Source organism: Arachis stenosperma, chromosome 3 (assembly GCF_014773155.1).
Source record: "Arachis stenosperma cultivar V10309 chromosome 3, arast.V10309.gnm1.PFL2, whole genome shotgun sequence".
Taxonomy (NCBI): Eukaryota; Viridiplantae; Streptophyta; class Magnoliopsida; order Fabales; family Fabaceae; genus Arachis; species Arachis stenosperma.
In genome coordinates this window covers 118,012,082-118,082,105 of record NC_080379.1, presented here as the reverse complement: position 1 = coordinate 118,082,105, position 70,024 = coordinate 118,012,082, and the positions used below count along the sequence as shown (strand labels likewise).

At 37.4% G+C, this 70,024-nt stretch overlaps 1 non-coding gene and 1 pseudogene across 1 annotated transcript; both read right to left on the bottom strand.

Moving 5' to 3' along the window:
- Nucleotides 1-9,626: 9,626 nt before the first annotated feature.
- On the bottom strand, nt 9,627-9,734 carry LOC130972076 (small nucleolar RNA R71). The gene has a single exon (XR_009083276.1). It is a non-coding gene; the product is annotated as a small nucleolar RNA R71 (small nucleolar RNA).
- A 14,027-nt stretch (nt 9,735-23,761) lies between these two features.
- Nucleotides 23,762-25,407, bottom strand: LOC130966860 (membrin-11-like; annotated as a pseudogene).
- Nucleotides 25,408-70,024: the final 44,617 nt, after the last annotated feature.

The following is a 70,024-nucleotide window of genomic DNA, read 5'->3' as shown; positions in this document are numbered from 1 at the left end:
CCAGCCAGGGCACCTGGCTGGGCGTAAACGCCCACAGGGCAACAAATGGGCGTTAAACGCCAGAATGGATTGCCATTCTGGGCGTTTAACGCCAGAAGGTGGGGGACCAAGATTTTGTTTTCCAATCAAATTTTTTTCAAACTTTCCTTTTCTTACCCATACTTTTCTACATAAACACACTTCAACCTTTCATCATTCACTTTCAAATCTTCAAAACCATTCTTCAAGTCTCTCTCAAATCAATCCCAAATCTTGTTCAAAAAACCACCCTTCTCTCAAACTCTTTCCATATCTTCTCAAATCTCTTTTCAATTTTATCGAAATCTCCTTCCCCCCCTTATAAAAACACGTTCGGCCTCACCATTCCCCCACACCATTCGAATTTGCTCTTCTCCTCTCTCTCTTCTTTCCTTCTTTTGCTTGAGGACAAGCAAACCTCTAAGTTGGTGTGCTTTCCGTGATCACTAAGCCAAGATTCATCAAGATCATGGCTCCTAAGGGAAAACAAACCAATTTAAGAGGAAAGAAAGAGAATAATCCAAAGAATCTTTGAAATCAAGAGAAGTTCTTAACCAAAGAACATGAAGACCATTATCACAAAATAATGGGTCTGAGGTCAGTGATCCCAGAAGTTAAATTTGATCTGAAAGAAGATGAATATCCGGGGATCCAAGAGCAAATTCGAAATAGAGGATGGGAAGTTCTAACCAATCCTGAGATAAAGGTTGGAAGGAATATGGTTCAGGAATTCTACTCAAATCTGTGGCTAACAGATAAGCAAGAATGACTGGAACCGCTTACCATACCCTACAGAACCATGGTCAGGGGAAAGTTATGTACTTCCATCTGGACAAAATAAGAGAAATCTTCAAATTGCCTCAACTGCAAGATGATCCTGAATCCTTTAATAGGAGAATGGTGAGAGCAGATAAAGGGTTGGATCAAGTTCTAGAGGACATATGCCTCCCTGGAACTAAGTGGATAACCAATTCAAAGGGTGTCCCAAACCAACTCAAGAGGGGAGACCTCAAACCAATTGCAAGAGGTTGGCTAGACTTTATTGGGCGTTCCATATTGCCCACTAGCAACCGTTCTGAGGTCACTATCAAGAGAGCAGTGATGATTCATTGCATTATGCTTGGAAAAGAAGTGGAGGTTCATCATGTGATTGCTTGTGAGATCTACACAATTGCAAATAAGAATTCCACTGAAGCCAAACTGGCTTACCCAAGCTTGATCTCCTTGCTCTGTAAAGAGGCTGGGGTAAAGATGGGAGTAGATGAATTCATACAAATTGAACATCCAATCACCAAGAAGTCAATGGAAGGACAAATGCAAGACAACTCTATCAAAAGGAGGGCGCAGGAGTTCCTCCCTGAATTTCCTGAAATTGGCTACTGGGCCAGCCTAGAAGCATCTATCACCAAGTTGCAAGAGACTATGGAGCAACTTAAGGAAGAACAGTAGAATCAGAACTGCATGCTCTGCAAATTTCTGAAGGAACAAGAGAAGCAGGGGCGTGAGCTTCAAGAATGGAAACGCCAAAAGTTCTCCCCTCAATTTGAGGGAGCATCCACTTCTCAAAATCAAGGTTGTTGAGTCCTAACTCTGTGAAAACCTCTATCATTAGGAGCCTATTTAAATTTTCTGTTTTCTATTTATTTTTCTCTAGTCTCATCTTATATCTATTTTTGAGTCTTGTTCTTAATTCATAATTAATAAAATTTAAGGTTTATGCCTTAAAGCTATGAATGTCTTATGAATCCATCACCTCTCTTAAAAGAAAAATGCTTTAATCACAAAAGAACAAGAAATACAGGATTTCAAATTTAGCCTTGAAACTAGTTGGATTAGTTTGATGTGGTGACAATACTTTTTGTTTTCTGAATGAATGCTTGAACAGTGCATATGTCTTTTGAATTTTTTGTTTTGAGAATGTTAAAATTGTTGGCTCTTGAAAGAATGAGGGAAAAAGGGGAACTGTTATTGAGGATCTGAAAAATCATCATTGATTCTTGAAAAAAAGAAAAAGCAGTGAATACAAAAAAAAAATTTCGAAAAAAAAAAGAGAGAAGAAAAAGAAAAGGAAAGAAAAAGAAAGAAATAAAGCTGTGAACCAAGGCAAAAAGAGTGTGCTTAAGAACCCTGGACACCTCTAATTGGGGACTCTATCAAAGCTGAGTCACAATCTGAAAAGGTTCACCCAATTATGTGTCTGTGGCATGTATGTATCCGGTGGTAATACTGGAAGACAGAGTGCTTTGGGCCACAGCCAAGACTCATGCACTAGCTATGTTCAAGAATCATTATACTTAACTAGGAGAATCAATAACACTATCTGAGTTCTGAGTTCCTAAAGATGCCAATCATTCTGAACTTCAAAGGATAAAGTGAGATGCCAAAACTGTTCGGAAGCAAAAAGCTACTGGTCCCGCTCATCTAATTGGAACTATGTTTCTTTGATATTTTGGAGTCTATAGTATATTCTCTTCTTTTTATTCTATTTTGATTTTCAGTTGCTTGGGGACAAGCAACAATTTAAGTTTGGTGTTGTGATGAGCGGATAATTTATACGCTTTTTGGCATTGTTTTTAGTATGTTTTTAGTATGATTTAGTTAGTTTTTAGTATATTTTTATTAATTTTTAGTTAAAATTCACTTTTCTGGACTTTACTTTGAGTTTGTGTGTTTTTCTGTGATTTCAGGTATTTTCTGGCTGAAATTGAGGGATCTGAGCAAAAATCTGATTTAGAGGCTGAAAAGGACTGCAGATGCTGTTGGATTCTGACTTCCCTGCACTCGAAGTGGATTTTCTGGAGCTACAGAAGCCCAATTGGCACGATCTCAACGGCATTAGAAAGTAGACATCCTGGGCTTTCCAGCAATGTATAATAGTCCATACTTTGCCCGAGATTTGATGGCCCAAACTGGCATTGCAAATCAGCCTCAGAATTTCCAGCGTTTAACGCTGGAACTGGCATAAAAATTGGAGTTAAACGCCCAAACTGGCATGAAAGCTGGCGTTTAACTCCAGAAAAGGTCTCTACACATGAAAGCTTCAATGCTCAGCCCAAGCACACAACCAAGTGGGCCCGGAAGTGGATTTTTCTGTCATTTACTCATTTCTGTAAACCTTAGGTTACTAGTTCACTATTAATAGGATCTTTTGACATTGTAACTGTACCTGATGACACTTTACACGTTTCTTTGTGTACCTTCCATGGCATGAGTCTCTAAGCCCCATGGTTGGGGGTGAGGAGCTCTGCTGTGTCTTGATGGATTAATGCAATTACTACTGTATCTCATTCAACCATGCTTGCTTCTGTTCTAAGATATCACTTGTTCTTAACCCGGATGAATGTGATGACCCGTGACACTCATCATATTCTCAACTATGAACGCGTGCCTGACAACCACCTCCGTTCTACTTTTGATTGAGTAGATATCTCTTGGATTCCTTAACTAGAATCTTCGTGGTATAAGCTAGAACTGATGGCGGCATTCAAGAGAATCCGGAAGGTCTAAACCTTGTCTGTGGTATTCTGAGTAGGATTCAATGATTGAATGACTATGACGAGCTTCAAACTCCTGAGGGCGGGGCATTAGTGACAGACGCAAAAGAATCACTGGATTCTATTCCGGCCTGATCGAGAACCGACAGATGGATAGCCGTGCCGTGACAGGGTGCGTTGAACATTTCCACTGAGAGGATGGGAGGTAGCCACTGACAACGGTGAAACCCTTGCATACAGCTTGCCATGGAAGGAGCCTTGCGTGCTTGAAGAAGAAGACAGTAGGAAAGCAGAGATTCAGAAGATGGAGCATCTCCAAAACCTCAACCTATTCTCCATTACTGCTAAACAAGTACTTATTTCATGTTCTTTTGCTTTTCACAATCAATCCTGATAATTTCTGATATCCTGACTAAGATTTACAAGATAACCATAGCTTGCTTCAAGCCGACAATCTCCGTGGGATCGACCCTTACTCACATAAGGTATTACTTGGACGACCCAGTGCACTTGCTGGTTAGTTGTGCGGGATTGCAAAAGTGTGATTGCAATTTCGTGCACCACCCACCCTAAAATGGCCGAACCTACCCTCTCCCATTTTCTTATATAAACCCCTCCATTCCACTTCATTTTCACACAACATAACCCCTTCTTCTATACCTTGGCCGAAACCTACACTCCTCCTTCTCCTCCATATTTTCTTCTTCTTCTTCTTCTCTTCTTTCTTCTCTTGCTCGAGGGCGAGCAATATTTTAAGTTTGGTGTGGTAAAAGCATAAGCTTTTTTGTTTTTCCATTACCATCAATGGCACTTAAGGCCGGAGAATCCTCTAGAAAAGGAAAAGGGAAGACAAAAGCTTCCACCTCTGAGTCATGGGAGATGGAAAGATTCATCTCCAAAAGCCATCAAGACCACTTCTATGATGTTGTGGCAAAGAAGAAGGTGATCCCTGAGGTCCCTTTCAAGCTCAAGAAAAATGAGTATCCAGAGATTCGACATGAGATCCGAAGGAGAGGTTGGGAAGTCCTAACCAACCCCATGCAACAAGTCAGAATCTTAATGGTTCAAGAGTTCTATGCCAATGCATGGATCACTAGGAACCATGATCAAAGTATGAACAAGTCCAAAGAATTATCTCACAATGGTTCGGAGGAAATACTTAGACTTTAGTCTGGAAAATGTGAGGTTGGCGTTCCACTTGCCCATGATGCAAGGAGATGTACGCCCCTACACTAGAAAGGTCAACTTTAATCAAAGGTTGGACCAAGTCCTAATGGACATATGTGTGGAAGGAGCTCAATGGAAAAGAGACTCCAAAGGCAAGCCAGTTCAACTAAGAAGACTGGATCTCAAGCCTGTGGTTAGAGGATGGTTGGAGTTCATTCAACGCTCCATCATTCCCACTAGCAACCAATCTGAAGTTACTGTAGATCGGGCCATCATGATTCATAGCATCATAATTGGAGAGGAAGTAGAAGTTCATGAAGTCATCTCCAATGAAATCTACAAAATAGCCGAAAAGCCCTCCACCATGGCAAGGCTAGCTTCTCCTCACCTTATTTGCCATCTATGTTACTCAGCTGGAGTTATCATAGAAGGAGACATCTCCATTGAAGAGGATAAGCCCATCACTAAAAAGAGGATGGAGCAAGCAAGAGAAACCCTCCACGGATCTCAAGAGATGCATGAGGAAGCTCATCATCAAGAAATCCCTGAGATGCCTCAAGGGATGCACTTTCCTCCCAACAACTATTGGGAACAACTCAACTCTTCCTTAGAAGATTTGAGCCACAATGTGGAACAATTAAGGATGGAACATCATGAGCACTCCATCATTCTCCATGAAATAAGAGAAGATCAAAGAGCAATGAGGGAGGAGCAACAAAGGCAAGGAAAGGACATAGAAGAGCTTAAGGACATTGTTGGTCCTTCAAGAAGAAGACGCCACTAAGGTGGATTCATTCCTTGTTCTTATTTCTTTCTGTTTTTCGGTTTCTATGTTATGTTTATTTATGTTTTGTGTCTCTACTTCATGATCATTTAGTGTTTAGTAACTATGTCTTAAAACTATGAATAAATTCCATGAATCCTTCACCTCTCTTAAATTAAAATGTTTTTAATTCAAAAGAATAAGAAGTACATGAATTTCGAAATTATCCTTGAATTTAGTTTAATTATATTGATGTGGTGACAATACTTTTTGTTTTCTGAATGAATGCTTGAACAGTGCATATTTTTGATCTTGTTGTTTATGAATGTTAAAATTGTTGGCTCTTGAAATAATGATGAACAAAGAGAAATGTTATTGATGATCTGAAAAATCATGAAATTGATTCTTGAAGCAAGAAAAAGCAGTGAAAAAGAAAGCTTGCGAAAAAAATAAAAAAAAGAGAGAAATGGCGAAAAAAAATAATAGAAAGAAAAAGAAAAAGCAAGCAGAAAAAGCCAATAGCCCTTAAAACCAAAAGGCAAGGGTAAAAATGATCCAAGGCTTTGAGCATCAATGGATAGGAGGGCCCAAGGAAATAAAATCCAGGCCTAAGCGGCTAAACCAAGCTGTCCCTAACCATGTGCTTGTGTCATGCAGGTCCAAGTGAAAAACTTGAGACTGAGTGGTTAAAGTCGTGATCCAAAGCAAAAGAGTGTGCTTAAGAGCTCTGAACACCACTAATTGGGGACTCTAGCAAAGCTGAGTCACAATCTGAAAAGGTTCACCCAGTTATGTGTCTGTGGCATTTATGTATCCGGCGGTAATACTGGAAAACATTAGGGCCACGGCCAAGACTCATAAGTAGCTGTGTTCAAGAATCAACATGCTTAACTAGGAAAATCAATAACACTATCCGAAATTCTAAGCTCCTAGAGAAGCCAATCATTCTAAACTTCAAAGGAAAAAGTGAGATGCCAAAACTGTTCAGAAGCAAAAAGCTACAAGTCCCGCTCATCTAATTAGAACTAATATTCATTGATATTCTGAATTTATAGTATATTCTCTTCTTTTTATCCTATTTGATTTTTAGTTGCTTGGGGACAAGCAACAATTTAAGTTTGGTGTTGTGATGAGCGGATAATTTATACGCTTTTTGGCATTATTTTTAGGTAGTTTTTAGTAAGTTCAAGCTACTTTTAGGGATGTTTTCATTAGTTTTTATGTTAAATTCACATTTCTAGACTTTACTATGAGTTTGTGTGTTTTTCTGTGATTTCAGGTAATTTCTGGCTGAAATTGAGGGACTTGAGCAAAACTCTGAAAAAGGCTGACAAAAGGACTGCTGATGCTGTTGGAATCTGACCTCCCTGCACTCGAAATGGATTTTCTGGAGCTACAGAACTCCAAATGGCGCGTTCTCAATGGCGCTGGAAAGTAGATATCCAGAGCTTTCTAGCAATATATAATAATCTATACTTTATTCGGGAATTGACGACGTAAAGTGGCGCTCAACGCCAAGTACATGCTGCTGTCTGGAGTTAAACGCCAGAAACACGTCATAACCCGGAGTTGAACGTCAGAAATATGCTATAACTCGGCGTTCAACTCCAAGAGAAGCCTCAGCTCGTGGATAGATCAAGCTCAGCCCAAACATACACCAAGTGGGCCCCAGAAGTGGATTTATGCATCAATTACTTACTCTTGTAAACCCTAGTAGCTAGTCTAGTATAAATAGGATAAGTTACTATTGTATTAGACATCTTTGGTCTCAGTTTTGTTTTATTCTTCATCTTAAGAGGCTATTTATCATGTTTTAGGGGGCTGGCCATTCGGCCATGCCTGAACCTTTCACTTATGTATTTTCAACGGTGGAGTTTCTGTACACCATAAATTAAGGGTGTGGAGCTCTATTGTACCTCAAGTTTCAATACAATTACCATTACTTTCTATTCAATTCTCTTTTATTCTTATTCCAAGATATACGTTGCACTTCAAACTTGATGAATGTGATGATCCGTGACACTCATCATCATTCTCACCTATGAACGTGCGTGACTGACAACCACTTCCGTTCTACTTTAGGCCGGGCACATATCTCTTAGATTCCCTAACAGAATCTTCGTGGTATAAGCTAGATAGATGGCGGCATTCATGGGAATCCGGAAAGTCTAACCTTGTCTGTGGTATTTCGAGTAGGATTCTGGGAGTCCGGAAAGTCTAACCTTGTCTGTGGTATTCCAAGTAGGATTCCGGTATTGAATGACTGTGACGAGCTTCAAACTCCTGAAGGCTGGGCGTTAGTGATAGACACAAAAGAATCAAGGGATTCTATTCCATCCTGATTGAGAATCGACAGATGATTAGCCGTGCTGTGACAAAGCATTTGGACCATTTTCACTGAGAGGATGGGATGTAGCCATCGACAAGGGTGATGCCTCCAGATGATTAGCCATGCAGTGACAGCGCATAGGACCATTTTCCCGAGAGGATGAAAAGTAGCCATTGACGACGGTGATGCCCTACATACAGCTTGCCATGGAAAGGAGTAAGAAGGATTGGATGAATGTAATAAGAAAGTAGAGATTCAAGAGGAGCACAGCATCTCCATACGTCTATCTGAAATTCCCACTATTGATTTACATAAGTATTTTTATCCCTTTTTATTTTATTTATCTTTATTTATCCAATCTAATCACATTTGACTTTATGAGTCCACTTAACTGGGATTTGCAAGGTGACCATAGCTTGCTTCATACCAACAATCTCTGTGGGATCGACCCTTACTCACGTAAGGTATTACTTGGATGACCCAGTACACTTGCTGGTTAAGTTGAACGGAGTTGTAATCACACGTGCCATTACCAGGGATTATTAAGATCCCAATTCATCACACCATGATCTCTTTGGGGTATTTTTGATAGAGCCATTAAATAAATCTCATGCAAATACAAAGAGAATGAATCACAATTTCGTCCACCAATGGCACAAGAGGGAAGATTTTGTTTTTTAATTCAAATTTTTTTCAAGTTTTCATAATTTTTCAAAATCAAATATTTTTCAAACCATATCTTTTCAATCATATATTTTCAAAATCAATTTCCTTCTTTTTCAAAGATACTTGCTAACAATTAATGATTTGATTCAACATTTCAAATATGTTGCCTTTTCTGTTGAGAAAGGTTTAATGTTTGAATCATATCTTTTCTTGTTAGCCAAGTCATTAATTTTTAAAATCAAATCTTTTTAAATTGTTTTTCAAATCATATATTCTCAATCATATCTTTTAATCACATCTTTTTCAAAATAGTTTTCAATCATATCTTTTTGATTCCTAATTTCAAAATCTTTTTCAAAAATCACTTGATTTCTTTTCCACTCTTAGTTTTCGAAAATCAATTAGTATTTTTCAAAATGTTTTTAACATCTTTTTAATTTATTTTCAAAAATTTCTTCCCCTCTTCTCACATCCTTCGATTTATGGACTAACACTCCTCCTCAATACATAATTCGAACTCCATCTTTCTTGATAAGTTCGAATTTTTCTACCTCTTCCTTCTATTTTTCTTTTCCTCTGACACCTCAAGGAATTCCTATACTGTGACATAGAGGATTCCATATTTTCTTGTTCTCTTCTCTTTCATATGAGTAGGAGCAAAGACAAAAGCATTCTTGTTGAGGCTGACCCTGAACCTGAAAGGACCTTGAAGCGAAAGCTAAGAGAAGCTAAGGCACAACTCTCTGTAGAGGACCTAACAGAAATCTTCAAGGAAAAAGAACCCATGGAAGCCGAAAACAACAACAATGCCAACAATGCAAGAAAGGTGCTGGGTGACTTTACTGCACCTACTCCCGACTTCTATGGGAGAAGCATCTCTATCCCTGCCATTGGAGCAAACAACTTTGAGCTTAAGCCTCAATTAGTTTCTCTAATGCAACAGAATTGCAAGTTCCATGGACTTCCATTGGAAGATCCTCATCAGTTTTTAGCTGAATTCTTGCAAATCTGTGATACTGTCAAGACTAATGGGGTTGACCCTGAGGTCTACAGACTTATGCTATTCCCTTTTGATGTAAGAGACAGAGCTAGGATATGGTTGGACTCACAACCTAAAGAAAGCCTGAACTCTTGGGAAAAGCTAGTCAATGCCTTCTTGGCAAAGTTCCTTCCACCTCAAAAATTGAGTAAGCTTAGAGTGGAAGTCCAAACCTTCAGACAGAAGGAAGGTGAATCCCTCTATGAAGCTTGGGAAAGATACAAATAATTGATCAGAAAGTGTCCCTCTGACATGCTTTCTGAATGGAGCATCATAGGTATCTTCTATGATGGTCTGTCTGAACTGTCCAAAATGTCATTGGACAGCTCTGCTGGAGGATCTCTTCATCTAAAGAAGACGCCTGCAGAAGCTCAAGAACTCATTGAAATGGTTGCAAATAACCAATTTATGTACACTTCTGAAAGGAATCTTGTGAACAATGGGACGAATCAGAAGAAAGGAGTTCTTGAAATTGATACTCTGAATGCCATACTAGCTCGGAACAAAATATTGACTCAGCAAGTCAATATGATTTCTCAAAGTCTGTCTGGAATGCAAGCTACACCAGGCAGTACTAAGGACGCTTCATCTGAAGAAGAAGCTTATGATCCTGAGAACCCATCAATGGAGGAGGTGAATTTAATGGGAGAACACTGGAAACACCTATAATCCTTCATGGAGAAATCATCCAAATCTCTCATGGAAGGATCAACAGAGACTCAACAACGTTTCAACAACAATAATGGTAGAAGAAACAGGTTTAGCAATGGCAAGCCTTTTCCATCATCTTCTCAGCAACAGACAGAGAATTCTAAGCAGAGCCACTCTGACTTAGCAACCATGGTCTCTGATCTAATCAAAACCACTCAAAGTTTCATGACTGAAACAAGGTCCTCCATTAGGAATTTGGAGGCACAAGTGGGACAGCTGAGCAAGAAAATTGCAAGGCCATTAACATGACCTACATGGCCGAACTTGGAGAGGAGGAAGAGGCAGAGATCGCCACTGAGGAAGACCTCAATGGACGTCCACTGGCCTCCAATGAGTTCCCTAATGAGGAACCATGGGAATCTGAGGCTCACACTGAGACCATAGAGATTCCATTGGATTTACTTCTACCATTCATGAGCTCTGATGAGTATTCTTCCTCTGAAGAGGATGAATATGTCACTGAAGAGCAAGTTGCTAAATACCTTGGAGCAATCATGAAGCTAAATGACAAGTTATTTGGTAATGAGACTTGGAAGGATGAACCCCCTTTGCTCACCAAAGAACTGGATGACTTGACTGGGCAGAGATTACCTCAAAAGAGGCAGGACCCTGGGAAGTTCTCAATACCTTGTACCATAGGCACCATGACCTTTAAGAAGGCTCTATGTGACCTAGGGTCAAGCATAAACCTCATGCCTCTCTCTGTAATGGAGAAGCTAGGGATCTTTGAGGTACAAGCTGCAAGAATCTCACTAGAGATGGCAGACAATTCAAGAAAACAAGCTTATGGACTTGTAGAAGATGTTCTGGTAAAGATTAAAGACCATTACATCCCTGCTGATTTCATAGTCCTAGAGACTGGGAAGTGAATGGATGAATCCATCATCCTTGGCAGACCCTTCCTAGCCACAGCAAAGGTTGTGATTGATGTGGACAGAGGAGAATTGATCATTCAAGTGAATGAAGAATCCTTTGTGTTTAAGGCTCAAGGATATCCCTCTGTAACCATGGAGAGGAAGCATGAAGAGCTTCTCTCAAAACAGAGTCAAACAGAGCCCCCACAGTCAAACTCTAAGTTTGGTGTTGGGAGGTCCCAACATTGCTCTGAACATTTGTGAGGCTCCATGAGGGCCCACTGTCAAGCTACTGACATTAAAGAAGCACTTGTTGGGAGGCAACCCAATGTTATATTTATCTATTTTCCTTTGTTATTTTATATTTTCTGTAGGTTGATGATCATGTGAAGTCACAAAAATAATTGAAAAAGCAAAAACAGAATGAAAAACAGAAAGAAAAATAGCACACCCTGGAGGAAAACCTTGCTGGCGTTTAACGCCCAGTCTGGCACCATTCTGGGCGTTTAACGCCAGAAAGGGGCACCAGACTGGCGTTAAATGCCAGGAAAGGGCAAGAAGCTGGCGTTAAATGCCAGAAATGGGCACCAGCCTGGCGTTTAACGCCAGAATTGGCAAAAAGAGCATTTTTGCTTGCCACTTGGTGAAGGGATGAATTTTCCTTGACACCTCAGGATCTGTGGACCCCACAGGATCCCCACCTACCCCACCACTCTCTCTCTCTTCTTCACCCATTCACCAATCACCTCAACACCTCTTCCCCAAAAAAACCCCTCACCTATCAAATCCCACTATTCTCTTCACCACTCACATCCATCCTTCATAAAATCCCACCTACCTCACCATTCAAATTCAAACCACTTTCCCTCCCAAACCCTCCCATAATGGCCGAACCATACACCCCTCTCAACTCCTATATAAACTCATCTTCACCACCTCATTTTCACACAACCTAAACACTACTTCTCTCCCTTTGGCCGAACCACAAAGCCACCTCCATCTCCTTCATTTCTTTTTTTTCTACTCTCTTCTTTCTTCTTTTGCTCGAGGACAAGCAAACCTTCTAAGTTTGGTGTGGTAAAAGCATTGCTTTTTGTTTTTCCATACCCATTTATGGCATCTAAGGCCGGAGAAACCTCTAGAAAAAGGAAAGGGAAGGCAAAAGCTTCCACCTCCGAGTCATGGGAGATGGAGAGATTCATCTCAAGGGTGCATCAAGACCACTTCTATGAAGTTGTGGCCATGAAGAAGGTGATCCCCGAGGTCCCTTTCAAACTCAAAAAGAGTGAATATCCGGAGATCCGACATGAGATCCGAAGAAGAGGTTGGGAAGTTCTTGCCTACCCCATTCAACAAGTCGGAATCTTAATGGTTCAAGAGTTCTATGCCAATGCATGGATCACCAAGAACCATGATCAAAGTGTGAACCCAGACCCAAAGAATTGGCTTACAATGGTTCGGGGGAAATGCTTAGATTTTAGTCCGGAAAATGTAAGGTTGGCATTCAACTTGCCCATGATGCAAGGAGATGAACACCCTTACACTAGAAGGGTCAACTTTGATCAAAGGTTGGACCAAGTCCTCATAGACATTTGTGAAGAGGGCACTCAATGGAAGAGAGATTCAAGAGGGAAGCCGGTTCAACTGAGAAGGCATGACCTCAAGCTCGTGGCTAGGGGATGGTTGGAGTTTATCCAACGCTCAATCATTCTCACTAGCAACCGGTTTGAAGTTACTATAGACCGGGCCATCATGATTCATAGCATCATGATTGGAGAGGAAGTAGAAGTTCATTTATAGCCCAAGAACTTTATAAGGTGGCGGACAAGTCCTCTACCTTGGCAAGGTTAGCCTTTCCTCATCTCATTTGTCACCTCTGTTATTCAGTTGGAATTGACATAGAGGGAGACATCCTCATTGATGAGGACAAGCCCATCACTAAGAAAAGGATGGAGCAAACAAGAGATCCCACTCATCATGAAATCCCTGAGATACCTCAAGGGATGCACTTTCCTCCACAAAACTATTGGGAGCAAATCAACACCTCCCTAGGAGAATTGAGTTCCAACATGGGACAACTAAGGGTGGAGCACCAAGAACATTCCATCCTCCTCCATAAAATTAGAGAAGATCAAAGAATCGTGAGAGAGGAGCAACAAAGGCAAGGAAGAGACATTGAGGAGCTCAAGCACTCCATAAGATCTTCAAGAGGAAGAACAAGCCGCCATTACTAAGGTGGACCCGTTCTTTGATTTCCTTGTTCTTTATTTTCCTGTTTTTCAAATTTTTATGCTTATGTTTATCTATGTTTGTGTCTTATGATCATTAGTGTCTTAGTGTCTATGCCTTAAAGTTATGAATGTCCTATGAATCCATCACCTTTCTTAAATGAAAAATGTTCTTAATTGAAAAGGAGAAGAATTGCATGAATTTTGAATTTTATAACAGATTAATTATTTTGATGTGGTGGCAATACTTTGACTTCTGAATGTATGCTTGAACAGTGCATATGTCTTTTGAATTTGTTGTTCATGAATGTTGGCTCTTGAAAGAATGATGAAAAAGGAGACATGTTACTGAGGATCTGAAAAATCACAAAAATGATTCTTGAAGCAAGAAAAAGCAGTGAATAAAAAAAACGAAAAAAAAAGAGAGAAAAGGAAAAAGAAAAAATAAAGTTGTCCAAGGCAAAAAGAGTGTGCTTAAGAACCCTGGACACCTCTAATTGGGGACTCTAGCAAAGCTAAGTCACAATCTGAAAAGGTTCACCCAATTATGTGTCTGTGGCATGTATGTATTTGGTGGTAATACTAGAAGACAGAGTGCTTTGGGCCACGGCCAAGACTCATAGAGTAGCTGTGTTCAAGAATCATCATACTTAACTAGGAGAATCAATAACACTATCTAGATTCTGAGTTCCTATAGAAGCCAATCATTCTGAATTTCAAAGGATAAAGTGAGATGCCAAAACTGTTCAGAGGCAAAAAGCTAAAAGCCCCGCTCATCTAATTAATACTGATCATCATAGATGTTTTTGGAATTCATTGCATATTCTCTTCTTTTTATCTTATTTGATTTTCAGTTGCTTGGGGACAAGCAACAATTTAAGTTTGGTGTTGTGATGAGCGGATAATTTATACGCTTTTTGGCATTATTTTTAGTATGTTTTTAGTATGTTTTAGTTAGTTTTTATTATACTTTTATTAGTTTTTAGTTAAAATTCACTTTTCTGGACTTTACTATGAGTTTGTGTGTTTTTCTGTGATTTCAGGTATTTTCTGGCTGAAATTGAGGGACCTGAGCAAAAATCTGATTCAGAGGCTGAAAAGGACTGCAGATGCTGTTGGATTCTGACCTCCCTGCACTCGAAGTGGATTTTCTGGAGCTACAGAAGCCCAATTGGCGCGCCCTCAATTGCGTTGGAAAGTAGACATCCTGTGCTTTCCAGCAATAGTCCATACTTTGCCCAAGATTTGATGGCCCAAACCGGCGTTCCAAATCAGCTCAAGACTGCCCGGCGTTAAACGCCGGAACTGGCACAAGAATGGGAGTTAAACGCCCAAACTGGAACAAAAGCTGGTGTTTAACTCCAAGAAAAGTCTCTACACAAGAAAGCTTCAATGCTCAGCCCAAGCACACACCAAGTGGGCCCGATATGAATTTTTATGTCATTTACTCATCTTTGTAAACCCTAAGCTACTAGTTCTCTACAAATAGGACCTTTTACTATTGTATTCTTATCTTGGTAGCTATCTTGGAGAGCTGTATGCTATCTTAGATCACGTTTTGGGAGGCTGGCCTCTCGGCCATGCCTAGACCCTGTTCTTATGTATTTTCAACGGTGGAGTTTCTACACACCATAGATTAAGGTGTGGAGCTCTACTGTACCTCGAGTATTAATGCAATTACTATTGTTCTTCTATTCAATTCAGCTTATTCTTGTTCTAAGATATTCATTCGCACCCAAGAACATGATGAATGTGATGATTATGTGACGCAAATCATCATTCTCACTTATGAATGAGTGCCTGACAACCACTTCTGTTCTACAAGCAAACAAGGCTTGAATGTTTATCTCTTGGATTCCTTAATCGGAACCTTCATGGTATAAGCTAGAATTGATGGTGGCATTCAAGAGAATCCAGAAGGTCTAAACCTTGTCTGTGGTATTCTGAGTAGGATTCAATGACTGAATGACTGTGACAAGATTCAAACTCCTGAAGGCTGGGCGTTAGTGACAGACGCAAAAGAATCAATGGATTCTATTCCAACCTGATTGAGAACCGACAGATGATTAGCCGTGCTGTGACAGAGCGCGTTGAACATTTTCACTGAGAGGACGGGACTGTAGCCACTGACAATGGTGATGCCCAACATACAGCTTGCAATGGAAAGGAGTAAGAAGGATTGGATGAAGACAGTAGGAAAGCAGAGAGACGGAAGGGACAAAGCATCTCCATACGCTTATCTGAAATTCTCACCAATGAACTACATAAGTATCTCTATCCTTATTTTATGTTTTATTCATAAATCATCCATAACCATTTGAATTCGCCTGACTGAGATTTACAAGATGACCATAGCTTGCTTCATACCAACAATCTCCGTGGGATCGACCCTTACTCGCGTAAGGTTTATTACTTGGACGACCCAGTGCACTTGCTGGTTAGTTGTGCGAAGTTGTGAAATTATGTTTAGACCATGGTATTGAGCACCAAGTTTTTGGAGCTATTACCGGAGATTGTTTGAGTTGTGAAAAGTAGAGATCACAATTTCGTGCACCAACACGCAAACCAGATGCCGTTCCTAAAGACAAGACCAAGAAGGCTCCTCTTACAGGTCGAGAACGTCGTCTTTATGCTAAGGTCTTAAAACGTTACCAATTTGCTTTCAAATGCATTTGAATCTGTGTTTTGTTATTGGTATGAATCGGTGGAACATTTTGCTCTTTGATTTCAGGAACTTGCAGAGGCTAGGAAAAAGAAGAGGAAATGCCATTTCACTCTTGAGCAAGTTTTACTTTGGAATTTTGTATAACTCAAGGCTGGTGACAGAAGCTTTGTAAAAGATGAAGGGGAAAATTCCTGAAATTGCAGGCCCGCCTCGCCATCTGCAAAGTCTACTGGAACGGCGGTTGCTTCAACTCTAACATTCTCGCAGCTTTTGATGCCACCGTCACCGACGGCGTCCACGTTGTCTCCCTAATTGTTGGAGGCATGGTGGTGCCTTACTACCTGGAGGTTATTGACATTGAGAGAGATTGAGAGAGAGCAGGGAGAAAGAGATGATAGTGGTAGTGATGGAGAGAAGGGTAGTTTAGGGATTTTATTTAATTTTTTAGGGTTTGGATAATTTTGTTTGTAAAAATCATATTTCATGGATACAAATGGTAATTTCCTTTTTTTATGGGTAGATATGTTAACGTTTTCAACTTTCATGGGTACAAATAGTAGTTTACTCAATAAAGAAATTAAAGAACCGACTATGTAATATAAACAAGTAAAGTATAAAAGAGATTAACATAGCAATGTATGAAAGATTGAAAGCATAAAAAGGGGTCTTGGCTTGGGGTGAGCTAAGGGTCCTTTCCTTGTTGGAACCACAACTATGACAATTATGATGGATTAGTCTCACTTGATCAACCTCACATCAGAAGGTAAGTTAAATGAGCATAACTGTTCTTAACCCACAAATCCTAAATTGCTTATAATTGCCTTAGCAACAAATTAGCGTTAGTGGGAACAAGAACAATTAACAATCCGAGAATTGACACTGAATGTTGGACATTCCAACTCTAAGAACCCAATTGCTCACTTTACCCAAGTCAAGAGACAAAAATTTATCCTAAAACTATGTTTGACATTTTGTCAAACACTTGGTGGGCAAAAAGCTTAAACATAAAAGAAATAAGAAAAGACTTGAAATTAAAAGCAACAATTGATCTCAATCAACAAGAATAACATAAAAAAGCATAAAACAAATATAATACATCAAATTCATCAACAAGAAATTGAAATTGCAAAGGAGAAGTAAAATTGAACTATAACTTGAATTGGAAGAAAGAGTAATGACAATGTAACTATAAAGAGTAATAACAAGAGAATACTTACAGTGAAATTAGCAAAATCCAAGATCAAAAATGGAAATGGCACTTGAATGTAAAACCCTAATAGAAACCCTAGTAGAGATGATGAAAAACTTAGAGAAAACTAAAACTAAAAACCTTCTACTCCTACTCCTCAACTATACTAATGATATGCCCCCGCTATGTCCTTCATTCCCCTTCCAATATGAGCTAGAAGACTTCAGAAATGGGCCTCCAAAGCCCTCAAATCGCGAGTCACATGCCTTTTTAATGAAGTCATGCGCGGACACTTGTGCGGACGTACAGGCGTGTGCGTCCACACACTTTGCGAAAATCCCATCCTGTGTGTACGGACAACAACCTATGCGCACGCACACTAGGTGATGCTTGGCTGGACACGTGATAAACTACTATTTTATGGTTTATCTTGTGCTCAATTGAGTGCATTTTATCAACCTTTCATACACTTATTCATACTAATTGTATGAGTTTATGTTTTCCTTCCAGATTTTGTGCTATGATTGAAAACATGCTTCTTTGGCCTTATATTCGCTAATATTAATCCTCTCTTATTATCATTTGATGCCTTGATATATGTATTAAGTGATTTCAAGGATTACAGGGCAAGAATGGCTTAGAGGATGGAAAGGAAGCGTGCAAAAGTGGAAGGAATACAAGGAATTGAGGAGATGACCAGCGAGAAGTCACGCGGTCACCTGTCTCACGCGACCGCACGAAATGGAAGAAATCACAGTGACGCGCTCGCGTGCCTGACGCGACCACGCGGATTGGAAGCTGCGCGAACAACGTGAATGCGTGGACAACGCGCACGCGTGGTACGAAAAACGCTGAGTGACGCGAACGCGTGGAAGACGCGGCCGCGTGACGTGCGCGATCTGCAGAATTACAGAAGTCACTGGCACAGATTCTGGGCCACATTTTAACCCAGTTCTCGGCCCAGAAAGCACAGATTAGAGGTTGGGAGTGGAGCAGAATCAATCATTCAATCATTACTCACAATTTTAGGTTTTAGATGTAGTTTTTAGAGAGAGAGGTCCTCTCCTCTCTCTTAGGTTTTAGGATTAGGATTTCTTTTAGTCATTAGGATCGTTTCTTCATACCAGGTTCAATAATTTATGTTTCTCTTCTATTTTTATTTACTCTGAAGCTTTTATTTGTATTTGATTTATGTTGCCCAATTAGCTTATGAACTTTTTCATGTTAGAATTGACATTTTCGTTCAATATAATTTGAGGTATTCCAGATATTTATGATTTTAATTTAGCTCTCTATATTCTTGGTTCTGGTTGATTAATTGGTGACTCTTGAGTTGTTAAACTCACCGTGATTGATAATTGTTATCTTTGCTGATTAATTTAGATTCCTATAACTCTAGTCTTTCCTTAAGGAATTAACTAGGACTTTAGGTGTTAAATTAATTTGTCCACTTAACTGACCTTCATAGTTAGAGGTTGACTTAGTGGGAGCAAAAGTATAATTCTCATCACCATTGATAAGGATAACTAGGATAGAACTTTCAGTTTTCATACCTTGCCAAGAGTTTTTTAGTTATTAATTTATTAATTCCTATAATCTATATCTCTTGTTCAAAACCTTTTCAAACCCAAACATTGTTTTCCATAACCAATAATAAAACACACCTCCCTGCAATTCCTTAAGAAGACGACCCGAGGTTTGAATACTTCGGTTTATAAATTTTATTGGGTTTGTTACTTGTGACAACCAAACGTTTGTACGAAAGGATTTTCTGTTGGTTTAGAAGCTATACTTACAATGCGACTATTTTTATAAAATTCTTTACTAGCAAAAATCCTAACGTCAACGCGCGACACGCTCGAAACGATCCACGCGCTCTGCTTGGGCTCCTGTGCGTATGCACAAGAGGCTGTGCACACGCACACATCTCTAAACTCATCTTCTTTGATTCTTCATGTTTCTTCCACTTTGCATGCTCTTCTTCCATTTCCTTCAAACCATTCTCGCCTTATACACCTGAAATCACTCACAAACATGATCAAGGCATCGAATGGAAGGCAAATAGAATAAAATATATCAAATTGGGCACAAAAGAGCATGTTTTCATAATCAAGCACAATTTAGGAGGAGAGTTCAAAAGCATGCTATTCAAGGGAATAAGTGCAAATTTATGTGATGAAATCCATTCAAGTCTAACCAAAATTCATCATCAAATATGGATTCATCAGTGTTTGATTTGCTTCTAAGATGTATATCCGATCTTCATCGTGGTGAATTGGATGATCTGACAAATTAGCTCTATTCATCGCATTAAGACAAACGTGCCTGACAAACACCTGCGTCTGCTTGGGTTCGTGTGAATACATGGCCGGAAATCACGAGCCAACAGCTATGTTTATACATCTCTCAGACGGTTAATCCACGACTTCGTTGGGGACTTCTCGAGACACCAGTTAAGCCGATTTTCGGGGAGATTAGGGTCTCCGTGGTATTGGCTAGAATCCAAAGAAGCAGCATTCTCTGATCTGGAAGATTCGACCTTGTCTGTGGTGTTTTGAGTAGGATCGCCAGGAGAATGACTTGCTAGAGTTTCACCCTCTGTTAGATTGAATGACCACGGGCCCTGGCGTTCATTCTGTAGCAGAGGAGATCAATGACCACGAGCAATGGCTTTGATCACATACAGCCTGCCATAGAAGAAGATCATTCACAAGCAAAGAAGACAGTAGTACCAGAGTTAATTCAGAAAGACAAAGCAACTCGAATCCTTAACCCTATTCCTGTCAGTATTTTCTACCTCTTTTGCTTTATTCCTTTCATATATCAACATTATTATTAATTGCCCTTGCACCAATACAACAACCTTCTGATTCTGCCTGACTAAGACCTGCAATACAAGCTTCAACCCACAATCCTCGTGGGATCACCCCTGACTCGCTCACGTATTACTTGGATGACCAGTGCACTTGCTGGTACTGCTGCTGTACGAAAAGTGTAGGGTTTGCGTGCACGCGCACCACATGCCACCTTCCTCGGTTCTTCTAGGAACTTCTTTGGTTGTCCTTCTCCTCCTTTGTTCTTGCCTAAAATCTTTCAAAAATTTTCTACACATATCAAAGTTCAAAACAACTCCAAAATACATTTATTAAAGTATAAGAATCTTAATTAAAATAAGAAATTCACTAACTTTATTTAAAAAAATAATAAAAAAGATAACTAAAGATGCCCATGCATCACAACATCAAACTTAAGATCTTACTTGCCTCTAAGTATGAAAAAAAACTATGCATAAAAAAGTCCTCTAAATTGGAGTAGGTTGAAGAATTGCTTGACATTTCAATGAGTGAAGTGATCAAGTGACAATGGGTGAACTCCGAATTGTGTGAATATGTATGAATTCCAATGCTTACTAGTCTTACAATTGAAAGTCTTAGATCATAGTAATTCCATTCTGGATGATATTATGGAGGTCTCTTTATATATTTTCACCTTAAAGATAGCTCTCCCTTTTCTTTCATTGGGTACTTTACACATTGAGCTTAGCTTTGACTCTAAATATTTTGTCTCAAGATTTTCTTGATACATAAATACCATAAGCACTTAACTAGGGGACTCTTTAAGTCCATGTTTCTTTTATTTTTTCCAGTCAGTAGTGCTCAGAGTCTTGGGCTTCTCTTTCATGAGGGTTATTTGCACTTGGCTTTGACTCTAAAATTCTATCTTAAGACAACTTTTTAAGATGAGTTTTCAATCGACACTCCTGAACCAGTTGGTTCAAGGTATCGAGTGTTGAAGCATCCCTCAGATTTATTTGCTCAAGTCTCTCTCCTTGACACAGTCACACCACAAGCACTTAGCTTAGGAAAATAAATCTTGGAGCTTTGTTTCTTTTTAACCTTTCTAGTCATTAATGCTCAAATCCTTGGGTCTTGCTTTTTGTTTTTCTTTTTCTTTTCTTGCTGCTTCTTGGTATTATTAATTTTTAAAAACCTCCAAAATACTTCTCTAAATTTTATTCCATGTCTTAAAACTCCCCATGCAAGTTTTCACAAACATGTAATCTCATGTCATATTTACATTATCAAAACCTCCATATCTCTTAATCTTACTTGTCCCATAGTTAAAAAAATTTCTTCAATTTGTTGCATGCCTAAAGATATTGGGTACAAGCAACTTTAAAGGTAAGGTGAAATGAAAAAGAATGAATTATGATTATCAAAATAGATGCAAGATATAAAAAATGAAAGCTCAAAAATAGATTACCTTCCTCTTCATCATCTCCTAGGCTATGTAGAGCATAGTTTTTAACACCAAACTTAGAGTAGTTGTTTATCCTCAAGCAACAAAGAAATAACAGTGGTGATAGAAATATGAATAATCATGATTATCTAATGAAAGAAAATAAGTGATGTAAAAACTTATTCAAATAAACCAAACAAAATTAAAAACAAAATAAAATTAAGAACAAATTAATAGGTTACCGACGATTGGATTGCCTCCCAACAAGCGCTCTTTTAACGTCACTAGCTTGAGGGTTGGTTCTCGCTAAGGTGGAGGATGATCATGGTGCTTCAACTCCTCTCCTTTTATTATGAACTTCCATCCTGTATCTTCATCTATGAGCTCAATGTGTTCAAGAGAACGAATTTTATTTAATATATACGGCTTCAAGGGATGGTAAACTAACATAACTTTCTCCCCTGGTGAGAGGTCTTCTATAGGGATCTTCTTGTTTCTCCAACCTATGGATACCTTGAGAACTTTCTTCTTATTTGATGATGCATACCCAACACCAAACTTAGGTTTGATGTTAAGGAGAGTTTTGTGACTTCAACGGAATGCTTGGGTTGCAAACTCTTGTTAGCCTCTTTTGTGTCTTGAATTTGCTACACATTTTCTCTTTCTTTTTTTCCTCTCAAGAATGAAAGTAGAGCCTTCAAGGTTATTTCATCGAGATGTTCTTGGAGGCTTGGTTCAATTGATTCAACCTTTATGCATTTCTCTTTCTCATTCGAATGATAGTTTTGAAAACATGAAAAACTAAGTGTTCATTATGCACCCTCAACATTAACTCATCCTTTTCACATCAATAAAAGCTCTCCCAGTGGCTAGGAATGGTCTCCTTAGAATAATGAAGGTATTTTCATCTGCCTCCAGGTCAAGAATCACAAAATCTACTGGGAGAAAAAGTTTCTCATTTTGACCAAGACATTCTTAACTATTCCATGTACATATTTCATTGATTTGTTTGCCAAGAGTAGAGCTATCCTTGTTGGGTTCACATCCTGAATTTGTAGCTTTTTTATCATAAACAAAGACATTTGAAACTTGTTCCTAAATCACACAAGACTTTTTCAAAAGTTGTATTTTCAATGGTGAATGAAATTTGAAAGCTCCTTGGAACTGGCATTTTTCTTGGCAATTTTTTTTTGAATTATGGCACTATATTCCTTGGTCATTAGCATGATTTCATCTCCCTTCAAAGTTCTCTTCTTGGATAGCAACTCCTTCATGAATTTTGCATAAAGAGGCATTTGTTTCAAAACTTCTATAAATAAAATGTTGATGTGAAGCTTCTTGAATGCCTCCAAGAAATTAGAGAATTTCTTGTCCTTGGTTTCCTTCTAAAACCTTTGAGGGAACAGAAGTCTAGGATTGTAGTCTTCCACTTTTGCCTTCTCTAGTGCTTTTTCTTTTAGAGCTTGAATTGGAGGTTCACTGACTTGTTCTTTTTGTTGATTGGCATCCTCCATTGCTTCCCCAGATTACTTGTGACTTCTTTTCCCACCATCTTTTCACTTCTTAAACTAATGGCCTTGCATTCTTCTCTTATATTCATAGCTGTATCACTTGAAAAGGTGTTGTGCGGCCTCTCTATGAGTTGCTTGGCAATTTGTCTTATTTGTACTTCTAAATTTCTAATGGATGCACCTTGATTTTGAAAGTTGGATCTCATCTCATCCATGAATGTTTGAGTTTGTTGCATGAATGTGGAGGAAGATTAGGCTATTATAGTGGTAGCTTGGGATATTTTTTCAATGGAAATTTCATAGGGGAAAAATTTGGTTTCTAGAGAAGAAAATTTGGTCTCCAAAGAAGAAAGTCTTTAGTAAGTTTGTGGTTGTATGGGCTGGGATTGTTGTTGGTGAGGTGTAGTGAAATTTTTTGCCCTTGATTACCGCAGCTAAAATTGAGGTGGTTCCTCCATTCAGGATTATAAGTTTTTGACGCCGTTGTCAGGGATTAATTGAGATTAATATCTAAGACATTAAATGACTCTCTAAATTAGACTTTTTTATTTTCTTTTGCTACTCCCTAGAATTTCTTCCACTATGACGTAGGGAATTCCATCTTAAAATTACAATGAGACTGGAACATGGTAAATATCCTTTCTTTTTGACTGGTAATATCTTGAATACGAAATAATAATGAACCAAAAATAAAAAATTTGTAAAGGTTAATAAGAACAAAAATTTTATAGACTTAGATTCTATCTAGAACAAATATCAGGTGAAAAGAATACAAGAAAATTTTAAGGAACTTTAGTTATTCAAGGGTACAAAACACTTTTTCTGGACAAATCTATTTGCATATACATTTCATAAAGAAACATACGAAGTATTGAAAGATGGTCCCATCTAACGTCTCCATAAAACAAAAGCAAACAAGAAAATGACAGTTAAAAGTATGGCTGCATATTTGATCTGCTGATCAACACGGTTACGTCTCTCGATTAGCCTCAAAACAGAGTTTGACATCCCCACTATGTTCAGCACATCAAATGCTTTCCTATGAGAACTCTGCAATAATCATTCAGTGTTAACATTACTAGAAATGAAAAGGATCCTTGATATGAAAATCTAAAAGTACATTTTAAATTTTGCTTTTTGACTAAAGAAGAGACAGAAGCTACACTTGTTCAAAACTAACTTAGCAATCACAGATGAAATCTACAAGAAAATGAACCATTTCTTCAAGAAGTGCTATGTAAATAACTAGTTTTGACAACTATATATATCTACACAAAAAGTAAAAGAGATGTCTATTTCAAACTTGTTATGCCGTTTCATTAAACATCTTTTTCACTTTTGTGGTTGTTGAGTATAGTTGTCAAAACAAGTTGTTTACGTGAAAGTTCAAAAAATATACGAATACATCTAATCTATCATTCATAACAAATAATAATAAAAAAAAGAGATTATAGCTAAACATAAACAATAATTTTAATCTAAATGTTTATTGGTCGTATCTTTCATATCTTTCAGGCCATGGATCAAGTATATCATCATTGTATTAAATGTATGAAAGGAAGGCAAGGGAAGAATGGAAGATACCTTCAAGCGTTCCCTTTGCCCATGTATTGATGAAAGGATGGTTTTCCCAAGTGCAATAGAATTCTGGAGCTCAAGCCTTGAGTTTCAAACCGATTGCATAGCTTGTGCCTCCTCGTCAAAGATCCTCAAAATATGGCTGGAATCCCCATTCTGCCACATCAAATTAACAAAAAGCAAATCAATTATGCATGCATCAAAATCAAGCAAGAACTTAAAAACAGTAATAGAGAGAATCACCAAAACCATAACATGATGAAAATTGAAGTACATACTGCTCGTCCCAGAATCTCTGCTCTTTCTTTAGCTTCTTTGATCCATTTTTTATTCTTTATGTTATATTTATCTAGAGGCTGTTTCAAAGAGTCAGCCTCTTCAGCTATTTGTTCCACTTTTCTACACCAAAATTCACAACACAACCACTTGTAAAAGAAAAGAAACAAAGAACACTATAAATTCCAAACTTTTGAACCGTACAATGCAGATGATATGTTGCTATTTACATTATTAACAATCGAATTTCAAATTTTTTCTAAACTACAATATATACTAACTGCATGCATTTATTTCATCTATTGTAGACATCATGGCCTAATAACTAACTTGTTGCAGAAATGTAATTCTCGATTCGAACTTATTGTTTAGGTAATGACTCAATTCTATTCAGAATAGGAATAAAAAATTCGCATTCAGAATTTTGTTAAAAAACGGCGGAGGAGGATGATTCAAAATGAACCTTTTCCAGAGGTCTCGTTGATGGCAGGGATGGAGTGCCAGAATCGATCCATTTGGACGCATAAAGAAAGGGAAAGATCAGAGAGGGAGAAGGAAAGATTGGAGGAGGCGGCGGAGTAGTCGAAGCGCTCGAGGCATTCCACGCCATCGCGATTCTTCAGAAGGAGCTTCTTCGCACTTTGGTAAACATCCGATAGCGCTGCTCCGCCACCTTTCATGGTGGCGGTCGGTGCTGGTGGTGATTGTAGTGGTTTTTCAGAATTCCTATAAGAAGCTAAACTTTAGAGAGAGAATCTGTAAATATGTTAGTGTTTTAGCATTTTCTTTTGAAAATATTTATTTTCTAAGAATAAAAATATTTATCTTCTCTGAGAGATTAAGCTTCCTTTTCATAAAAAAATATACTATTTATTTATACTATCTATTAAGATCAATGAAGAAAAGTAATACAAAAAATAGTATGTCAACAGATAAAGATAGAATATAAAATTTTTGTTTTGAAAATTTTTCTAATGTGTTGTATGTACATTTTTTTAATCTTTTATATATACTTCTCACATTCATATTTCAGAATACTCAGAAGAAAACAAAAAATTATATATAAAATACTCAAGGGATATTTTTTGGGTAAAAAAAAATTTACTCAAGAAATATGTGTTACATGCATTACTTTTTATTTCAATCTCACGTGTACATATTCTATTAGTATTAAATTCGTACGATACATGGACTTACATTTTAATTTGACATATTAAATCAAAAATAACATTTTATAATAATAAATTTTTTGAATTTAGTATAACATTATCATCGTCATTATATAATAAACATACTGAATAATGAATATGTTGTTTTATCTTTATTCAAAGTAAAATACAAATAGAACCGTTTGAAGTCTATAATATTTTTTAACCATAAGGAAAGAGACTTAAAAAATAAGAATATATATAACTGTAATAGTAGTATATCAGTTTTACATTAATCTCTATATCAAAAGACTAATGAAAATTTATCGACAACCTAGTATTTTACTAACCTCATTAGAAAAGCAATTATCATATGATATTGTACTTCTTGCTATATATTTCATTTCAAGTCTGAAAGTAGAGTTATAGATAAATTAGTTATTTTTACAAGAAATATTTTGTAAAAAAGTGTAATCATAACATGTTATTAAAATAAAAATACTATTTTTCTTACCTAAATATTATTACAATCTTCTTTGAATATGACATTTGTTGTTGATGACTATGGATTGCCGTCTTCGTTCAAAATTAGAACTTTGAAGCCATTGTGACTCTTAACTCTTAAAAGTTACAATTAGGCAAGGCAATTTTTCCCGATGGGGCGGGTATCCGCGGGGAATTACCCGTCGGGGGACGGATTTGGGGAGTAAAATCTCCCCGCGGGGACGGGGATGGAGACCCATATAACAAACAGGGAAGGGGCGGAGATAGTGGTCCCCGCCTCGTAGGGATCTGTATAATACCCATTATAAGAAAAGACCAAAATGCCCTTCATATAAATATATATATATATATATATATATATATATATATATATATATATTAGTTTCTGAAACCCAGTAACCCTTGCCTCCTCCATTCTTCGTTTCTTTTCTTCAGTCACATGAAAGGGATGAAACCCTAACCTCTCTACTCTCTAGAAGTCCACCTCTCTTCCTCCAAATTTCACCGCTGCTCACCGCCCCCCAAAATCCCTTCACCGTCGCACTCTCTCAAAACCCCGTCAACGTTGTTGCTGTCTTCATGCGTTAGAGACGTTGCAACAGGGTTACAAGAGCTTCGCACCATCGCCGTCTTCATCGTAGTAGGAGCGTCGCGTCGTCGCTATTTTGTGAGTAGCAAGAGCGTCGCACCGTTGCCGTTCAGTGAGTGTCACGTCGTCACCATTCAGTGAGCGTCACCGCCTTCATCGTCCTTCTTCTTTGTCGTTCATTTGGCATTGTTCTTCTTCGTCCTCTATGGTTTCCATTTAACTTAAAAATTTGTTAATTTCTGTGATTTTTGTAAGATCTGTTATTCATGTGATTTTTTGTGATTTTCTGTAATTTTTGTGATTTACCTTGAAGCATTTATTAATTTGATTTCTGTCATACTTGTGATTTTTTGCAATTTCTATGATTATATCTCATATATGTGCCACACCGTCTCTGTGATTTACCTTCAATTTCTGTAATTTCTATTTTTTTTCATTTTTTTCTTTTTTCTTTTTTTAAATCCGTGGATACTCGAGTCCCCGACGAATATGAGGCCCCCGTTACCCATCGCGGGATGGGGCGGGGACAGGGACTGATAATGGAGGTAGGGGGAGGGGGCACGTCCTTGCTTCGATGGGGACCCATTGCCATCCCTAGTTAAAATCTATCATGGTTATCTTACCATGACCCTTTTGAAGTAGTATAGTCTTCCTCTTCATTCTTGCATCATTTTGCAACCTAGAATGATTTGTGTATTTTAGTGTATCTACAATAATTATATATCATATAAGAATGATTATTTTAGTAGACTAGTTGAAAAACTAAATGCTGATCTTGAATTGTGGAACATTAAAAGAAATCTAAGTATATTAGCATCATACGTTGACTTTGTAACTGGTGCATATTGTTTAATGTTTGTTGAAGCTGTTATTGGCTTGTGTGATGACATGGACTATTGTATGCTCCACTTGTGTTAGCCAAACTACTAACACCACTAGTATTGACAAATTGATTTCTCTTTACACCTACAGAGGGTGGACTAATGGTTGTAGACCTTAGTCGACATGGTATTGAGTTATTACCTAGTAAAATAATTCGACACATTAGTTTTGAATATATTTCCAATTATGGTTTATAATTGTATAAATAGTAAAAAAATCAAAATAAATTCCATTAGGGAGATAATAAGGAATCTAAATAATGTGAACAAGGGTTTCAAATTTGGCCCAATTTAAGGGGAACATAAAGTAAAAAAAAAAACTTTCCAAATTACCTAAGCCAAAAAATGCAACCAGTTATTTCAAAAATTTAACCATCCCAACCCTAATTTATCAAAGGAATTTACCCAAACACCCTCTTCCCCCTTCTCCAAACTGTTTGTCATCCCCACCCTCATCAATCATCCCACCTCTCTGATGTTACAAGCTTCCTTATCGGCGATCATCGTCCACCCCTGTAGCCTCATCCCCCATCACTGTCGCGGGATCATCATCAAATAACCATCCACGTAGTTTTTCAAATAACCATCTGGCTACCTAATGAAATGACCATCCAACATTTGTTAATTGTATATACTCAAACTAAATCAAACAAAATAACCATCCAATTAAGAACTAAAATAACCATCTATGTACCTAGTGAATTGAACATCCAGCACATTTGCGGGGTGGAGAGAATTGACGGCAACGATGGAGGCAGGGCAGGAGATCCGACGATGAAGAAGATATGCAATGACAACTTCGACTAGCCAAGGTTGTGAATATGCTTTGTGGTATTTATAAAGTAAATAAAAGAAACAAATTTTAAATCAAATGAATTTGAAGAACATATACTGTGTAAGAACCCTTATTGTTCATCTCCATCCCCTTTAATATAATTTTATCTCCTTATTCAGATAAATTAAAAGGCATGGTGAAAATATGAATATGGAAAAGTAAATAATTTCTTCCTTTGGGTGGTCCGCTCTACACGAGCATGCAATTGTTGATGGTTGTAAGAAGGAACCTAGCAATCAGTTATGCTAAGGTGTAGTAGTTGCTAATACGGGATCAATGTGGAACAAACCAAATGGTGGCATAATCGATGAACTCAATCAGACACAGATGTAGTTGTTGAGGGTGATGGTGAGGCTATGGTCGCTCAACGGTAACACGGAGAGGCTAGGCGTCAACGGCGGGAGGCTGGGCGATGTTGGCAGGAGGATGGGCGACGTCGGCTGGGCGATGTCAAACCGGACAGTGGGAAAGTGCAGCGGTGCCAGGATGACTCTGTGGACCAAAGATCACAAATGCGGGAAAGTGTAGCAGTGCCGGGATGACTCTGCGGACCAGAGGTCGCAAATAGAGAATGAGATGTTAGCGTAATATTGGGAGTAACTATGCCAATTGTGATTTAGTTTAAATGCAAATCTTTATTTTTCAAATTTTAAAAACTAAAATTAAAAATAATTAATTCATAATCTGATTTAAGATTTTAATTTTAATTTTCTTTTTTACTCCATTGTTCACATTGTTTAGTATTCTCATTGTCTCCCTATACTTTCTCAATCAAAATTCATAAAGCGCATGTATATTCACAAAAGCAAGTTCCAAGAAATTTATCGAGAAGTCAACCTGTATTGGTGCTTCTATTTGTAATGTTAGACAACACCGATTTTAAATGCACATCATTTGAACTATCACGCAAATTTTCTGTAATTTTTCATAAACAAATATAGTAAGAGACATATTATGAAGATAACATAAACTATTAATTTATTACTTGTAAACAGTCAAATAGTATATAGAAAATATTATGTTAGCTATTTTTTATACTCAATAATATCTAAATATATAATACCAGTACAACAAAAAATATTAAATAAAAAATATATTATTCTAACTTGATAATGAAGAATATAAATAGTTAATTTATTTTTGGTTTAAGTACTCTATTGGTCCCTATAGTTTAGCTGAATTTTTAATTAGGTTCCTATAGTTTTTTTCCTTTCAATTGAGTCCCTATGCCATTTTTTTAATTGGGTCCTTACAATGACAAAAAACATTTGGACTAATGGAATATTCCGTTCCCAAATTAGATATACCCAGTTACAATCATTTTTTGTAATATTTAATGTATTTACTTATTTCATATTGGCAAAATTGCCCTTACCCCTCTTCCTCCCTTTTTACTGAGGAAAAGATAACCCTTGCTCTTCCTCCCTTTTCAATAACGCAAAAGAAACCCTTACTCTTCACCCCAACTTCGTTTCTAATTGTTCGATAACGTGTTTATATCCAACATTGTGTGATCGAGATTTGTTATTGTCTATCGTAGCCTCCTTTATCGAAGGAGATACTGTTGTCATCGTTGCAAGGTACGAGTTACACTTTTTTCCACTCTTCACGCTTTCATGTCTGTTGCCGAACGTTATGGCGTTAACATGGTTGACGTTATTGGTGATGTTTGATTAGGGGATGACTAATTTGCATTTTCGTTTCTTGTTGCGTTACAATGGAAGAATCAGAGTTCACAATAGAGCTCTATCACGGAGGAAAATTTATTGACATGGGACATGTAATAGAATATTTAGGTGGGTTGGTTGTGGAAGACTTGCATTATGAATTAAATGAATGGTCTCTGCAAGAGATAGTGAGTTTGCTGAAGGGTCTAGGCTACAAGGGATATGCGAAGCTATGGTGGAAAGAACCTGCAGTGGACTTGAAGTTAAGTCTGAAAGAGTTGAAGTCAGATAGGAATGCCGTTAGAATGGCTTGGGCTTTAGTTACTGATTCTGTGAAGCATGGTATAGTGTATGCTGTTGATGGTTATAGAAAGGTAATGAGGTTGAAATCACATCAATGGATCCAGATTATATCCCAGATTATGTTCCAGTTGAGTCAGAACCCTCTACTGAGGAGCATAGGTTTGATGACAGTGCTGATGATGGTGAACATGAGGATTACTTTGGGTTTGATGTAGAGGATGGTGTTGATGGTGGACAATCAAATGCGTTTGGTTGGTTCAATAGCCCGCTTAGTCAAGAAGGGGCAACAGATAAGGGTGCTGAGGATAATCAAGCTTCTGCAGAGATGGATGAACAAGTTGAAGACATTTTGGATGGTTATGAAACTGAAGATATAGATAGTTATGAGGAAGATTCTGATGACATGATTAAGAAAAAAAGGTTTCCTAAGTATGATGAGGCAGAAATGTGTAGAGAGTATGAGTTTAAGGTGGGCTTGGAGTTCAAATAACTTTCCCAATTTAAAGATGCAATTAAAGAGCATGCCTTATTGAATGGGAGAGACATTAGGTACAAGAAGAACGCAAGTTGAGGTGCATAGTAGTATGTAAGGGACAAAAAGGAAAGTGAAAGTGGATATGCTTTGCAAGTAAGGTAGGAAGATCTGATTGTTTTAGGATAAAACCCTTGAAGGGCAAGCATACATGTGGGAGGAATTATAGTGGTAGGCTTGCTTCTAGTGAGTGGATATCAAAAAAGATTGTCAATAACATTAGTCGTGGAGAAGAGATGCGGCTGGCCACTGTTATTCAAACAATTCAAGATAAGTACATGGCAAATGTTAGTGTAGGAAAGGCTTACTGGGCAAGGATAAAAGCAAGGAAAGAAGTGCATGGAAGGACCATACTACAATATGCCAAATTAAGGGATTATTGTACTGAGATTTTAAGGGCAAATTTAGGGTCCAAGCTTAGTATTTATTGTAGATAGGCCATCTTTAACACACCAACCAAGATTTATGAGGATGTACATGTGCCTCAATTTGGTGAAGCACGACTTCTTGGCTGGTTGTATGCCAATTATACGAGTGGAAGAGTGTCACTTGAAAGGGGACCATGGTCAACAGCTGCTAGTTGCAGTAGAGAAGGATCCTAATGACAATTATTTCCCAATTACGGTTGCAAAAGTGGAGGCAGAAACAAAGGACAGCTGGGGATGGTTCCTTGATTTGTTGTTGGATGATATCGGTGAATCAAGAAGATGGGTTTTCATATCGGATCAACAAAAAGTAAGGATAATATGACTTATGATAAACTGATGGGAGTGGACCCAAAGTTGTGGACAAAGAGCCATTTCACGTTCATGTCAAAGAGTGATATGTTAATGAATAACATATCAGAGGCTATCAATGGCAGGATTCTTAAGGCAAGAGACAAGGCCATTCTAACGATGTTTGAGTAGATCAGATCTACTGGATGTTAAGATTTGCAGAAAAAAAGAAGAAGGTTGAGAAGTATGAAGGATCCATTCTACCCAAACCAAAGAAAATGTTGGATGTTATTGCAACAAGAAGTATGGAATGACAAGCTAGATGGGCCAGTGAGATGAAGTTTGAGGTGCATCATAAAAATAGGACGATCATGAAAAGGTTTGTGGTGGATCTATTAGCTGGTACTTGCAGCTGTTGATTTTTTGGGTTTTAAGTGGTATGCCATACCCACATGCGTGCAATGCCATCTTTGAAAAGGGAGATAATCCTGAAGAGTATTGCAGCAACTACTATAGTCCAGCAGCATACCTTGCAACATATGGAAAATCAATTGCTCCAATTAATGGAGAGAATATGTGGCCAAAAGTAAACTGTGATACTATCATACCCCCAGTATTCAGGGTTAAACCTGGTCGACCAAGAATGGTGCAGATTAGAGAACCTGATGAAAATAGATCCCAATCGAAGTACAGAAGGACGGGTACCTCTGTGACTTGCAGCAACTGTGGCCAGTATGGACATAATAGGAGGCACTGCCCAAATCCTATTGTCTCAGGTACATCTAATTTTTATGGTTTCATTATTGTTGATTGTGATGTTGCAGATTTGTTGTGTCGGTATAGAATTTTCACAAATGAATGAATTCTCATTGCAAGTATAGTTCTACACCAATAAACAATCCTCTCAATCAAAAATTTTGGTTGTCACAAGTAACAAACCCCAAATAAGAATTAACTGGAGTATTTGAACTCCGGGTCATCTCACGAGGAATTGCAATGAAGTATTCTATTATTGGCTATGAAGGGACAAGGGGGTTTGATTGATAAAGGGCAAGAAAGTAAATGAACAATTAATTATTAAAAGAAAGGAAAGATACTCTTGGCTAGACATAGGTAATTCAGATCACCATCCTTGTCTACAAACCATATATTGACGATTATGAGGAACCAAGCTCATTAAGTCTACCTCCAAAGCTTTAAGTACGTATAATCTACTCCTAAGCTTGAGGTACGTCAAATGGCTTGATCAACATCAACCCATAAGTCCCGACTTATCTACTAACTAGATTAGTAGTGGGTTAGTGTCAATGGATATCAAATTGATCACCAAGGGCTCTCAAATCACCAATTCATTGAGACCCAATGACTCAAGGTCACTCAATCCCCTTAGCCTAGGCCAAGAGTAAAGAAAACTACTCAAAAACTAAAGGAAACATTTTATCAAAAAACTTGAGTGTAAAAAAGTAAACATCACCAATTGCAAGAAATTAGCAAGATCTATAACCATCATGAATAATAAATCAACAATATCAATGAAAATAAACATCAAGGAGAGCATGGAAACATAAAATTGCATTAGAAGAAATCAAGGTCCAACAAAGGTTCATCAACATAAAATAGAGCAAAGTAAAATTGACAAGAAAACTAAGAACAATGAAGAAGTAGAAACAAGTATTCATAAAGGAATCAAGATGAAATCAAGAAATTACACTTAGATCTAAGAGAATTTAACCTAATCCTAACTTAATTCTAGAGAGAAGAGGGAGCTTCTCTCTCTAGAAAATTAACTAAAGGCTCATGTTGACTAACTAAGTGCTCCCCCCTTACTCAAGTTTGAATTCTACATGAAATAGCTCCAGGAATGGGTTGGAATTGGGCCTGGGCAGCTCAGAAATTGCCCCCAGTGTTTTGCCTTTAAGTGAGGCACGTGCGAGCATCGACGCGTACACGTCATGTATGCGTCCGCGCCGTTTGGCAATTTCTCTATCCATGCGTACGGGCCATGTACGCGTACGCGTCGCCATGCGACGTCACTTCTACGCGCGTGCGCCTGGTACGCGTGCGCGTCCATTGATGCATTCCCAATCCTTATTTTCTTATGCATTCTCCACTTTGCATACTTTTCTCTTCACTTCTTCCATCCAATACTTGCCTTATGGACCTGAAATCACTAACAAACACATCAAGGTATCGAATGGAATTAATGTGAATCAAAATAACTAATTTAAGGGTCTAAAAAGCATGTTTTTACATTTAAGCACAAATTGAGGGAGAATTATAAAACCATGCTATTTCATTGAATAAATGTGGGAAAAGGTGATAAAATCTCCTAAAATAAGCACAAGATAAACCACGGATTCGAGGTTTATCAGATTGCACCTGTTCTTTTCTAATATGTTGTTGGGTTTCGATTGAACTTTCCTCAGCTCCTGAACCCGCTGCTGCTGAATATGATGTTGCAACTGGCTCAATTGAACCTGGATTTGGTGCACATGCTGCTGGAGCTGCTGCAAGGGGGAGAGGCAGAAGAAAGGGTGCGGGACTAGGTAGAGGAAGGGGCAGAGGAAGAGGAACTATTGTCACAGGTACTTCTATATTTTCTTGTTACATACTAGACGATTGAAACTGTTCTTTTACGACATGATTTAACCATTTAACTTTTGCTCCATCAGCCTCTACAAAAACTACTGCTGCTGCTGCTAAATCTGGTGCCCCGAATGGCTTACTGATGATTCCATATTCGATGACATATTTTGACTCAATTTGGATGGATTCTAGCACATAAACTCACACTTAAGAACCCAAATAGCATACTTTTATGATTTCTCCTTAATTTGGCCCTTAGATGTGAAAACATGTGTTTTTGTGCTAAATTTAGTAATTTTAATTCTACTTTCATGCCATTCGATATCATGACCTTTTTGTTGAGTGATTTCAGGTCGTTTAGACAAGATTGGCTAGGCAAAAGTGGAAGAAAGCATGTAGAAGGGAGAAAACATGAAGAAAACAAGGAAAAGCACACACAGCGAAGTGTGCGTGCGCACAAGAAGGAATTTCTATGTGTGCTTGCGCACAAGCACCTGTGCGTACGCACAGGTCAACTTTCAGCTAAATATGCGTACGCACACATCTGTGCACACGCATAGGACCCTACACGTGATTTCATTAATGAAATACGTGCTGTGCATTTTCTGAGGGCTTTTGGCCCAAATTTTGAAGGCTTGGAGCTGAATTTGGATGCTATATGAAGGGGATATCAACATATATAAAGGCATTAGTTATTATTAGGTTTTCATTAGGTAGTAGTAGATAGGAAGCTTCCTTAGGAGTAGGAGTAGAGTAGAATGCTCTCTTAGGGTTTATCAATTTCCATTGTAGCATTTTATAGCAAGCTTTGATTTTGGATTTTGCTTCTTTAATTGTAAGTACCCTCAATTCCCTCTTTAATTATAGCAACATTTACTTTCATTTCCTTTTGGTTCAAGTTACTTTGTTCGTATTTGTAATTTTGTGTTTCTTGAAGTTTTGATCAATGGACTTAATGTTTCATGCTTTCTTTATGATTGATAGCTTGGTTATTGTTGGTTTTGTGAATAGTTGGTTATAGTTTTCTAGTTTTCCTTGCAATTTCTCATGTTTTACTTTTATACACACAAGGTGTTTGTGAAAATGCCAACTCTAGATTTTGAGTAGATTTTCCCACCTTGGCTTGGGGTTTGAATTCCTAGGATACTAGAGTCATGATTTCTGACATTTAGTGGTAATTCTTGGGAAGTTAGTTGACTCTTGGTTCCATTAAAGCTAGCCTTTTATCAATTAGTTTGGTAAGTTGGCTAGGACTTATGAATTAAGGCCAATTATGATTGCTTGACCTATTCCTCGATGTTAGGGGTTAACTAAGCGAGATTGACTCATGATAATTACCATAGTTGTGGTTATGACAATGATGGGATTCCTTGGACTATCATTCCCAAGTCAAGGCCCTTTTATGCATTTATAGCATTTTCACTAGTTTTGATCTTATGTCCTTGTTGCTTGCATTAATTACCAATTTTGATCATCTCTTGGTTCTTTTAATTGTTAAGTTCTTTTAATTTTTCGTTCTTTGATTTGGAAACCACCCCTTTTTGCCTCCACAACCGAAAGCGTAACACCTCAATTGCATTCCTAGGAAGAACGACCCGAGGTTTAACTACTCTCGGTTTATATTTGGTTTGAATTGTCATAACATTTGATTGTGAGAGTTTATTGTTGGTTTGGACTATGCTACTAACGATTTGATTCATGTCTTGCTTGATTCCAAATCGGGAATAACTCTTTATCCTCAAATTGGCGCCGTTGCCGGGGATGCAATTGGTGTTATATCTTAGGTTTTTGTAAAAATGTTGATAGTATAAATATCTTACTTTTTGGTTGTTTTTTTTTTTTGCTAATACTTAGGTGTTTGTTTTCTTGTTTTATTTATATCTTTTGCTTTTATTTTCTATTTTCTCTATGAGTTATCACCCTTATTGCTTGGAGCTTGGTTGTGAGTATTTTGTAGGGTATGATGAATTCAAATTGGAATTACTTCTTGGAGTGGGAGAATCAATTATGGGAGGAACCAATTGTGTATGAGCAACACTCATGGCAAATACCTCCCTCATACTACAATAAGCCAAACTCTCCCCTATATGAATATCAAACCCAAGGATATGAGAGATACCCCACACACAACCCTTAACCACCCAACCTTCAAGTACCATATCATACACCTCCATGAAATCAAAATATCTATACACCTTGCTACCAACTATATAAACCATCACCCCCTTTTACACCACCTCAATATCCCCACCCACATGAACTACCTCCCACATATACAACCTTTCTCCCAACCTTTGAACCTTCTTTTTCACCTCAATGTGAAGTTTTCCAACCCTTGCCCCAAGAGGAAAAAGATCTTCAAGCATTCTTTCAAGAGCAAGAAGAGTTCCGAAGGAAGCAAGGGGAGTTTATGGCCACCATAGTCGAAGCGGTAAACCACCTAGCCTCGCTACGCTCAAGCAATCAAGACATTCCCCTTGGAGAATGTGAAGGAGCAACGAAGGAGTGTGGTGAGGAGAAGAGCATGGAGCTTCAAGGGAAAGAAAAAGAGCTAGGATGTAACACCCCAATTAGCCTAAGCCTTACCTCGTGTTGTAAAGCAAAGGTTAATCAAAGGTTACGACAGTTCTAAGATTATACATATAATATATATAGAAGGAATAGTATAATCTAGAAGCCCGATGAAGGATATAGCTCGACACAGGATTTGAAAAGCACAAAACGTGCTAACAAAGCTACTACCTTAAAGCTTAAGTGACAGATGTAATATAATAAAATATAGAAAAGTAATATCATAAGAATCTAGCCAAAGTTCGCGGAGTTTAAACTGGCCAGTCATATACAGACCATATATGAAACCAGACATTTAAAATAGCTGATATAAGTTTTGTTCTCTCAAATACAAGCCTCTAGACAAAATAAAATGCGAAAGTGAGAGACATGTTCAAAATAAATAAAAAAACTCAAAAGAAGTGCCCAGATCCTCCGCTTCTGTCACCAATCAGACAACTCACCGAAGTGGGTCGCGACCTGCATCTGAAAAACACAACAGAAATATGGTATGAGAACCGGAGGTTCTCAGTATGGTAACAGTGCCCAATGATGTAGGATATAAGACCCCGGGACGCCAAAGGCAATCCTAGACTCCATATCTATTCACAAGATTTCAAGCTTAAAGCGGTCTAAATAATGAAGCATAATATGTAAAACCTTAATCAAACTTGAAACCTTAGTATCTCAAAAGGGTAGTCCATTCTTAAAGGATTTTTCTACTCTAACCAAACACCGCTGTCCCACCGCCTTCACCAACCTATCCTCCAGGCGAACCCGTCGCCATCACCTACCTAACCTCCTCAAAACCAGACAAACACAGATAATAAGAGTAAGGAAAACACAGGTAATATTCAAGTATGTAGCAAGTAATTCAAGAAGCAAGTAGGCATATTATAAAAGTTGGCAAACTCAAGTAGTCAAATAAAGCAAACATATATAGGATGCATATGATGAATGTCTGTCCTATTGGCTGTGATATCACATGTCGGTTACTGTGCCAAACCCGACAGCAAATCCGATCGACAACTCCCGGATTAGTCTCTCTATTGCACATAAGGAGGAAAATTCCGAGGGAGAGTGCCCTATCACCTTCTCCTTTCAGAGGGAAATATTCTAAGGGAGCGTGCCCCACTACATTCCTTTAGTTGTCACATGATTCCGTGGGTTAGTGCCTTACCACCTTGCAATCAGAGAGAAACCCATGCTCAGGAGGAAAATTTCGAGGGAAAGTGCCCTACCACCTTCTCCTTTCAGAGGGAAACATTCCGAGGGATACGTGCCCTACCACCTTCCTCTGGAGCAATCAAAATGAGTGAGAAGCTTAACGCCAAGCCTCACATCCGAACGTAGGCGGGATACTACCACAGCCCCTACGACGAAGAACAACTCATATCATAATTGCGTAATCAAACTCAGAGGCCACTCCTCATAGCACACTCACACTCATTCTCATTTCGTCAACCATACTCATCCATTTCCAAATCTTCAATTCATCTTAACCAGCACTTATTCATGACTTTCTATTCCAAAACTTGCTAGTTCGTTAACTTCTCAATACATACACCATTCTTCTTTCGCACTACACTAAACCCACCCCCAGTACACCAGATACCTAAGCCTCCGTTTTCTAATCTTTCATAATAATCATTAACTAAAACGCTTCACCTATCCCTCATATTTTCCATGCTCAAAATCAAGCCCAAAAGCCTTAAAATTGTGTTAAAGAAGCTTACAACCTTGTTGGCAAGGTGAAATAGTTGAAAACAAATTTTAAAATTATGAAACAGGGCGTGTGCGTCCGCATAGAGGTGTGCGTGCGCACACCCGGGAAGATTTCAAAGTTTGCGTATGCACAGGTACCAAAATTTATAAGGTCTGTGCGCTCGCACAAGGTGTGCTAGCACCCCCAACACACTGGCCTTCCCAACGTGTGGGTGCTCACAGGTCTGTGCGTACACACAGGTTGCACTTTTCCATTGGTGTGCGCGCACACAAGCTGTGCCAGCGCTGCAAGCAGATTGCCTGCCTCTGTGTGTGTGGACACAGAGGTCTGTGCATGCGCACATGTCACAATTTTTGCAGAGTGTGCGTGCGCACATACCAGAAAACTCAGAATTCTGTAACTTTGCAGAATTTCAAGTTTTCAACACCAACTTTGAATAATCATAATTTCCTCTACAAAATTCTAAATTTCAAAAACTTTATATCAATATAAAGGATTTTCAAATATCTTTAATTCTAAACAAATTTCAACTAATTTTGAAAATCGAGGCAAAAGTTATGATTAGACAAAGTTTACCAAAAACCAGCTTTTACCCAAAGTCACAATTTACTCAAATCTTTTATAAAACACAACCAAACCAACCCAAACCCTTCCAAACTCCAATTCTCATCAAAATCAACACTTTATGACATATTACAGCAAACTTACCATATTTTTCCTCCATCTTTCCTCATTCACAACATCACATCAATATATTACATATATCAAACCTTATTAACCATTTTCCAACTACATTTCCAATAAATCAACCCCAATTTCGCATTTATCAACACAATTCACTCCTCAACTCCACAAATAAGTCATCCTCATAATAACACTAGCAATTATCAATACCTAATTCAAGAATCATCATTTCATCATACGTCATCAAACAATAACATCCAACCACTTATCAACCATTCAAATCCAATCCTATCCTATGGGTCACTAGCCTAAGTGTCCATGAATATTATATACTACATAGAAGAAACCGAAACCATACCTTGGCCGACCCCCAATATGAACTAAAAGAGCTTTCAACCAAAATCCAACCACCAATGTAGCTCCAACAAACACCAACAAGCTCCAAACTCACAATAATCAAGCTATATACATACAAATCACCACAAATCAACCTAGGGTTCAACATAATCATAATCTCACAAGGATTTAAGAGCTCTTACCTTTCCCAACAGATTTGATAGCACAAATCCAAAGCTAAGCAAGGATTAGAGCAAACCTAAACATCCAAAATCACAAAAACTCACTTAATCCAAAATCTTAGAAACCCGAAATTTTGGAGAAAAGAACTGGGAGGATTTAGAGCTTACCTCTAGAGTTTCTTCGATGGTTTTTGTATAGATCTTTGCAAGAAACGCGTAATCACTGACGGCACGCAAATCAGAGCTCTATAGCTCAAGATATGAGCTAGAGAAGATTGAGGTGAATAGGGTTCAACCTCTTCTCCTCTCCCTCTTTCAATTTCTGATATGTGTGTGTGTTTATGAGGTTAGGGTTCATTAAATGAACCTTTATATATGTTGGACTTGGGCTCAGCTTGGGCCTGGTTCAACTTATTGGCGTTTTTAGCCCGTTTGTCCCAACTTTGGGCCAAACCTTTAACACTAACGCCCGGTTTTCCATTTCTAATATTTTTCTAAGGTTTTTGACTGTTTCTACTTTTTCTCGCACAGCACCGAGCAGACTTGAACTGGTTCAACCGGTTCGACTGCCAGTTCGTAATTTTTCACGGTTTTTTGCAAAAAATACATTTCCTGACTCAGAAAAACCTACTAAGTCCAAAAATCATATTTAAATTCCCAAATTCTCATCCTAACTTTTCAGAATTTAATTTGGGCATTTGAGTAATTTTTTCCGTAAAAATTTGGTTCTTTCATAGGACAAGAAGTGCAAAAAGAGGAGGAAGGTGGTTTATGTGAACCGGAAGAAAGAGAGGGAGAATTGAGAGAGATTAATCAAGATGAGGATTCCATCATTGATGATTTTTTGTCCTCGTTGGTCAATCCCCTTAATGATCCCAAAGAGCCTCTTCCCATTGAGTTTGATAGAAACTTGGACGTAGACTTCTCACAACCCCCATGTTACGACTTAAGTGATGGGGAAGAGGAGGAAGAAGTTGGTAAGGAAGCAACTCCAACCCAAGGACAAATTGAGTGGGTAACAATTTCTTCAATGAGCTTCGTAGGCCCACATCAATTCGCTCTCTTGGAAACAGATTATCAACTTGGAGTACTTCTTGGTGTGTTAAGCAATGAAGAATTGGATGTTGGTTGCAAAAGGAATTCAAGGTATACATGGTGCAAGATACAATTAAGAGGATTCCAAGGATGGTTTGGGTCCTTCAAAGGTGATTCAAGGGGTTGTTCATCCAAGTGCAAGAGCAAGAATCAACAAGATGGTGATAGAGAGACTAGAATATGGGATCCGAGCATTCATTTCGAAGGTCAACACTCATGGATCCTAGTTTCTAGCTTGGAGTCTCTCAAGAGTTTGATGCAATTCATTTGGGACCCCGAAGGTCAAATCAATAGCAAACTTGGTTGGAGATTCAAGGAGGAGTGGAAACATAAGCCGCCCTAAGAAGGATCTCCTCACCAAGTCCAACTTAAGGACTTTAAACCAAAGTGTTAGGTGGGAGACACCCCACCATGGTAATATCCTTCTAGCTTTCTCTCTTTTAGCTTTTGTTTCATGAATAATTGGATATATTGCTTGGTTGGTTAGTTTTATTTTGAAGTTCATTGGGTAGTTTTAGTGAAATAATGTGTTTTTGGGAGTTTTATGATGTTTTGGGACTTGAAAACCTATTTTGGATGTCATGTTTGATGCCTTAGAGGCAAAATTTTTGTTGCAGGAACAGAGACCTATGCGTACGCACGGCCATGTGCGCGCGTACAGTTCCCCTGTTTTTCCATCTTCGTGCGTACGCATAGCAACGTGCGCACGCACACCCCTAAACACTCCCTTTGTTCACAGCACGCACACGCCTTGTGCGTGTGTACACCCCTTCTTTTCCTTCTATGCATCCGCACACCTTGCGTGCAGTCGCACACTTCACCCTATCCCTAAAAAAAAACTCTTGTGTGTAGGTATAGCTCTGAGCGCACGCACAGCTTTAGACACCCCTTCTGGTCGCAGCGTACGCACTCCTTGTGCGTGTGAACGCAAACCCTTTTTCCCTTCTGTGCGCACGCAAAATCCTTGTGCATGCACACACAAAGTCCTTGTGCGTCCACACAGGTCGCGCCGCCCCTATTGTTTGCAGCACCCACACGCTGCTGTGCGCGCGCATACCCTTCTCTGTCCCTTGTGTACATTCGCATATTACCCTGTGCGTACACACACGACCCTTTTCGATTGTTAATTCGAAAAGGGCACTCGCGCTTCAACTTCCCCAAACCCCCCAATCCTTTTTCTCTCATTCTTCTTTTCTGAGACACCACAACTTCCAGAAACCACCAGCCCTCCGACCTTCAGCCAGACCATCACCTCCGTCCATGCCTCATCACCGCTGGCAACCATCCTGCCCTCGCCAACTCCCTCTCTCTCTCTCTTCCTTTTTCCCTTTCCTTCTCCTACATTTTACTATTTCTCCTTTGTATCTACGCTGCTTTCTGCCCACGCCAGCAAGCCCTAGGCCGCGCCTTCCGAGTCAGGCGAGCACCACCAGCAGCGGCAAGCTTCTGTGCCGCTGCGACATCCACCACCATCCTCACCTCCCCATTTCTTCTTCTTCTTCCTCTCAACGCAGCTTCCATGTCCTTTCCTGTACCTTACATTGTTTTTGTTTCATTTACTTTCTGTAATTGCTTTTTATTTTTTTTGCTTTAGTGATTAGAAGGATATAGGTTAGTCGATTTCTGATTTTCTGGATTGAATGTTGATTGATGGCTGTCTGTTTTGGATTCCTCTGAACTCTAAATGCTGCTTATGAACTCTGAGTGCTGATATGATTGAACTATCAATGTTGTTTTTCATAGATGCACAAAACATGCCTGATGTAATGCCTGAATAGATTTTTGATTCAATTTCTGTGTCTGATCAGCATAGGTTTTGAATTTTCTTCCCATTATGCATTATCATTTATACTTGTGCAAATTTATGTTATTTTTGGATAAGGACTGAGCTCAATTTTATTTATGCACCTTGTGCAATTTCTGCTTGAACATCAATCTGAACTTGGATTACGCAACTGTGATTATTTTGTTTGGTGTTGACGTTAGCTGTCCATATTTTCCTTTACCCTGGTAATTTGCTACGTTATGTACTGACTGCTCATTTCCTTTTGCTTAAACACCAAACTAGCCTTAAATTTACAATTTTGAAATCTGTTTGGTGCCATTAGCAGCAGTACATACAATGTTTGTTGAGTGAATTACGGTTATACCTTATTCATGTTGTTTTGACATTACTGATCACATATATAGCTAATTGTTCCTTTAAATTTTTGAGCAATCCAAATTGAACTTCTTCAACTGATTGCTTTGTTGAACAAGGCTATATATGTTTGATTGTTTTCCACCTCTGAACATGAATAAGTGCATGCTCTCATTGTTAACTTGGCTATTCTCTTAGTGCCAGTTTTTTGTTTGAACTTGGTTACATTTTTTTTAGGCATGATTAGAGAATGACCAAGTCTTGGTTTAATTCACTTGCATTGTTACACCTAAGTCGTATATATGCTTTAATTGTTGTTCATTCCTTCATTTGTTACTTAGGTTGCTTGATTAAGGGTAAATACATTTCCTTGTGAGCATTTGACTGCTTTATACACGTTTTCCCTTAAATGAGTGTTTGTTTACCTTATTGGCTCTTACTTGAATTGTTTGATTATTTCTTCTCTGTTTTGTGAATATTATCTGTGTCTCCTGAGTTGTATTCTATTTTTATTTTTTTCAGGATGCCTCGCAAAGGAAAGGAAAAAGCCAATCCTTTGGCTCGTCCTCCTCCTGCGCCTTCGAGTACTCAACTGGACACGTTCATTAATGCAGAAGCCCAATAACAGTATAAGAAAGTAGAATCAAAAGCCTTTCACTACGAGAGAAAGCTGAGCTTACCGGAGAAATATGCGGACCAATTTCTTGATAGACTAATTTTTCACCATTGGAAATTCATAGAATTTAATCCGGTGGAAATCAATGAACACTAGGTCAAAAAATTCTACGAAAATCTACTTAAGAGAGATGCCATAATTATTTTTCTGAGAGGTGTCACACTGGACACCTCTGATCATGCTTTAGAGGCCCTCTTAGATATCCGGCATATTCCTCTGGCTCGTGACACCTACACTCAGATAGTAAAGGACTTGACATCGGGCAAGCTTTCATTGGATGTGGTTCTGAAAAAGATTGGCACTCCTGAGGCCTAATGGGAGTACAGCAGGGGAGAAAATGCGGTCCCACAGAGTATCGCATGCACTGACCTAAATCCTGAGGCGAGGATCTGGCAACAGATCATTGCCGACTATATCCTACCGAGCACGCATGCCACTCACATTAGGGTCCGTGTGGCGGTTTTGCTTTGGGCTATTCTTGAGGAGAAGAGGATCTCTATTCTTTTCCTTATCTGAGACTCGATGTGGAAGGTGACTCAACAACAGAAATACAACATTCTCTTCCCATCGATGATCACCTGATTAGCCGCTTTATCTGGAGTGGAGACACGCCCGATAGACTGGATGTCTGTCTTCATCAACAAGGAGTCATTCCTGCCATACGGCGACTACGAGAGACCGTCACAGATGAAGAGGAAGACGACTGAGCCCCATTAGCAGCAGAGCCCTCAGCACCTCATGCACCACCTGTGCCTACACCCCGACCTCAGACGCCTTATGAGTAGGGTCGGGAGATCCTTGAGACCCTCCACCGTTTTGAGCACCGTAACGCTCGCCGCTTTCAGTGGATCGTGGCGAAGTTCGAGGGTCGAGACCCTGGGCCACCTCCTCTGAATACACCAGAGCATGAGCCTGAGACTGAGGAGCCGGCACCGAAGGAGCCAGCGGCTGAAGCTGGCCAGGCAGTTGAGCCCCCTTACCAGAGAGCGGAGGAGCCCACAGCTGAGGAGGTAGTAGTTCAGAGAGTTGTGGAACGGGTAGCTATGGCTGAGTCGAGAGCTAAGCCCACCTCAAAGCCTTCCCACACCATCATTGTGTATCACCATCATCAGCACCCATCACCATCAGATGATGGAGCATCTCACAGTTGACCACCATCGGTTTGATTTTTGGCACGGAGGACCGTGCATGATTTAAGTGTGGGGGAGGATCTACGATTTTTGGGTGTAAACATTCTCTCCTAAATACTTTTCATTTAGTGTATTTTCAGTTTTATTATGCTTTTGTAGATATTTACAGCTTTACTTTTTTGCTACATGTTAGTACTTTGATTTATATATATTAGTTGTTTCTAGTTTATCTTTAATTTTACACTTTTATTTTGGTATATATATACATATTGCATTTTATATTGCTTGGTATATAGTATAGATATGGATTGTTGATGAGCGGATATTTTATACGCTTTTTGGTGGTATTTTCATGAAGTTTTTAGTATGCTTTAGTTACTTCTTAGTATATTTTTATTAGTTTTTATGCAAAAATTACTTTTCTGGACTTTACTATGATTTTGTGTGTTTTTCTGTAATTTCAGGTATTTTCTGGCTGAAATTGAGGGACCTGAGCAAAAATCTGATTCAGAGGCTGAAAAAGGACTACAGATGCTGTTGGATTCTGACCCTCCTGCACGCGAAAAGGATTTTCTGGAGCTGCAGAAGCCCAATTGGCGTTCTCTTAATTGCGTTGGAAAGTAGACATCTTGGGCTTTCCAACAACGTATAATAGTTCATACTTTGCCCGAGATTTGATAGCGCAAACTGGCGTTTAAACGCCAACTTTTTACCCTTTTCTGGCGTTAAACGCCAAAACTGGCATAAAAGTTGGAGTTAAACACCCAAATTGGCACCAAAGCTGGTGTTTAACACCAGGAATAGCCTATGCACATGAAAGCTTCAATGCTCAGCCCAAACACACACCAAGTGGGACCTGGAAGTAGATTTCTGTACTATCTATCTTAGTTTACCCATTTTCTGTAAACCTAGGTTACTAGTTTAGTATAAAAACTACTTTTAGAGATTCATTTTGTACCTCATGACATTTTACATCTGAATTTGTATCTTCTATGGCATGAGCCTCTAAACCCCATGGTTGGGGGTGAGGAGCTCTGCTATGTCTCGATGGATTAATGCAATTATTTCTGTTTTCTATTCAATCACGCTTGTTTCTATTCTAAGATATTCATTTGCACTTCAACATGATGAATGTGATGATCCGTGACATTCATCACCATTCTCAACTTATGAATGCGTGCCTGACAACCACTTCCGTTCTACCTTAGATTGAGTGTGTATCTCTTGGGTTCCTGGTTCATGAGTTTGATTGCCTCTCCTGACAACAGAGTGTTCAAATCTGTGAAACCAGAGTCTTCATGGTATAAGCTAGAATCAATTGGCAGCACTCTTGAGATTCGAAAAGTCTAAACCTTATCTGTGGTATTCTGAGTAGGATCTGGGAAGAGGTGACTGTGACGAGCTTCAAACTCACAAATGTTGAACGCAGTGACAGTGTGCAAAAGGATCAATGGATCCTATTCTAGCATGAGTGAGAACCAACAGATGATTAGCCCTACAGAACCCGTAGTTGGACCATTTTCACTGAGAGGACGGATGGTAGCCATTGACAACGGTGATCCACCAACATACAGCTTGCCATGGAAGGAGCCTTGCGTGCGTGAAGAAGACAACAGTAGGAAAGTAGAGATTCAGAAGACAGAGCATCTCCAAAACCTCAACCATTTCTCCATTACTGCATAACAAGTATTATTCATTTCATGTTCTCTCAATTTTTACAAATAAAACTCTTTTCATTATTAATCTCCTGACTAAGGTTTACAAGATAACCATAGATTGCTTCAAGCCGACAATCTCCGTGGGATCGACCCTTACTCACGTAAGTTATTACTTGGACGACCTAGTGCACTTGCTGGTTAGTTGTACGAGTTGTGAAAAGTGTGATTTACAATTTCATGCACCAATTGTGATTGGATGATGTGAATAGCATATGCTTGGTTCATTTTGATCCTAATTGTTCATGTTATTTTTTTTTTTTTTTGCTTATTGAAAATTAGGAAAAGAACTAGGAAATTTTGAAAAAAAATTGCATCCATCACAACACACATACATAAAGGAAATAATTTTTGGTGAAAAACAACAAAAATTTTCAAGAATTTTGTTTCAAGGGCATTCTATTGAATTGATTTAAAAAATTATGTTTTAAACTTGAATGATTTTTATGGAAAATAGAAGAGAGATAGAACAAAATACCTTGTGAGTTTTTGGGCTATATTGAGTGGTTACACATTTTAACCACTAATTTTGTTCATTATGTGTTATATCTCTTCTATGATTATAATCTTGGTTTTGCTTGATTCTTTATCTCCAATGATTGATGTTTTAAATTGCATTGAGCATGATTGAGGCCATCTTTGATTAAAGCTCACTTTACCCATATAGCATGCCCTTTGCATCTACCATTGTTAACCCCCTTTGAGCTTTAGTTACCCCATTGTTCTTGACATTAGCACATTACAACCTTAAGCGAAAAACCATGATTTACCTTGGATTGTATCCTTGATTAGCTTAGGTTGAAAAGTGTGTAACATTTAAGTGTGGGAGAATTTTTGGGAAACATTGGGAGTGAATGAAAATATTTAAATTGGGTATTTCATTGGAAATTTTAGAAAATGAAAACAATCATGTATGAACTACTAAACTACATGCATTTAAAAAAAATAAAAAAAAAAAGAAAAAAGTGAACAAAGGTTATCCCTAAGAAAAGGGAAAGTGAATAAGAAATTCATATGGGAATTGAATGAGAAAGCACACATGAGCAGTTGCGAAAAAGAAATGATGGGAAGTTAGGATTGCATATCTTTGTTATTTGGTTGATATAGGTTGAGATGGATACTTAAACTAATCAAGGATTCAATTCAATTTAGTCCACTTAGTCATATCTATCCCACCTTTATCCTAGTCCCATTATAACCCTAATAAGTCCTCATGATAATTGCATTCATGCATCACTTGTTTGTTGATTGTTAGATGCAAAGCAAAACTTTGAAAGCATGATTAGAGGAGATTTGAGTGAATTGACCCTTAGACACCGAGTGATTAGAGCATATACACACCTGGTGAGTGTTCAATTAATCAATTCTATGTTCCATATCTCTTATCATGAATTCTTACAAGTTGCTTCATTTTGATGAGTTGAATCAATTCTTTAGATTTTGGTTGTATTGGAGGCTTATTTCCTTGCTTAGCCCTATCTGTCTATACTTGCCTGGGAATTTGATTGTTTGTTTTCACCAACTTCATAGGAAACTATAGATAGATATATAGGTATAGATAGTATATACATACTTGCATGCATATATATAGTTGCATTTAATAAGTTGATTAACCCTTTTGATCATTTTCCTTGTTAGTTTAGCATAAGGACATGCTATTATTTAAGTGTGAGGGAATTGATGTGTCCATATTTGATGATATATTTTGACTCAATTTGGATGGATTCTAGCACATAAACTCACACTTAAGCACCAAAATAGCATACTTTTGTGATTTCTCCTTAATTTGGCCCTTAGATGCAAAAACATGTGTTTTTGTGCTAAAATTAGTGATTTTAATTCCACTTTCATGCCATTCGATGTCATGACATATTTGTTGAGTGATTTCTGGTCGTTTAGGCAAGATTGGCTTGGCAAAAGTAGAAGAAAGCATGTAGAAGGGAGAAAACATGAAGAAAATAAGGAAAAGCACACACAATGAAGTGTGCGTGCACACAAGAAGGAATTTTCATGTGTGCGTGCGCACAAGCACCTGTGCATACGCACAGGTCAACTTTCAACAAAGTGTGCGTACGCACAGGATCCTGCACGTGATTTCATTAATGAAACACATGCTGTGCATTTTCTGAGGGCTTTTGGCCCAAAATTTGAAGGCTTGGAGCTGAATTTGGATGCTATATGAAGAGGATATCAACATATATGAAGGCATTAGTTATTATTAGGTTTTCATTAGGTAGTAGTAGATAGGAAGCTTCCTTAGGAGTAGTAGTAGAGTAGAATGCTCTCTTAGGGTTTATCAATTTTCATTGTAGCATTTTATAGCAAGCTTTGATTTTGGATTTTACTTCTTTAATTGTAAGCACTCTCAATTCCCTCTTTCATTATAGCAACATTTACTTTCATTTCCTTTTAGTTCAAGTTACTTTGTTCATATTTGCAATATTGTGTTTCTTGAAGTTTTGATCAATGATCTTAATGTTTCATTCTTTCTTTATGCTTGATAGCTTGGTTATTGTTGGTTTTGTGAATAGTTGGTTATAGTTTTCTAGTTTTTTTTACAATTTCCCATGTTTTACTTTTATGCACACAAGGTGATTGTGAAAATGCCAACTCTAGATTTTGAGTAGATTTTTCCACCTTGGCTTGGGTTTGAGTTCCTAGGATATTAGAGTCATAATATCCGACATTTAGTGGTAATTCTTGGAAAGTTAGTTGACTCTTAGTTCCATTAAACATCGGGTCGTTCTTCCTAGGAATGCAATTGAGGTGTTAAGCTTTCGGTTGTGGAGGCAAAAAGGGGGGGTTTCCAAATCAAAGAACGAAAAATTAAAAGAACTTAACAATTAAAAGAACCAAGAGATTATCAAAATTGGTAATTAATGCAAGCAACAAGGACATAAGATCAAAACTAGTGAAAATGCTATAAATGCATAAAAGGGCCTTGACTTGGGAATGAGAGTCCAAGGAATCCCATCATCGCTATAACCACAACTTTGGTAATTATCATGAGTCAATCTCGCTTAGTTAACCCCTAACATCGAGGAATAGGTCAAGCAAGCATAATTGGCCTTAATCCATATGTCCTAGCCAACTTACCAAACTAATTAATAAAAAGCTAGCTTTAATGGAACCAAGAGTCAACTAACTTCCCAAGAATTACCACTAAATGTCGGACATCATGACTCTAGTATCCTAGGATCTCAAACCCCAAGCCAAGGTGGGAAAATCAACTCAAAATCTAAAGTTGGCATTTTCACAAACACCATGTGTGCATAAAAGTAAAACATGAGAAATTGCAAAGAAAACTAGAAAACTTTAACTAACTATTCACAAAACCAACAATAACCAAGCTATCAATCATAAAGAAAGCATGACGCATTAAGTTCATTGATCAAAACTTCAAGAAACACAAAATTACAAATACGAACAAAGTAACTTGAACTAAAAAGAAATGAAAGTAAATGTTGCTATAATTAAAGAGGGAATTGAGAGTACTTACAATTAAAGAAACAAAATTCAAAATCAAAGCTTGCTATAAAATGCTACAATGGAAATTGATAAACCCTAAGAGAGCATTCTACTCTACTCCTACTCCTAAGGAAGCTTCCTATCTACTACTACCTAATGAAAACCAAATAATAACTAATGCCTTCATATATGTTGATATTCCCTTCATATAGCATCCAAATTCAGCTCCAAGCCTTTAAAACTTGGGCCAAAAGCCCTTAGAAAACGCACAGCACGTGTTTCATTAATGAAATCACGTGCAGAGTCCTATGCGTATGCACAGATGTGTGCGTACGCACACTTTGTTGAAAGTTGACCTGTGCGTAACACACAGGTGCTTGTGCACACGCACACATGGAAATTCCTTCTTGTGCGCACGCACAGATGCTTGTGCGCACGCACACTTCGCTGTGTGTGCTTTTCCTTGTTTTCTTCATGTTTTCTCCCTTCTACATGCTTTCTTCCACTTTTGCCTAGACAATCTTACCTAAACGACCTAAAATCACTCAACAAACATGTCATGATATCGAATGGCATGAAAGTGGAATTAAAATCACTAATTTAAGCACAAAACATGTTTTCGCATCTAAGGGCCAAATTAAGGAGAAATCACAAAAGTATGCTATTTGGGTGCTTAAGTGTGAGTTTATGTGCTAGAATCCATCCAAATTGAGTCAAAATATATCATCAAATATGGACTCATCACTTACCTATTGCTGAATCCGGTGCTACAAATGGCTTACCTACTGCTGCTGCTGAATCTGGTGCAAATGCTACTGGATCTGTTGCAAGGGGGAGAGGAAGAGGAAGGGATGTGGGTCTTAGTAAAGGAAGAGCAACTATTGTCATAGGTACAACTTTATTTTGTTATTTTATACTACATAATTGAAGCTGTTCGTTGATGGAATGATTTAAACATTTGGATGTTGTTGTATCAGTCCCTGATGACAAGTCATCTTAGCCTAGTTTCACTAGTCCTTTTCTTTTGTTTTCACTTGAATTATGCACTTTCTTGAGCCTTAAGCAAGCCAATTGGGTAGATATTCATGCTTCCTTTGATTGAATCAACCATATATGAATTAATGCAAACTCATGAGGTTTTATGCTATAATTGTTGCATATTATGATAAATTGAATATCTTATGGTTTTGGGCATAGCTTTGATGTGTTTGGTTGATTAATGATAGGTGAAGAAAGCTTGGAGAAAAGTGGAAGAAAGAAGGAACGGCTAGAAGCAAAGAGGAGACAATGAAACAAGTGAAATTGAACCAAGAAACATAAAGTTGGAGTTGAAGTTAGCCCTCAAACTTTGGCACAAACTTTTGGTGCAAAGTTAGCCTCAAAGTTTGCCCCCAAACTTGAAGGCTAACTTGAGAAGTTGAAAATTCTTCCCTGGACAACCAAAGTTTGCGCCAACGTTAGCCCCCAAACTTGGAGGCTAACGTTGGCATGTCAATTTCTCCCAGGGGTGGCCAAAGTTTGCGCTCAAGTTTGACCCCAAACTTGGAGGTTAACGTTGGCATGTCAATTTCTCCCAGGGGTGGCCAAAGTTTGCGCTCAAGTTTGACCCCAAACTTGGAGGCTAACTTTGGCGCCAATTGTGTTTAAGGAACAGCCAAAGTTTGCGCTGAAGTTTGCCCTCCAACGTTGGCACCAACTTTGGCACCAGAAAAATGGGCTTGCTGATATAAAAAGTTTGCGCTCAAGTTTGACCCCAAACTTTGACTCAAACTTTGAATCCAACTTTGCAAAAATTCAAATCCGGTTCACATGGTTCACTTGGGTTTCTCTTCAAACTTCAAGAGCAATTAACCAAGGCCTCTTTCAACCCAATTCCACCAAGAGCAAAGGCCCAACTCAAGGCTTGAAGATCAATTGAAGAAAGTGTATAAATAGGCTAGAATTCAAGTTAATGAGGGAGCTCCCTTTTCGGATTTTTCATAGAGCTTTCCTTTTAAATTTTAGTTACAGAGAGTGATCTTTAGTTTCATAGTTGGGGAAGGAGAAGTTCATTCTCTTCCTCTTAGTTTTATTGCTTTTAATTTCAATTACAATTGTCTTGGATCTTGGGTTGGAGAGTTGAAGGAATTCTGTTTCAATCTCCCCTCGGATCTCTCTGTTCATTTTCATTGCAATTTAATTTCAATTTCGATTACTTGCTTCTTCATCTAATTCCGTTGCAATTTACAATTCCCTTGCTATTGCTCTTGTTGGATCTAGGAAGGCATTGAGATCTAGACTTAGTTTTCTAGTCTCTGGGTCCTGAGATCCACTTTTCCCATTTTCAATTTTCTGCTCTTGCTTTACTTGTTCATTTACTTTTCTGTTTTGAATCTGATTCAACCCCAATTCCCATTTACTTTCTGTTTGATGCAATTTAACTTCTCTTTGTTTAATTCCTGCAAATCCAAGTCCCAATCCCCTTTACATTTCAAGTCACTTATATTTCTTGCCATTTAAGATTCTTGCAATTTACATTTCTTGCTCTTTAAGTTTCTGTCACTTAATTTCTTGTTCTTTAAGATTCAGCACTTTAAATTTCAATTCTCCTCTTTAATTTCATGCAATTACCCATTTCCTTTACTTTCCATGCAATTTAAATTCTGCAAGTTACAAATCACTCAACCAAATCTTGATTCGCTTGACTAATTCAACCACTAAGCTAAAATTGCTCAATCTTTCAATCCCTGTGGGATCGACCTCACACCCGTGAGTTTTTATTACTTGATGCGACCCGGTGCACTTGCCGGTTAGATTGGTGTTATTTTGGGAGAAATTCATTTTTCCTACAAAATATCCAATCAGTCCCTGCACCAACTACTCTTGCTACTGAATTTGGTTCTACAAATGTGTACCCCTTACTGGATCTGGTGCTGCAAATGACTCACCCCTTGCTGGATCTGGTGCACCTGCTACTAGTGCTGCTGCAAATCCTCCTCATACACTAGCAGCTCAACCAACTCTTTTTATTGAACCACTCAGTCAACCAACTCCACAAATAGCACCAGTTACACAACCTTTGCCTAAGACTAAGACTTTTGGGATGAGAAGAAGTGAAAGACTGAAGATGTGGATAAGAAAGGGAGCAACCAAACCTGCTGAACACATAGACCTCACAAATGATTGAAGCTTTTAGGGTTATGTAGCTCTTCCTATTGTGAATTTATGTAGGATTTTTTTGTTTATTATAGTTTATGTGGAAGTATTTTGGTATTGGGAAGATGACTTTTTTGGTATATTTTTCTTTGTGGTGGACCACTTTTGATGGTACATTTTAGGTGGAGCATTTATTTTGTGACTAGTGCAAGTTGGATCCACTTATCTTATCTAATATGTGGAACATGTTAAGGACCACTTTTATGCATTATATTATTCTAATGATGAATATGTGGTATTAGTTGTTTTTAATTGCATACATTTTTATTCAATATCACAATATTTGTATTTATAGTAGAAAACAAAAAACAAACTTCATCAATTCAATCTAAATAACATAACATACACTTTTTATAATAGCTCTGTTTAAAGCCAACAGTGACCACTTCATCCCTAAACTTTACCATATAGCACTGAAACTATTAGGATTACACAACAAAGAAAAAATATCATTTGCATCTTGGTTTGCTTCTTCTTGTTTTCTTCCAATTTTCGAAATTGCTCCTGGACCGAATTCAACTCTACACAGATTCTTCCTATACAGTCATCAACTTCTCCAATCTCCACCTTTAACCTCTCGGTGTCAACACTCAGTCTGTCAATCCTCCTTTCTTGTGCATTTTCATCCCTAATTTCACCCTCTACCCGATCGGAGTGAGATTGTGAAGCCAACAAGCAAACATTGCCACCCTTCTTTTCTTCATCAACCCACTCAAAAAATTTGCATCTCCTACTTGGGCAAGACATGAACCTTCTATTTGGATTCTTGGGTGTATTAGAACTTTTCAGAATCAGAGAGTCTCCACATAAGCAACGAATCCTTCTCTCCTTCTGCTTCAACCACTCACCTTTCATATCATCTTCATTATCAATCCACTCAAAAAACTGCACCTTAGCACTCATCCACGAGCTACATACCTCCTTCAATGGCTTGCCACTTTAGAAGAAGACAGAACAACAATTGCCTCCCCACAATAACACAAATGTCTTCTCTTGTTGAGACTTCTTGAACTCGAAATTTTTGAAGAGAGTTGGGTGGAATTAATGCAAGATGAGATAATTTCAGCAACAAATAAGAAGAAAGGTAGAAGAGGAGAACGATGAACAGAATAAGATTCTGCAGGTTTAGGATGAAGACAATGAATATGTAGGGTTAAAGACATGGGTATTTTGGTAAATTAAACACATGTAAACATTTTATTTAACGTCCACTGCGAATAGGGACCCAATTAAAACAAAAAAATTAGTATAAGGACCCAATTAAAAAGAAAAAAACTATAGGAATCTAATTAAAAATTTAGCTAAACTATAGGACCAACAAAATAATTAAATCTTTATTTTTTTTTATGAAAGATACCTTAAATAGTGCTCTGCTTTACATTTTCTTTGTCTTTCAATTTTTTTTTTAATTTTGCTTTTTTTTTGGATTTCGTGCATGGTATTGATTGCATCCTTACTCATTGAATTTGGACTTCTTTCTTTCTTTCATAAAAGAAAAAAACAAAGAAGAATTTATAAAAACAAAAAATATATTAACCAATAAATGAGATAAAATATACTATATTAAACTTGGTTAATCTAATTAAAAATAATAATATATAAATATGAGCTTCCTAATCCATCATTTGTTATTTTTTATTAATAATATTCACTTATAGTAATTTTATTTCATACTATTTTATTAGCTACACAAAATTTTTAATATTAAATATTTTAATTAAATTTGTTTATTGATCAAATTAATTTATGTTTCAAATATTTTTTCAAACTATTAAATTAGTTCAATTTTTTAGGAACAACAATGTAAACAAAATTAAGTAATGTATATTGAATTTTTTAATGAAATAAACTAAATTAATTTAATGAAAGTTAAATTCATACGTCTTTAAACAAAGAGACTGAAAATGAATAGTTTATAGCTAAAAAGAGAAAGAAAAAAAAATACCTCTATTATGTTGAGACAACTGGTGGACGAAATTGTGATCATGCTTGAATTTGGCTCTTTAGTATGTACACAAAAACTATTGTGTCTCTTGTTGAATTCACAACTCCGTTCAACTAACCAGCAAGTGTACTGGGTCGTCCAAGTAATAAACCTTACGTGAGTAAGGGTCGATCCCACAGAGATTGTTGGTATGAAGCAAGCTATGGTCACCTTGCAAATATCAGTTAGGCAGATTAAAATTGTTTATGGGTTCGAAAATTAATAATAAAATAGAAATAGATGATATAATAAAAAGGGATAGAATACTTATGTAGATTCATTGGTAGGAATTTCAGTTAAGTATATGAAGATGCTGTATGGCCCAAGGACGCCTGCTCTCCTACTGCTCCAACTCAATCCTTCTTAATCCTTTCCATGGCAAGCTGTGTATAGGGGTTCACCATCAACGGTGGCTACTTTCAATCCTCTCGGGAAAATGGTCCTCTGCGGCTGTCACTCGCATGGCTAATCGTCTGGAGGCATCACCCATGGTTGATGGCTACATCCCATCCTCGCAGTGAAAACTACGCTCACGCATTCTGTCACAGCACGGCTAATCACTGGTTGGTTCCTGCGCCTACTGGAATAGAATCCCTTGATTCTTTTGCGTTTGTCATCACGCCCAGCACTTGCAAGTCTGAAGCACGTCACAGTCATTCATTACCGGAATCCTACTCAGAATACCACAGACAAGGTTAGACTTTCCGGACTCTCAGGATCCTACTCGGAATACCACAGACAAGGTGAGACTTTCCGGATCCTCATAAATGCCGCCATCTATCTAGCTTATACCACGAAGATTCTGTTGGGGAATCTAAGAGATACACATTCAAGCTCTATTGCATGTAGAACGGAAGTGGTTGTCAATCACGTGCGTTCATAAATGAGAATGATAATGAGGGTTATCTAATCATCACATTCATCATGTTCTTGGGTGCGAATGAATATCTTGGAATAAGAATAAGAGAGATTTGAATAAAAGAAAATAGAATTGCATTACTACTCAAGGTACAGCAGAGCTCCACACCCTTAATCTATGGTGTGCAGAAACTCCACCGTTGAAAATACATAAGTGAAAGGTCCAGGCATGGCCAAATGGCCAGCCCCCATATGGTCACAAGACCGAATGATCAAAGACAATCCAGGATGAAATTATGATAGTAAAAAGTTCTATTTATAATAAACTAGCTCCTAGGGTTTACATGAGTAAGTAATTGATGCATAAATCCACTTCCGGGGCCCACTTGGTGTATGTTTGGGCTGAGCTTGATCAATCCACGAGCTGAGGCTTCTCTTGGAGTTGAACTCCGAGTTATGACGTGTTTTGGGCGTTCAACTCTGGATCATGACGTTTTTCTGGCGTTTAACTTTAGACAGCAGCATGAACTTGGCGTTCAACGCCAAGTTACGTCATCAATTTCCGAATAAAGTATGGACTATTATATATTGCTGGAAAGCTCTGGATGTCTACTTTCCAACGCCATTGAGAGCGCGCCAATTGGAGTCCTGTAGCTCCAGAAAATCCATTTCGAGTGCAGGGAGGTTAGATTCCAACAGCATCAGCAGTCCTTTTGTCAGCCTTTTTCAGAGTTTTGCTCAAGTCCCTCAATTTCAGCAAGAATTTACCTGAAATCACAGAAAAACACACAAACTCATAGTAAAGTCCAGAAATGTGAATTTAACATAAAAACTAAGGAAAACATCCCTAAAAGTAGCTTGAACTTACTAAAAACTACCTAAAAACAATGCCAAAAAGCGTATAAATTATCCGCTCATCACAACACCAAACTTAAATTGTTGCTTGTCCCCAAGCAGCTGAAAATCAAATAGGATAAAAAGAAGAGAATATACTATAAATTCCAAAATATCAATAAATATTAATTATAATTAGATGAGCGGGACTTGTTGCTTTTTGCTTCTGAACAGTTTTGGCATCTCACTTTTTCCTTTGAAGTTTAGAATGATTGGCTTCTCTAGGAACTTAGAATTTCAGATAGTGTTATTGACTTTCCTAGTTAAGCATGTTGATTCTTGAACACAGCTACTTATGAGTCTTGGCCGTGGCCCTAAGCACTTTGTTTTCCAGTATTACCACCGGATACATAAATGCCACAGACACATAATTGGGTGAACCTTTTCAGATTGTGACTTAGCTTTGCTAGAGTCCCCAGTTAGTGGTGTCCAGAGCTCTTAAGCACACTCTTTTGCTTTGGATTACGACTTTAACCACTCAGTCTCAAGCTTTTCACTTGGACCTTCATGACACAAGCACATGGTTAGGGACAGCTTGATTTAGCTGCTTAGGCCTGGATTTTATTTCCTTGGGCCCTCCTATCCATTGATGCTCAAAGCCTTGGATCCTTTTTACCCTTGCCTAGGGCTCATGGCTTTTTCTGCTTGCTTTTTCTTTTTCTTTCTAAAATTTTCGCCATTTTTTTTTCTGCTTTTTCTTGCTTCAAGAATCAATTTCATGAATTTTTTTTTCAGATCATCAATAACATTTCTCTTTGTTCATCATTCTTTCAAGAACCAACAATTTTAACACTCATAGACAACAATATCAAAAGACATATGCACTGTTCAATCATTCATTCAGAAAACAAAAAGTATTGTCACCACATCAATATAATTAAATTAAATTCAATAATAAATTCGAAATTTATGTACTTCTTGTTCTTTTGAATTAAAACATTTTTCTTTTAAGAGAGGTGAAGGAGTAATGGATTTTATTCATAGCATTAAGGCATGGTTACATACTAATGATCATGAAATAAAGACACAAAACATAGATAAACACAATATAAAAACCGAAAAACAGAAAGAAATAAGAACAAGGAATGAATCCACCTGAGTGAGGGTGGCGCCTTCTTGAAGGTCCAATGGTGCTCTTTGAGCTCCTCTATGTCTCTTCCTTGCTTCTGCTGAATGATTCCTAGTAATTCTTGGTGTTCCTCCCCTTAGTTGCTTCCAATATTTGTGTGGAGAACAACTTATTCCCTGAGGTATCTCAGGGATCTCTTGATTTGCAGCCACATGTTCTACCACTGAGCTATGACGGCTTATATTTTTAGTCTTTCCATCTCCCATGACTCAGAGGTGGAAGCTTTTTGTCTTCCCTTTGAGGTTTCTCTGGCTTTAGGTGCCATTAATGGTAATGGAAAAGCAAAAAGCTATGCTTTTACCACACCAAACTTAAAATATTGCTCGCCCTCGAGCAAGAGAAGAAAGAAGAGACGAAGAAGAAGAAGAAGAAAATGGAGGAGAGTGAGGGGAGATGGATTCGGCTATATGGGTGGGATTGGGTGGGAAAGAGAAGTTGAATTGTAAAGGTAGGTGGGGTGTATGGGGAAGAGTGGATAGATGTAGGTGGTGAAGAATGTTGAGAATTGTGACATGGGGAATAGTCATCACAAAAACTAGGATTAGGAGGTAAGGTGGGAATATGGTAGGTGGGGATCCTGTGGGGTCCACAGATCCTGAGGTGTCAAGGAATTCCATCCCTGCACCAAATAGGCATGTAAAATGCCTTCATGCATCATTCTGGCGTTCAAACGCCCATTGGTGCATGTTCTGGGCGTTCAACGCCCATGTAATGCATGTTTCTGGCGTTGAACGCCAGTTTCATGCTTGTTTCTGGCGTTCAGCGCTAGTTTGTCCTCTCTGTGCACGTTTCTGGCGTTTAACGCCAGGTTGTTGCTTGTTTCTGGCGTTCAGCGCCAGAATGGTGCTCTGTTCTGGCGTTGAACGCCGGCCAGATGCACCTTACTGGCGTTGAACGCCAGTCTGCGCTACCTCCAGGGTGAAAAATTTTTTTCTTCTGTTTTTGACTCTGTTTTTAATTTTTTTGATTTTTTTCGTGACTCCTCATGATCATGTACCTAATTAAACACAAAAATAACAAAGAAACAAAATAAAATAAAATTAGATAAATAAAATTGGGTTGCCTCCCAACAAGCGCTTCTTTAATGTCAATAGCTTGACAGTGGCCCTCATGGAGCCACAAAGTGATCAGGTCAATTTAAGTGTGGTCCCAACACCAAACTTAGAGTTTGGATATGGAGTTTGAACACCAAATTTAGAGTTTGGTTGTGGCCTCACAACACCAAACTTAGAGTTTGACTGTGTGGGCTCTTCTTGACTCTGAACTGAGAGAAGTTCTTCATGCTTACTCTTTTTTGTCACAGAGGGATGGCCATGTGCCTTAAACACAAGGTAGTCCCCATTCAATTGAAGGACTAACTCACCCCTGTTGACATCTATCACAGCTCCTGCTGTGGCTAGGAAAGGTCTTCCTAGGATGATGCATTCATCATCTTCCTTCCTAGTGTCTAGGATTATGAAATCAGCAGGGATGTAAAGGCCTTCAACCTTTACTAGCACGTCCTCTACTATTCCATAAGCTTGTCTCAATGACTTGTCTGCCAGTTGTAATGAGAACAAGGCAGGTTATACCTCAATGATCCCCAGCTTCTCCATTACAGAGAGTGGCATAAGGTTTATCCCTGACCCCAGATCACATAGAGCTTTTTCAAAGCTCATGGTGCCTATGGTACAAGGTATTAGAAACTTGCCAGGATCTTGTCTCTTTTGAGGTAGAGTTTTCTGAATCCAAGTATCTAGTTCACTAATGAGCAAGGGAGGTTCACTTTCCCAAGTCTCATTACCAAACAATTTGGCATTCAGCTTCATGATAGCTCCTAAATATTGAGCAACTTGCTCTCCAGTTACATCTTCATCCTCTTCAGAGGATGAATAGTCCTCAGAGCTCATGAATGGCAGAAGGAGGTTCAATGGAATCTCTATGATCTCTGTATGAGCTTCAGATTCCTTTTGATCCTTAACAGGAGATTCCTTCTTGCTTGAGGGACGTCCCAGGAGGTCTTTCTCACTAGGATTTTCGTCCTCCTCCTCCCTTGTGCATTCGGCCATATTGACTATGTCAATGGCCTTGCACTCTCCCTTTGGATTCTCTTCTGTATTGCTTGGGAGAATACTGGGAGGAGTTTCAATAACTTTCTTACTCAGCTGGCCCACTTGTGCCTCCAAATTTCTAATGGAGGATCTTGTTTCATTCATGAAACTAAAAGTGGCCTTTTGACAGATCAGAGACTATATTGGCTAAATTAGAATTGTTTTGTTCAGAGTTCTCTGTCTGTTGCTGAGAAGATGATGGATATGGCTTGCTATTGCCCAGCCTATTGCGTCCACCATTGTTAAAACCTTGTTGAGGTTTTTGTTGATCCTTCCATGAGAAATTTGGATGATTTCTCCATGATGAGTTATAGGTGTTTCCATAAGGTTCACCCATGTAATTAACCTCTGCCATGGCAGGGTTCTCAGGATCATAAGCTTCTTCAGAAACTGCCTCTCTAGTACTGTTGGATGCATGTTGCAATCCATTCAGATTTTGAGAGATCATGTTGACCTGTTGAGTCAACACTTTGTTCTGAGCCAATATGGCATTCAGAGTATCAATTTCAAGAACTCCTTTCTTCTGAGGTATTCCATTGTTCACAGAATTCCTCTCAGAAGTGTACATGAACTGGTTATTTGCAACCATGTCAATGAGTTCTTGAGCCTCTTCAGGTGTTTTCTTCAGGTGAATAGATCCACCTGCAGAGTGGTCCAATGACATTTTCGAAAATTCAGAGAGACCATAATAGAATATATCTAAAATGGTCCATTCTGAAAACATGTCAGATGGACATCTTTTGGTCAGCTGCTTGTATCTTTCCCAAGCTTCATAGAGGGATTCACCATCTTTTTGTTTGAAGGTTTGAACATCCACTCTCAGCTTGCTCAGCTTTTGAGGAGGAAAGAATTTATCTAAGAATGCAGTGACAAGCTTATCCCATGAGTCCAGGCTATCCTTGGGTTGTGAATCCAACCATACTCTAGCTCTGTCTCTTACTGCAAAAGGGAAAAGCATGAGTCTGTAGACTTCAGGATCAACTCCATTCGTCTTTACAGTCTCACAGATCTGCAAGAACTCAGTTAAAAACTGATAAGGATCTTCAGATGGAAGTCCATAAAACTTGCAGTTTTGTTGCATTAAAGCAACTAGTTGAGGCTTAAGCTCAAAGTTATTGGCTCCAATGGCAGGAATGGAGATGCTTCTTCCATCAAACTTGGACGTTGGCTTTGTGAAGTCACCAAGCATTCTCCTTGCATTATTATTATTTTCGGCCATCTCCTTCTCTTGTTCTAATGTTTCTGAAAGGTTACCTTTAGAATAATTTAATTTAGCTTCTCTTAATTTTCTCTTCAGAGTTCTTTCAGGTTCTGGATCAATTTCAACAAGAGTGCCTTTATCCTTGTTCCTGCTCATATGAAAGAGAAGAAAACAAGAAAAGAAGAGGAATCCTCTATGTCACAATATAGAGATTCCTTTATGTTAGTAGAAAAAGAAGGGGTAGAAGAATGAGGAGGGGGATTCGGATTTTGGATGAAGAGAGGTGAAGAGAAGTGTTAATAATTGAATAATTAAATAGAAGAAGAAAAGAGAAGAGAGAATTCGAAAATAAGTTTGAAAAGGAGTTAGTAATTTTCGAAAATTAGAGATAAAATGTAATTAAAATTAAAACATGAAACAATTAATTAATTAAAAAAAATGTTTGAAAAAGGGATGAGATATTTTCGAAAATTAGAGAGAGAAAAGTAGTTAGGTGGTTTTGAAAAAGATAAGAAACAAACAAAAAGTTAGTTAGTTGATTGAAAAAGATTTGAAATCAAATTTGAAAAAGATAAGAAGATAGTAAGTTAGATAAGATATTTTGAAATCAAATTTTGAAAAAGATAAAATTTTATTGAAAAAGATCAAATAAAAGATAAAAAGATTTAATTCAAAAATTTTCAAATTATTTACTTCACTAACAAGAAACTACAAGATAAGATTCTAGAACTCAAAGATTGAACCTTTCTTAACAAGAAAGTAACAAACTTCAAATTTTTGAACCAATCACATTAATTGTTAGCTAATTTTCGAAAATATGATGTAAAAATAATAAAAAGATTTTGAAAATATTTTGAAAAAGATTTTTGAAATTTTCGAAAAATAGAAAAAATGAAAAAGATATGATTTTTGAAAAAGATTTTAAAAAGATAAGATTTTTAAAATTGAAATTTTGACTTGACTTATAAGAAACAACCAATTTTGAAAATTTTTGACCAAGTCAACCCAAAATTTTGAAAATTTGGAGGGAAATAAGGAAAAGATATTTTTTTGAATTTTTGAATTTTTAATTATGAGAGAGAAAAACAACAAAAATACTCAATGCATGAAATTTTTAGATCAAAACCATGAATGCATGCAAGAATGCTATGAATGTCAAGATGAACGCCAAGAACACTTTAAAGATCATGATGAACATCAAGAACATAATTTTGAAAAATCTTTGATGCAAAGAAAACATGCAAGACACCAAACTTAGAAATTTTTAATGCTTGGAAAATATGAATGCAAAGATGCACATGAAAAACAAGAAAAGACACAAAACAAGAAAACATCAAGATCAAACAAGAAGACTTATCAAGAACAACTTGAAGATCATGAAGAACACTATGAATGCATGGGATTTTCGAAAAATGCAAGAAAAATTTTTAAGACATGCAATTGACACCAAACTTAAAATTTGACTCAAGACTTAAACAAGAAACATGAAATATTTTTAGTTTTTATGATTTTTTTTGATTTTTTTGTATTTTTATTAATTAAATATTTTTTTTTCGAAAATAAAGTTGGAAAAACGAAAAAGAAAAGAAAAATTTTGAAAAAGATTTTTGAAAAGAAAATTACCTAATCTGAGCAACAAGATGAACCGTCAGTTGTCCATACTCGAACAATCCCCGGCAACGGCGCCAAAAACTTGGTGGACGAAATTGTGATCATGCTTGAATTTGGCTCTTTAGTATGTACACAAAAACTATTGTGTCTCTTGTTGAATTCACAACTCCGTTCAACTAACCAGCAAGTGTACTGGGTCGTCCAAGTAATAAACCTTACGTGAGTAAGGGTCGATCCCACAGAGATTGTTGGTATGAAGCAAGCTATGGTCACCTTGCAAATATCAGTTAGGCAGATTAAAATTGTTTATGGGTTCGAAAATTAATAATAAAATAGAAATAGATGATATAATAAAAAGGGATAGAATACTTATGTAGATTCATTGGTAGGAATTTCAGTTAAGTATATGAAGATGCTGTATGGCCCAAGGACGCCTGCTCTCCTACTGCTCCAACTCAATCCTTCTTAATCCTTTCCATGGCAAGCTGTGTATAGGGGTTCACCATCAACGGTGGCTACTTTCAATCCTCTCGGGAAAATGGTCCTCTGCGGCTGTCACTCGCATGGCTAATCGTCTGGAGGCATCACCCATGGTTGATGGCTACATCCCATCCTCGCAGTGAAAACTACGCTCACGCACTCTGTCACAGCACGGCTAATCACTGGTTGGTTCCTGCGCCTACTGGAATAGAATCCCTTGATTCTTTTGCGTTTGTCATCACGCCCAGCACTTGCAAGTCTGAAGCACGTCACAGTCATTCATTACCGGAATCCTACTCGGAATACCACAGACAAGGTTAGACTTTCCGGACTCCCAGGATCCTACTCGGAATACCACAGACAAGGTGAGACTTTCTGGATCCTCATAAATGCCGCCATCTATCTAGCTTATACCACGAAGATTCTGTTGGGGAATTTAAGAGATACACATTCAAGCTCTATTGCATGTAGAACGGAAGTGGTTGTCAATCACGTGCGTTCATAAGTGAGAATGATAATGAGGGTTATCTAATCATCACATTCATCATGTTCTTGGGTGCGAATGAATATCTTGGAATAAGAATAAGAGAGATTTGAATAAAAGAAAATAGAATTGCATTAATACTCAAGGTACAGCAGAGCTCCACACCCTTAATCTATGGTGTGCAGAAACTCCACTGTTGAAAATACATAAGTGAAAGGTCCAGGCATGGCCAAATGGCCAGCCCCCATATGGTCACAAGACCGAATGATCAAAGACAATCCAGGATGAAATTATGATAGTAAAAAGTTCTATTTATAATAAACTAGCTCCTAGGGTTTACATGAGTAAGTAATTGATGCATAAATCCACTTCCGGGGCCCACTTGGTGTATGTTTGGGCTGAGCTTGATCAATCCACGAGCTGAGGCTTCTCTTGGAGTTGAACTCCGAGTTATGACGTGTTTTGGGCGTTCAACTCCGGATCATGACGTTTTTCTGGCGTTTAACTTCAGACAGCAGCATGAACTTGGCGTTCAATGCCAAGTTACGTCGTCAATTTCCGAATAAAGTATAGACTATTATATATTGCTGGAAAGCTCTGGATGTCTACTTTCCAACGCCGTTGAGAGCGCGTCAATTGGAGTCCTGTAGCTCCAAAAAATCCATTTCGAGTGCAGGGAGGTCAGATTCCAACAGCATCAGCAGTCCTTTTGTCAGCCTTTTTCAGAGTTTTGCTCAAGTCCCTCAATTTCAGCCAGAATTTACCTGAAATCACAGAAAAACACACAAACTCATAGTAAAGTCCAGAAATGTGAATTTAACATAAAAACTAAGGAAAACATCCCTAAAAGTAGCTTGAACTTACTAAAAACTACCTAAAAACAATGCCAAAAAGCGTATAAATTATCCGCTCATCAACAACTTAAGAGATAATAATGTAAATTGAGTAAAAAAAATTAAAAATGTAATAAATAAAAAATTTTAAATTTAAAAGTTAAAATTTTTAAGTAATTGCTTAATTAAAAATTAATATTAGAAGTTTAAAATTTTAAATAAATTTTTTTAATTAGCAAATAGAAATTAGTAGAATTTAAAAGTAAATAAATTTATCTTGCACACTTCTCAGATAATAATAATAATAATAATAATAATAATAATAATAATAATAATAATAATAATAATAATAATAATTATAATTATTATTATTATTATTATTATTATTATTATTATTATTATTATTATTATTATTATTATTATTATTATAGTGTCTTTCTCTATTTCTCACGTAGAATGGTTTATTCGAATATGGATTAAGTATTTCCACCTTATCATATATGTCGATGTGTTATTTGTGCTTATTAATTAGATATATATAAGAGAGAGCATTTAAATATGTTTAAGGGCTGCTCGCCCACCCACAATGGCATTTGCTAAATTTGTGTTGTGCACAAAAATGCTAGTTGAAAATGCTTCAATCTACAACAAATTATTAATATGTGATCTGATCATTTGAATAGAAAAAAGCATATTTAAGTTTGATTTGAATATAAAAAATAATTTTTTTGATTCAGTGAGTTTTTAAATATAAAAATATATAAATAAATTAACTAAACAAATAAAAATAATCTATGAACAAATAAAAATATAGATAATTTTACTAAGATTAAGTATAGAGAAACGCATAATAATAAAATAAAATTTATATATCTTTAAATAAAGAGATTGAAAATAAATAGTTTGTAGTTAAAAAGAGAGAGAAAAAGTACTTTTATTATGCAGAAATATTCTAAAAAATAACAATGTGAATTTAGTAAAAAAAATGTATAAATGTAATAAATAAAAAAATTTAAATTTAAAAATTAAAACTTTTAAGAAGTTATTTAATTAGAGATTCGTGTTAGAATTTTAAATTTTAAAGTTTTAAATAGAATTCCCTGATTACCAGATAAAAATTAGAATTAAAATTTAAAAATAACTATTATTTACCTATAAAATATAAAACAAAAATTTGTTTTAAAATATAAAACTCCTGTATCAATTTTCTATTTGTTAAAACATTTCGAAGTTTAGTTTTATGTAAAATCTTATACATTCTAACTAACAAAACTTTTCAAATGTAGAATATTTTTTAATTGTTATATTGTTTAAAAATGTTCTAAAACATAAATAAAAATAATATATTTATTATCACGTAGACAAACTTAGATTAAGGGTTATTATCATGTTTAAATTGTTATCATGCTCAATTTTTTGTTTTCATGTTAAAATTCTAGCAGCCAGTTTATTTACTTCTCAGTTTCAGCCATGCTATCTAGAAGGACATTCTGGATGAACAATAATAGTTGTCAAATACCAATCATGCAAAGATGAGCATTTATGTTAAAAAAATAATACTTGCACCGGGAATATAGACAATGTTATTGCAATCTATTATAAACTACTAAAATTAAAAAATTCAGCTAAAAAGTTACTATTACAATATTAATTAAAATATTTTTTCTTAAAAAATATTCCAAACAAACTAATTTGTAAACATTCAACTTACATGTATTTTATTCACACGTTATCTGGACTAATTCAAAATGAACTACTTATAAACAAATTATATTTGTAGGAACTTGATTCGCAGTTTTTTCAAAAGAATTGAATTGATTTGCCAAAAATTATGTTTATAGAAAATAAAATGTTTAAATATATAGCTAAAGAATCTAAAAAAAATTAATTACCTATTATCGACTTCAAATTCAATAACATTGTACTTGAAAGACTTGTGATCCTTTTTAAGAGTCTTTTCACTTCCAATTCTAACAAAATATTTAGTAACATCTAAAATAGATTAAGATAAAAAGATTTTGTTGTTAATAACTATAAGCTGGAATTGTCGCGGGGTACGGCTCCTATAACAGTTTCTGAATTGCCCAATATGTGCAAACAAATCAAGCTAGCTTTATATTTTCTTATTGGAATAAGAGCGAAAGAAAAATCTATTATAAAATTAAAGAAAAAATTACATTTTGAGAATGCTTTTTGTATAAAACTCCAGAATTTGTTTAGAGGGTTATGTCTCTTTTGGAATGATATATATAATGTTGATGCTTATTTTTGGTGTGGTGGCTATATAAAGGCCCGTATTGTTGATAGAAAAGAAAATGCATGGGTATGTAATTTTATTTATGGCAATCCTAATTTTGGCAGGAGGAGAGAGCAATAGAGGGAAAACACAGCAACCAATTATAATAAGGTTGAACCTCAACTCTTTATAGGCGATTTTAATGATGTTTTGACCAGGAGGAGAAGATGGGTTTACACCTAAAATCACATAGCCAAGTAAAAGAGTTCAGAAACTTTGTTGATTATAACTTTCTTATGAATTTATATCTTAAAATGGTAGATTTACTTGGTTTAGTAATCCAAGAAACGGGTGTGTAACTAGAGAAAAGATTGATAGGGCATTAGTTAATTGGGAATGCAGAGTTTTGTTTGAGAATGCTTCACTTTTGACTATGCCTGCTATAAGCTCAGATCATTGTCCGTTATTTTTAGACCCAAAACTGGTATATAGGACAAGCAAGAGCTTTAAATTTGAGGCATTTTGGGCTGACCATAAGGAATGTAAAAATATTGTTAAGGAATGGGAGAAAGAGGTCTCACAGAGTTGCGAATGGACAAGGATAACAAGGAGCATGAATAATTGCAAGGAAGAACTGAAAAAGTTAGAATAAATCTACATTAAAACGGGCAAATAAGGAAATAAATAGGTTGAAAGAAGAGCTGAAGAAGTTACAAGATTCAGATTTCACCGAAGAGAAACGAAATGGGGTACAAGTTTTAAAGGAGAAAATAACAGCATTATGGAAGCAAGATGATAAATTTTAGGGCCAGAGATCCAAATTAAAATGGTTGAAGTAGGGCAATAAGAACACATTCTTCTTTCATGCAACAACCATCCAGAGAAAAGAGAGAAATCACATTAAAAGATTGAAAAATAAAGGAGGTTATTGGTTGTAAGAGAAAGAAGAAATAATGAGACATATTGAAGAGCATTTTAAAGTATTGTTCACTTTGACTATAAGATAAAGGTATGACAACACCTTAAGTAAGATTTTAGTGAGGGTCACAGAAGAAATGAATAGAGGATTGATTTTTGAGGTCACAAACGATTAGATAAGAAATGCAGTTTTTAGCATGGGGAGTCTCAAAGCCCCAGGACCAGATGGCTTAAACGGGTTATTCTATCAGAAATATTGGGAGGTAATCAAGAAGGAGGTATGTGAAGTTGTCAAAGAATTTTTTAGAAGCGGACTACTGCCGAACACATTAGCGAAACCACAGTTGTCTTGATCCCGAAACTTAAAAATCCAAAAGGACTTAACCAGCTAAGACCTATTAGTTGTTGTAATTTTATATACAAGATTATATCAAAGATTTTAGTGTTGAGGTTGAAAGGACTAATGGATGATATAATATTACTAATTCAAAGTGCATTTGTAAGAGGGAGATGGATACAAAATAATGTGGTGATCGTGTAAGAGATATATCATAACCTGAACAGAAAGGGAAGAAGAGGAGCTAATAACATGGCAATCAAGTTAGACATGAATAAAGCATATGATATATTAGAATGGGATTTTCTTGAGAATGTATTATAGAAATTTGGATTTAATGAAAGATAGGTAGAATTAGTGATGAAATGTGTTAGAAGTGCCAATTACAGATTTAAGGACAATGGCGAGTTGTCCAAAAAAATCAAGCCGCAAAGATGCCTAAGACAGAGTGACCTTTTATCTCCCTACTAATTTATTTTGGCCGCCAAAGTTTTTACTATTTTGATGCAGAAATCACAGAATGAAGGCAACATCTCTGGATTAAAGATTGATCCTACAGCCCTTACAATTAGTCATTTTTTGTTTGCAGACAACTACATTATTTTTGCAGAAGTTAAAGAGGAAGAAGCATATCAAATTATTTCAGTGTTGAATAAATACACAGAGGCATCTGGACAAAGGATAAATCTGAATAAATCGGATATCAATATTTGGTAGTTATGTGTCAATTCAGAAAAGGGTTGATATTGAGAAGATTCTAGGCATGGCATCGTGGGAGACACCTAAAAAGTACCTTGGTCTTCTAGCTACTTGGGGAAGATCTCAAAGCAAAGCTTTAGCATGGATTGAAGAGAGAATAATGAATAAATTAGAAGGATGGAAGGAGAAGCTATTAAGTCAAGCGGGCAAGGAAACTCTAATGAAAGCAGTAATTCAAGTAGTACCATCATGCACTATGAACATTATAAAGTTTCCAAAATAATTTTGCAGAAGAATATGCGCTAAGTCGGCACGATTCTGGTGGGCAGCATCAGGAAGGGATCGAGGTGTCCATTGAAAAAAGTGGAAATCCATTACAAAGAGTAAGTTGGATAGGGAGTTGGGATTCAAGGATCTAGAATCACAAAACACTTCCTATCTTGCAAAACAAGCTTGGAGAGCCAATGATAAGCGGATAATTTATACGCTTTTTGGCATTGTTTTTACCTAGTTTTTAGTAGGTTTTAGTTACTTTTTAATATATTTTTATTAGTTTTATGCAAAATTCATATTTCTGGACTTTACTATGAGTTTGTGTGTTTTTCTGTGATTTCAGGTATTTTCTGGCTGAAATTGAGGGACCTGAGCAAAAATCTGATTCAGAGGCTGAGAAAGGACTGCAGATGCTGTTGGATTCTGACGTCCCTGCACTCGAAGTGGATTTTTTAGAGGTACAGAAGCCCAATTGGCGCGCTCTCAATTGCGATGTAAAGTAGACATCTTGGGCTTTCCCGCAATGTATAATAGTTCATACTTTGCCTGAGATTTGATGGCCCAAACTGGCGTCTAAACGCCAGTTAGAGACCCTTTTCTGGCATAAAATAC